At 46.0% G+C, this 67,372-nt stretch overlaps 8 protein-coding genes and 2 long non-coding RNA genes across 23 annotated transcripts in view; 4 read left to right on the top strand and 6 right to left on the bottom strand.

Moving 5' to 3' along the window:
- Positions 1-17,242, bottom strand: part of LOC118517282 — a 24,229-nt gene extending 6,987 nt beyond the window's left edge. Inside the window, exons 1-13 of the mRNA XM_036063253.1 lie at positions 12,549-17,242; positions 11,443-12,024; positions 7,138-7,602; positions 6,792-6,947; positions 6,591-6,727; positions 6,456-6,528; positions 6,322-6,357; positions 5,868-5,997; positions 5,642-5,795; positions 5,297-5,329; positions 4,644-4,702; positions 4,396-4,571; positions 1-3,792 (exon numbers count right to left, since the gene is read on the bottom strand). The exon at positions 1-3,792 is cut by the window's left edge and continues 1,037 nt beyond it. Coding sequence (XP_035919146.1) covers positions 1-3,792; positions 4,396-4,571; positions 4,644-4,702; positions 5,297-5,329; positions 5,642-5,795; positions 5,868-5,997; positions 6,322-6,357; positions 6,456-6,528; positions 6,591-6,727; positions 6,792-6,947; positions 7,138-7,602; positions 11,443-12,024; positions 12,549-15,816 — 9,061 coding nt within the window. The 5' untranslated portion in view covers positions 15,817-17,242. The remainder of the gene's footprint in view (positions 3,793-4,395; positions 4,572-4,643; positions 4,703-5,296; positions 5,330-5,641; positions 5,796-5,867; positions 5,998-6,321; positions 6,358-6,455; positions 6,529-6,590; positions 6,728-6,791; positions 6,948-7,137; positions 7,603-11,442; positions 12,025-12,548) is intronic.
- Positions 17,243-26,426: 9,184 nt separating this feature from the next.
- On the bottom strand, positions 26,427-28,900 carry LOC118517281. The gene is made up of 2 exons (XR_004908285.1): positions 28,393-28,900; positions 26,427-28,267 (listed from the first exon to the last, which is right to left on the bottom strand). It is a non-coding gene; the product is annotated as an uncharacterized LOC118517281 (long non-coding RNA).
- A 664-nt stretch (positions 28,901-29,564) lies between these two features.
- Positions 29,565-31,306, top strand: LOC118517290. 4 transcript variants are annotated; one of them, XM_036063273.1, is made up of 4 exons: positions 29,565-29,733; positions 30,452-30,543; positions 30,617-30,692; positions 30,766-31,306. In XM_036063273.1, the coding sequence occupies exons 2-4, from the start codon at positions 30,520-30,522 to the stop codon at positions 31,236-31,238; spliced, it is 573 nt and encodes a 190-aa protein (XP_035919166.1). In that variant the 5' UTR covers positions 29,565-29,733; positions 30,452-30,519; the 3' UTR covers positions 31,239-31,306. The 4 variants fall into 4 exon arrangements, with proteins under 4 accessions (XP_035919166.1, XP_035919164.1, XP_035919165.1 ...); XM_036063272.1 differs by lacking the exon at positions 29,565-29,733 and having other exon boundaries at positions 29,782-30,543; positions 30,766-31,055; positions 31,132-31,306; XM_036063274.1 differs by lacking the exon at positions 29,565-29,733 and having other exon boundaries at positions 29,791-30,543; positions 30,766-30,939; positions 31,056-31,306.
- Positions 31,307-31,859: 553 nt separating this feature from the next.
- LOC118517288 lies at positions 31,860-34,123 on the top strand. Of its 3 annotated transcripts, none has more exons than XM_036063265.1 (7): positions 31,861-32,150; positions 32,198-32,396; positions 32,466-32,568; positions 32,675-32,881; positions 32,966-33,207; positions 33,265-33,666; positions 33,747-33,998. In XM_036063265.1, the coding sequence occupies exons 1-7, from the start codon at positions 31,926-31,928 to the stop codon at positions 33,968-33,970; spliced, it is 1,602 nt and encodes a 533-aa protein (XP_035919158.1). In that variant the 5' UTR covers positions 31,861-31,925; the 3' UTR covers positions 33,971-33,998. The 3 variants fall into 3 exon arrangements, with proteins under 3 accessions (XP_035919157.1, XP_035919158.1, XP_035919159.1); XM_036063266.1 differs by having other exon boundaries at positions 31,868-32,150; positions 32,216-32,396; positions 33,747-34,123; XM_036063264.1 differs by having other exon boundaries at positions 31,860-32,150; positions 32,216-32,568; positions 33,747-34,020.
- Positions 33,994-40,413, bottom strand: LOC118517289 (class E vacuolar protein-sorting machinery protein HSE1-like). 3 transcript variants are annotated; one of them, XM_036063268.1, is made up of 6 exons: positions 39,909-40,351; positions 37,962-38,332; positions 37,660-37,889; positions 37,477-37,567; positions 35,806-36,486; positions 33,994-34,552 (listed from the first exon to the last, which is right to left on the bottom strand). In XM_036063268.1, exons 1-6 carry the CDS (start codon positions 39,915-39,917, stop codon positions 34,303-34,305), a joined length of 1,632 nt encoding a protein of 543 aa, XP_035919161.1. In that variant the 5' UTR covers positions 39,918-40,351; the 3' UTR covers positions 33,994-34,302. The 3 variants fall into 3 exon arrangements, with proteins under 3 accessions (XP_035919161.1, XP_035919162.1, XP_035919163.1); XM_036063269.1 differs by having other exon boundaries at positions 35,806-36,438; positions 39,909-40,339; XM_036063270.1 differs by having other exon boundaries at positions 34,384-34,578; positions 39,909-40,413.
- A 2,029-nt stretch (positions 40,414-42,442) lies between these two features.
- LOC118517287 lies at positions 42,443-42,838 on the bottom strand. Its single transcript, XR_004908286.1, has 2 exons — positions 42,644-42,838; positions 42,443-42,565 (listed from the first exon to the last, which is right to left on the bottom strand). It is a non-coding gene; the product is annotated as an uncharacterized LOC118517287 (long non-coding RNA).
- Positions 42,839-43,133: 295 nt separating this feature from the next.
- LOC118517283 (chondroitin sulfate N-acetylgalactosaminyltransferase 1-like) lies at positions 43,134-51,377 on the bottom strand. 2 transcript variants are annotated; one of them, XM_036063256.1, is made up of 5 exons: positions 51,247-51,377; positions 50,480-50,854; positions 44,953-46,242; positions 44,738-44,886; positions 43,134-44,664 (listed from the first exon to the last, which is right to left on the bottom strand). In XM_036063256.1, the coding sequence occupies exons 3-5, from the start codon at positions 46,193-46,195 to the stop codon at positions 44,026-44,028; spliced, it is 2,031 nt and encodes a 676-aa protein (XP_035919149.1). In that variant the 5' UTR covers positions 46,196-46,242; positions 50,480-50,854; positions 51,247-51,377; the 3' UTR covers positions 43,134-44,025. The 2 variants fall into 2 exon arrangements, with proteins under 2 accessions (XP_035919149.1, XP_035919148.1); XM_036063255.1 differs by having other exon boundaries at positions 50,480-51,377.
- On the top strand, positions 46,652-50,207 carry LOC118517285 (synaptobrevin-like). Of its 6 annotated transcripts, none has more exons than XM_036063258.1 (4): positions 46,652-46,763; positions 47,371-47,433; positions 47,653-47,975; positions 49,848-50,207. In XM_036063258.1, the coding sequence occupies exons 2-4, from the start codon at positions 47,402-47,404 to the stop codon at positions 49,946-49,948; spliced, it is 456 nt and encodes a 151-aa protein (XP_035919151.1). In that variant the 5' UTR covers positions 46,652-46,763; positions 47,371-47,401; the 3' UTR covers positions 49,949-50,207. The 6 variants fall into 6 exon arrangements, with proteins under 6 accessions (XP_035919151.1, XP_035919153.1, XP_035919155.1 ...); XM_036063260.1 differs by having other exon boundaries at positions 46,653-46,763; positions 47,686-47,975; XM_036063262.1 differs by lacking the exon at positions 49,848-50,207 and adding an exon at positions 48,725-49,458 and having other exon boundaries at positions 46,653-46,763.
- A 731-nt stretch (positions 51,378-52,108) lies between the features above and the next one.
- Positions 52,109-54,359, top strand: LOC118517284 (adenylate kinase-like). Its single transcript, XM_036063257.1, has 4 exons — positions 52,109-52,253; positions 52,350-52,478; positions 52,548-52,677; positions 53,370-54,359. The coding sequence occupies exons 3-4, from the start codon at positions 52,573-52,575 to the stop codon at positions 53,988-53,990; spliced, it is 726 nt and encodes a 241-aa protein (XP_035919150.1). The 5' UTR covers positions 52,109-52,253; positions 52,350-52,478; positions 52,548-52,572; the 3' UTR covers positions 53,991-54,359.
- Positions 54,360-54,953: 594 nt separating this feature from the next.
- Positions 54,954-67,320, bottom strand: LOC118517291 (guanine nucleotide exchange factor DBS-like; the record flags this gene model as incomplete). The annotated part of the gene is made up of 10 exons (XM_036063276.1): positions 54,954-55,967; positions 56,042-56,481; positions 56,576-56,781; positions 56,856-57,053; positions 57,140-57,254; positions 57,323-57,525; positions 57,595-57,780; positions 66,266-66,361; positions 66,451-66,570; positions 66,731-67,320. Coding segments are annotated over 10 exons (2,261 nt in total), but the record flags the coding sequence as incomplete, so codon positions are not given.
- Between the last annotated feature and the right edge of the window lie 52 nt (positions 67,321-67,372).

Here is a 67,372-nt window from a genome sequence, read left to right as displayed (position 1 = left end):
GGGACACGTCTCCGGACTCGTGGTGACGCACGATCGTTGATCCTGTCGCCGCTTTGCACTGTCGCTTCCCCGTGCCATCATTCGCTTTCTTCTCGTCCTCTCCGGACGGGTGGCGACCTAGCTCCGAGTCACTCTGATACTGACGTTCCGGGCTGGCAGACGTGGCTGCCGATTGGCGCCATATGTTCACGTCCAAGCTTTCAAACTTGTCCTTGATCTTTTTCACCTCGCCCGTCTGTATGCAGGTGGCATAGTCCGGGGTGGTGCTGCGTGAGCGGAGAGTGAACCGCTTGGGGGACAATTTACGAGCCGAGCTTCGATTCGAATCTTGGGAAGTGCTGGCAGTGTAGGTGGAGCAGGACACGGATCGCTTCTCTCCAAACAGATCCTTCAGATCGGTGAACGATTGGGAAAGCGTTATCATGGAACTGCATGTCCCCTTAGCAGCGATTGTCTTGCCGTGCTCATCATCTCGCTGCGGCCCGGACTCATTCTCGGAAAGGGACGAATCTTCGCGAGCATGATAAATTGTGACCGTAGGCGTTTCATCGATCGCTTGCTTTTCCTCAAAATATTTGATCTTGGTTTTGATGTCCTCCACTGGTGGTACGTCGACCGCTTGGGCCATCGATTGACTGCGGAAGATGACGGTTTTGTTGGACGTTTCGGAAGAAATGCTTTCCGTATCGCAGTAAGATTTTGAAGGCTCGTTGCGTACGATCACCTCGAACTCCTTTTCGCGTTCCTTGCGTGGAGCGTCGCGGGAAGGCTGGGGGGCAGGTTTGGTATCGCTGGCTTTTTTCAGATTACTATTTAGCGACAGGAAGTGAGACGTTTCCGTCGTAAGAATTGTGGGTCGGGCATGTTTCTTCTTTTTGCCGATCGATGGTAGTGTGTGATGCTTCTCCAGAATCTTATCCTTCAACTCTTGACAAAGAGTTCGGGAGAGAGCCTCACGGTCGACTGCCTTGCAAGGTAGGGAGTTGCTCTCAAACTTCTTCGGCAACACTCGATCGCTTTTGTCGCTCGATTTCTTCCCGAAGGCGGTCACTTGCGTTCGAAGATGACTTTCATTGATCTTGTCCTGTGTGAGCACCGAATGACTACGCACCTTGAGCAGCGTCTCGAGTCTACTGGCTCGTTCCGGCACGTTGATAACGTATTCCTCTTGCTGATGCACTTGGGTGGTGGCCCGGCTTACCGTTGTCGGATCTTTCTGCGTGCCGGTGCTGTAAATTTCACTAAGCTGGTTCTTCAGCTTCTTCATCTGCTCGAAGGACAGCGTGCTGAGCAGATTGCTGCTGATAATGTCAAGCGACTGAGGCTCGTCCCGTTTTTCGCCCGCGGTAGAATACTTTTCCTCCAGATGGGACGCCACATCAATGACGGACGATCCGCGCCACAGTGGTTTGTAGTAATCCTTTCGGTTTTCCAGATCGCGCAGTTTGGCATCCTCGAAGTTGAGGGCCTGCTCGTTCAGGATGCACTTTAGATCCTCTACCGATTTTTCACGATTGCGCAGCCCTGTGTCCTGATCGCTTCTCCAGCGCACGTCTTCCGGATCGCGTGGTAAGAAGAACAAATCCTTTTCGCGCTGATCTTGCTTCAGCTTGCTTTTCAGTTGGTTCAGCTCACGCTCTGCCTTCTCTTGATCGCGCACCCGCTTCCAGAGGTCGTAATCGATTATTTCTTCTTCGCGCGTACGTCGCGAGGGTCGTAAATCGTTAGATGAGGATGAAGTGACGCGCTCTAGCTGCCCGAGACGCTCCAAGCTGTTGTAGAAATTGTTCAGATCGCGAAAACGGCTACGGGAGACCAACGGTTCTTGGCTAAGATTTAGCGAATGGCTGCGCACCAGCTCATCCTTCGACTTTGCCCCTCGTTCGCGCTGTCCTGCGTTACCGCTCAGACTGCGTGCTCGAATGATTTTCTTCACCTGCCCTTCTTTGCCTTTCAGATATTGTATACGGCGGCAGGAAGGAGATCGCGACGTGCGCTGGGCGATCTGGCACCGGCGTCCAACAATCGTCCTGGGAGAATCGGTACCGATCAGCTCTTCCTGTATTGTCGTACTGGTCGTGGTGGTGGTGGTGGTGGTCATCGTTTGCGCTGGTGGCTCACTGCGACTACGCTCATGAAAGCTGAAGTCGATTTCCATCCGTCGTCCACGCACGTAACCAAACTGGTTTTGCTGATCCTCGGGCTGATCTTCCGTCAGCTTCATCATCGATTCGAACCGATGCACTTGCTCGATCACGTCAGGACCTACCTGACGGACGGTTTGATATTCTGTCGCTACCTTCGCGCTGTCATGCTTGTCCTTTGTTTTGAATTTGGAAGACGATACGGGTTTCGCTTGTGTCAGATAGTAGTTCGATTGTTTGAGCGAAGGTTCCGAACGACAGGTCAGTTTGTTCCAGTGGTGAGCCTTTTCTAGCACGCTTGTCGGCGGCTTCTCGTCCGTGTCGAAGTTGGGTGAAGATGTCTGCAGGAAAAGCTTCTGGAAAAAGGCATCGGAACGCAGGTTTTCCTTCTGCTGAACAATGCTCTGGCTGTAGGCGCTCTGCTGTGAACCCACTGTAGGGGACTTGGTTTTGAGAGATTTTATTCCACGATCGAAGCTACTCCCCATAACCACTCGCTGCGGTGTTTGGCGATAGTTTCTGGTCGTTGCTAACGTGTTGGACGCCGATGGAGCGTAGGAAATGCGTGACCTACGAGACTTGGACGCCGTGGAATCGATTGAATACGTCGAACAGGAGCGGGCGAGACTTTGGTTGGAAGATGAGGTGGTTTTGAGTCCGAACGCTTTCGACGCCTTTTGGAAGCTGGTTTTGATGGTAATGGTCGGTGCACGGCCGGTGTTTGATTTCCGATTGAGAGATCTTTTTTGCAGCGAAGTGTCCTTTCCCTTAGAAGACGGCGCTGTTGCGATGGAAACCTTGAAGGACTTTTCTTCCTTCTTATGGTTCGACGCGGGCGATAGCACTCTGTTCAGGCTCTTGTCAGACGAGTAAATGCTGGACGCACTTCGATATGTTCCGCTGGAAGAGAAGCGCTTCAACGATGATCCTTCCGCGGTTTCCACCTTTCCCACGATTGGAAGGTACGAACTCCGGAGCGCCTTTTTCACTTCGTTCGGAGACTTAAGCTCCGGGTTGCGTAAAATGCTCGTTGACACGGACACAATCTTGGGCAGCTTCTCCTCGATGCGCTTCTTTTCTTCGGCAAACGTACGTTCCTTCGAGATGCCCCGACCGAATGCCACCGGACTTTGGCTCGGTTTGCGTGCCTGTCCGGTGGGACTGCTCGAGGCTGCACGGTAAGCCGCCACCGTGGAGCGTTTAGAAGCGACACGTGTATTGTTTTCCTGGTTTTTCTCTTCCTTCATCATCGACGCGGACATTGACATGATCGAGGAGCTTGAGGTGGCGCCTCCGCCGAACAGCAGTGGTCCGGCAGACTTCGAGCGGAACTTGGCCGTGTGAGGATTAGCGGCCGATGTGGTTGTTGTTGTCGTACGCTCCAACATCGTACGTCTATTGAACGTGTTGGTTTTCACCTGGGCCATGATCTTCAGCGTTGAGTTGCTGCGCGAAGATTTTCGGCTTGGCGGTACCGGCGGTACGAACGTTCGCGACTCCTTGGGAAACGATCCGAACATGTCCAGCGGTCGATGGATGTTGGTGATCGGATAGCAAGCGATAGTGTTACTGTCGCCTGCATAGGCGATGTTGGAGTTGGTGTCGCAATTGTTTTCCTTAATTTCCACCACCAAGTCCGATTCGATTGCTTCTTCGTTACGATCTGTTGGGAAGTGGGAAAGGATAGGCCAATCCGCGGAAACGCACAATCCGAGAGAGATAATTTAATGGAAAATGGCTTAAATTTGGTACGGGTGCAACGTTGGCCAACACGTGCCTCGTTTTGCAGTGCTATTGTCACACTCACACGTTTGCGATCCACACGTTGCCGGTACAGGCGATTGCTACTGTTCGAGTGCCAAAAACGCTCTTGCGAATACTGTTCACACCTTTATCAAGCCATTCTTAAGGGAAAGAACATGTTATATGTTGCGCTGGTGTTTGAAATACCTCGATATATGCGTGTGCAATAGATGTCCCCACCGTACACTAGCGTTATATAGAAGAAAAGGTATAACCTCAAACACCCTACCGCACCCTTTCACCATAAAATCCTGGATTAGTTTCACAGCGTAGAAAAAAGAGTCTTACCACCCTGCTGTTATGTACCGAAATCATAAATTAAAGTTCCCGGAAGAAGATGTTAATGAAAGACGTCAGGTACAGTGAATGATAGTGGGAAAACAAGTGATGTAGAGGACAGTGTATGATGTTATGAGCCTTAGAAGACGGATTATACCGGTGGCCTTACCTTTTGGCCTTTCTGGGGCAGGTTTACGGAAACCTTGCAGTGGAATCTCGCCTCCAGCTTGCATGGTTTTGTAGTGTTGCTTTTGCTCGACCGGACTTAGCGCTGCACTGGCTGTCGGTTCCCGTTTTCGAAAAACTAGCGTCGAATCACTTTCGTATCCCTGCTCCTTAAGGGCTCTGGAACGAGGAGGGAATGAGGTACGGAGTATGAGATTGGCGTGACGTGGTGCTTCGCGTGCCGTAACTTACCTGGACAAATTTCCCTCGGTGTACGTCTTGCTAGTGGTAAGCTTCTGATGTTCCAGTTGCTGCGAAGAGACATTGAATCCAGAGTAAATATCTACGCAGCGTACCTGATCATCAGTATCAAACTATTCCACAGAAAGATCAAGCTTCAATCTACTGCTGTCTAGTTGCATGATTACACACTGTGTTTTGTCACAATTTATTTGGCCAAACTGTCATTGGTGCGGTGTGGTGTGCTTGTTCGTTTAGCTACTTGGAGTAGTGAGTGATGCGTGGTTAGTATTTGTGAGACACTGCAGTAAAAGCGTAGTTACTGATTGAAGGTATTATGCGAGGGCCCATCAACACAGTTAGTGCTCTATCCCAAGCGGAACTACAGTACTAGCCGTTTTGGAATGTGTGTTAGAAATGCATCAGCAACTAATGTTTGAAGAACAGACGATCATTATTACGTCTTCAGTGAGCGAAAATATGTTAGCACAAGTAGCTTAAGTAGTCTAAGAAGAATATTGCACAAGCTCCAATAATTTGCTTAACCGTCACAGGTAGTGCCAATTCCTCCATTGCAATAGCTACACACTCATGAGTCAGTCTGTAAAAGCATCTGTGGGTGAGTTGTGAGTAACGTAAGAAGAGTAGCAAAAGTAAGATCGTACCCCGTTAAAAATGTCCATTACTTCATCCCACCACTTCGTGACATTCGGTGCGTGAGTGTTTTATTTTTGTGGTGTGGTGCACGCATAGATTTTACGCACGCAATTGCACGACAACGTGGTGTGGGATCGTTAATTAGAGGACGTGTCGTTCGTGAAATGAGAAAAGCAGAATATTCTGATCTGATCTGATCGGAAAGGGTTTTTGGTGGAGTTGGAAAATATCGAGAGCCCGGCGACGAAGACTTGCGCCTATCGTCCAGAGCAGCCATATTAGGGAGCTATAGCAAAAGAATTGCTTCCTTTTTACAGCCTGTGCGTGCCAATCGGAGCTGTTACTAACATTACCTCTTTAGATTCTTTTTCCGAGATCGACGAACGTCCCGGTGTGTAATCTTCGATTCTTCCCGGTTGGTTTTTGTACGCCGAGTGGCCCGATTTGACCGACTGCTGATGGTGGTACGGTTGCGGTGTTGTAGGTGCGCTTTGCAGCGTGCTGAATCTGTCGAATGGATGGACACATCGGATGGATCAGTTCGGGATCATGATGGCAGCGGGTACACTGCATACTCACTTGTTGTAGCTGGTGGGACTCAAGCCAACAGGAGTGCGTCTTCGGTCAAGGGTGCTATACTTGATAGTGTAGTCCGAGTCGTAGTTCGCTTCCGGCTCCGACTGATAGCCAGTCGATTTGTACGGGTATCCTAAAGACATTATTAAATCTTTGATCAGTGGAATGAAGCAAAGGCTAGGCAAATCGACAAAGTGTATTATTTCTAATGAAAACTGTCACACGTGCTCCCGGAAGAAACAGTGCTGCAAAGGTAACAAGGGGTTCGTCAAGTGTAAGATTTGCTGCAGGGCGTGCCAAAAACAAAACAAAAAGGTATGATAAAATGATAAAAAGCCAGCATGGATTGGCGCATTGGTAGTCTTGTGGATAAGATTAAAGGCGAGCAGAGGCACTGTTTCGTGTGGCCGTGTGGGTCTGCTAAAGCTGAAGATAAATCGCGGTTTTGTGGTATCACCTCTGCGAGTTTTGTATCGAACGGTAACGTAATCGTCTAAAAAGGAAGAAATGTGTGGTATCAGAACATGTTCTTTACTAGAGCTTCCTATCATTTGTTTGTTGTTAGGGACAACACAAAGTGGGGACGCTTACCATCATCGTGTGTTTTGTGGAGTGTTTGGTACATTTGCTTGTACCACTTGTCGCGGTTTCCCTCGTCAATCTCCTAAAACAAGACAACCAACAGTCAGTGACTTTAGTTCACCAGTCAGATGCTCGAGTACTTACAGATCGTAACGTGAGTGGCATTCCTTCTCGGGAAATAGGCCCGATTCCTTCGACCTTCGGTGCTGACTGTTGCATTTTGCGTTCCTGTGAGTCACTTCTCGCATGTAAAGCGGCACTCGATGGCTCTGGCTTAGGTCCTGGAATGCATAGAGCAGTTTGAGCTTGCCGACTCCACTGTCCACCTCGCCATCGAACACTTACTTATTGGTGGAGGTTGACTGCTGGCATAGCTGGTATCCACCACGTTATCGAGCTTGGTCAAAGACGATGAAGTGCGTATCGTACTGGCAGTTATCGTTGAGCCCTTTTTCAGACTCTCCGACGTCGCCGAACCATTTATGGTCGCTGTCTTTCCATCTAGGTAGCAAATGTTAGGTTATGATTAATGTGCTGTGAGCATGGTGTACAAAAACCGGTGACTATCCTTTCAGAACTGTGATGTATACCCCAAACTATGCGCTCAAAACCTGATGATTCCACTCTTGTGTGTGTGTGTGATTGTTATGCCAGTGAGATGCTATTGAATGGGGAGGGTTGGATTGCTTACCTTTAGATTTCAGTAGAGAATTGATCGTTGGTTCTTGTGAGTTGGTAGATCTTGGAAAGCGTACTTGATACCCTCCCTGTCCAGGTGGTGGTGGTGGTGGTGTTGTTGCTATCGGCGTTGGCCTGATGGCGTTGGGTCCAGTTACTCCAGAACTTTGACCGGAGATCGGCTTCGGCTGTTCTGACACTGCCAGAGGCGGATTGTAGCCTGGCTGATTCCAAGGAGGCGTTACCACTGACGCTGCGTTGGCAGGAGTTGGAGTTGACGTTCTTTGGGTTGGTGGTGGCGTTTCGAATCCAATCCGACGGAATTCGCGCCGTTCGAATAAGGGCGATGGTGGGGCGCTTCGCGGTGTCCACACGGCAGGCTGTTGCTGTTGCGATGTGCTGGATTTGTTTTGTGTTCGCTCGGCAAGTTCTTCTTTGGTAAGGACTTCTGTGGAGCGATTAAAGGGTGACCATACTCCTGGAAAGAATGAATATAGCGAAGGATCCTTTAATACACGAGCAAGACATGGGGGCACGCACACTGCAAACAAAACAAAACTGTTATAGGGGGAAATGAAGGAGAACATCAGGAACGTTTCTGGATAAACTACACAATTTTTTGACTCGGGAGGGCCCGAATGACAGATACAGATGCTGACAGGACAATGACAGATGTTACAGTCTTTGTAAGACTTATGCGTTGAGTGTGTTGATTAATAAGCAAATAAGATACTCTTCAAATTAGTGTTTTCATTTTCAAAAAGTTTGGCTTGATGGGAGGGAATGATTAAAAAATTGAATCGAAGGAAAATAATTGATAACCCTTCAGTCGGGGCTGCTGTCTGCCACCGGTACCGATATACTTTTTCAATGAACTCTCAAGCTCAAGCAAGGATACATCTTTTTGCTAGACTGTTGACATCAGGTAAGATGCAACGCGCTCTTCTTGGGAGGTTTGCTGGCCGTCTTTTTCTGGCGTCTGCCAAAGAAAACACACCATCATGTAGGCGTGATTCATCTTATTCCTACGTCTGCTTGCCCACAGACATGGCCGAGCTAGCCAGCAGCGTCGTCCCAGAATTGCGGTTTGCTTATGGGTAAACCGTGCGGTATTACAAAATTAGGACCGTGCGTTTGGATACAGGTTTTATTTATAAATTCGTCATTTTTCGACAAACCAGATCCGAGACGAAACCGTCAACGCCAACGTTTCTACTGAAGCGTGCGAGTGGCACTTGGGAGTGAACGGCTGTGGGGGAGGAAAAAGGGTCACGCACGTTTTTACGGATAATGTTATTTAACTTTCGGTATAATGGCGGCAAAAACAGGCGGTTTGAGAACTTTACTAATTAAAAAAAGGAGCACAACAGATTTTCAAACAAGTGTGTGTTTTGAGTTTAATTTGTTCCAATCTACTAAAGTACTAAAGAAATGTACTTGTAGTCAACCGTGAAACCACGGCCTACTTATCATTCGCACCAAAAGAATAAATCGGTATTGCCAGCATTCCAACCAACGCAAATTTGAGCTAGTTGTGAACATCTGGACCCAATTGCTGCCATTTACGCTCGCAACAAACGCAACAGTACGAGTGCGCGAGAACGCAGCAAGCATGTCTGGATGCCGATGGGAGGTGCTGCCGCCGGTGCCGTTGTTGTTATAGCTGTTCACTTTCGATTGTAAACATTCGAGTATAAATGTACTGCGGCTCTAAATTACATCATTAGGCACAAGAAAAGACGATGAACTAATCATAGTCCGGGAATTGCCGATATGTGATCGCGATCGCGAGGAATGTGTACTTCTGGAGAAGTACTCGTCCTACTGTGAGTAGGAGCGTAATTAAGGAAAAATCTTAATGCTGTGCATTAAATTATTGATCGTATAATAAGTCTTCTCAAGAGCACTACTGAGTGGAAAAGAATTTACATTGAACAAACGACGAGAACTTACCTAAACTAGAAGTTTTGGCCTTAAACTTAGGTCCAATTTTAACCGCTGTTCCACTGTCTGCAATCATACCGTCAACAAGTAGCCGTTAATGCTTTATGCTAATGATTGTTCCCTTCTCACAAGTAAATGTACAGACGAAGAAAAATAGCAAATTTCGTTGTTGCTTTCATCCAATATCGAATAGATTCCGTTTGCGAGACGATCTTCATGTGAGAGAAAGGTTTGAGCATAACGCGCGATTACTAACCCTGACCCATATTCGTTGGCTTCTTGATCTGCGTTCGAGTTTTAGAACTTCTTCGATGTTTTGGCCTTTGGTTGCTTTGTTTTGGTTTTTCACACCACCCTGCCTATGAAATGTTTCCTATTAAGCATAAACGGTTTTATCATAAAACACACTACTCCCACTAGCTGGATTGACGCATAAACATTAGCCGCGAGGAAGCGTGTTTGTGTGTGAGTGTGTTTGCATAAGAATGAGAGATGGAGAGAGCGACAAGGAAAGAGCAAACGCGATTGCACAGTTATGTTGCACAGCGTTCTTTACACTAAACCACACGCGCGCACGTTGCTCGGACCACTCAGCGCGGGTGACCACTGATCGATGTACTACTGAGGCACATTATTATCATTACAAATTCATTCACACTGGCACACACCGACTCCAAACTCCTCACAATGGATGATTTGTTTTGATATTAGCTAAATTGAGAACTGCTTCGGATCATCAACAATTGCATTGCAGCAGCCGCCGAATCACACACAAACACACAGCTTTCTGAGGCAGCAATTCACGGTCTGGCCGCGTGTGTTCTACTTCACTTCAGCAATAATGGGTGAAAATAAAAATCGGCGGAAAATAGTGTTCGCCTACGCGCCAACCGCGTACAAAACACCCGCTAGCTACACCGCCGCCTTGAAGCTAACGATCAAACTGGTCAAATGAAAATTGGAAAAACTGTGACTGCACGGTGAGACTCGATTTGCTAGACTACGCGCGAAGAACGAGCCATTGGTCGTTTCGATCCTGCGGGTCGATTTTTCTCTCGCCGATGCTCACGATATCTGTGTCCGTCGTCCGGCAGTAACATCTTCTTTACTCGCGCGGGGCGGTTCAGGGTATCGCCGAGCGTCGGTCTTCGTTGACCATGCGCAGCACTTGAAATTGCAGACGGGTTGGGTACCCCCTTGCTGGCCGGTGGCCAACACTGGCAGTGGCCGATAGAATACAACATTTCCCTCGTATCTAATTGAACCGAATACGGGGGTTGATCTTTCTCTCGATCCCTTTCTAGAACGGTAGACGGCCCCACCAGTGGGAAAGCTTTCGTCGTGGTGATGGTCGTGCGTGCGTGCGGTAGTGGTGCGGACTTGTTTACCATTTTTTCACACCGACCGCCTTCGCCAGAGCATAGTATATTTGCTGTTGAATGGCTAAAAATAATAATGGGTCCGTTACGTTATACGCCACAGTTTCTCATTTTCCTCACTACAGCCTACGGATACCCTACGGTTTTAGCGTTGGTGTAGGCAGGCAGTCGTGCGGTAGTCGACGTCAATCTTGGAGATGGTTTTTGATCTAAACGATCAGCGAAAAAGGTGGTTGCTTGATCATCAAAAACAGTATGACGATCACTACCACTACTACTGCCACCGAGATGAGCGAAGGATCGATCAATGGTGTCGGGAAAAAGGGGGGTTGTCGGTGTAACCGTAATGAATCATGGGCGGAAACGTAAATATTGAGACAGGGCTGACAAAGTTCGGTCGCCATGAGGACGCTTGGTATGGGCGTTTTTTCGCGCAGTGATTTTTCTTCATTGCAATTCGAACAGTCGGCGACGACGAGATCCGCCCTAGGATGATTCACATCGATGCAGGCGCGATCGAGGATGTGTATTGTTTTGGTATTTTTAATTGGCCTTGAATGATAGACACATTTAGCCGTGTATATGTGTGTGTGTTACAAAAAACTGTGTTAGATTTAAAATACATTTTTAAGTCTAGATAATAATGACAATATTTAGTCTAAATTATGTCGGGGTCATACAGGCGCAAATCGTAAAGCGATATTCTTTTAACGCAATGCTAGGATCAATTGATTAGAGGTAGTTGGGCAGGTTATTAAACTATGATACACACACGTGCAACTCATCTGAATGATCTATTTAAAGCGCATACAGCTCAGGGTAGCTCGGGAAATAGAAGCGTATCCAAATGTCAATCATTTTCAGCACAGAGTAGATTATGTACAGCGTGTGACGGTTGCGCGACTAAAGGATGCAGTTCCTCACAGAAAACACTCACACACACATACGTAGATAGAAGGGAAGCTGTGGCGCAAAGGGGTTGTATCAAAACGTACCGCGAGTAAACAAGAAATCTTTGGCAAGCACTAGCGCGTGATCGATTTCATGCAGCAAGTCAATCCCGGGCAGGGAACCATTATCCACAGCATCACAACAAACATCGCCATATATACCATGAGTCGTACCCGGTTTCTGCGGCTGGAGCGGTTGGTCACTGGGACAGGTCCTGCGCGGATTCGTCACATCACACACACCGGCGTCCAGTGAGTTCTGCCGAATGCGCTGTTCGAACTGTTGGCACTTGTCACTAACGCTAACTACCAGTTCGTCGGATGCTGGGCCGTTCTGTACCGCAGGCTCCACATGCTGAGTGGGAGCAGCAGCGGCCACCTTGCTCGAGCTGTGTGCATTTGGCGGCAATGTGCTCAGTTGCTGCTTTTCTTGGTGAGTAGCAATTAGTGCTGCTACATTTACTTTAATCTCTTCAGCATCGGTTGCCTCCGCTGTCTGGGCCTTAGATTCGGGGCTAGGTTCCTTGACCGTGCTGGTCGAGCCCTGTGCATCGTTCGTTTTTCTATGCAACACGAAGGAAGTTTTGGACGTGGCGAGAGGAATTCGTGACGGTGAAAAGTTTCGCACTGGTTGACCGGTTTTGCAAAGGGAAATATAAAAGTAAAATAACATTGATCCGTGTGTCAGAATTCGCTTGAAAATAATATCTCCAACAAAACGTTTTGCAAACAACACAAAATGATCGACAATAGTGGGAAGTAGGTGGAATAAAATTTTTGCTGTAAATTTTATTGTTTTGCCTTAACAGTAAATAGTAAATAGGTTACTTTCACAGCTTGATTCACTGCATACTCTCTCTGTCTCTCTCTCTGCTCTGCATGATATGTGGTTAAATAAGGAAAGATATTTAAATATTGAAGAGTATTTCGGGAAGTAGCAGACCAACAACAGAATGATGCATTCAGACAAACACAACCAAAACGATAATACTTGTACAGCAGGCTGACAGTGACTGATCATTTGTGGAAAGAGGGGAATATGAAACGGACGCCACTCCACACAACAACCCCAAGGCCCACCGAAACGAGCAGGGAGGATCGTCAGTACCCACTAGGGCTGTTAATTTCATCCGGTCGTTCCGTAGACTCACCGGTAGGAGCACGAGGCTGGTGCTGTTGTTGCTGCTGCTGCGGCTTCGCTGGTACGTTGTTGGTGGTTTCTAGTGACTTCCGTTCGGCAAACGCTTCTCGCTGACGCATTTCCCTAAACTCTTTAAAATCCGCTTCTATGTGTTTCCGGCTCGCAGTCGGTGTCGAAGGGGCCCTAGCAAAACCGCCGCCCGCACGCATCTTGGCTGCGTTCTTTGCTTCCTCAGCCGCAGCCTGAGAGGCCATTAGATCACGCACACGATCTTTAACTTTTTTGGTAAAGAATTCTTCATTATCAATGGAGGAATCGGTGGAAGCTGCTGCAGGCGGTGGAGGAGGCACGGGAACGGGACGCTGTTCTGTACAACTTTTCGTCTCTTGTTGTGCTCCAGCGACCCTTTCACCGTGCTTCCGGATGTCTGACTGACTTACACCACCATTCGTAATACCAACCATGTTCGAAGTTTTAACGCTTGACAGGCTAGATCGCTCTATTACAAAATCGTTTTGTTTCGAAACGAAATATTGTTTGGAGTATTTGCCATTGGTTTGCTGGTGGGACTCTTGCAAGGGTAGTGCGATTTGTTGTAGTTCCCGTTCGTATCTGGCCGTTTCTAGCTCCAGCTTGCGAAATTCATCCTGCAGCTCCTGATCTTTCATGCGACTTATTTCTGAACGCAAATCCTCGGTCGTCGGTTCTTGCTTTGACTGTACCGTGGAAGTGTTGTGCGCCTGATTGGAAACACGCTCTGCCCTGGAAGGAGCTGTTGGCTCAACGAACTTGCTGGGACGCTTCTTGCGCGCTACATTGTTCATTCCAGTGTCGGACCCGGTGCGTGGGGTTTCATGGTCAGTATTACGTAAATTTGGGGCTACCCGCAACACGGTGTGTTCGTAACTATCACCCGAGTTCTGTCCACCGTGATCTTCACAGGTCTGTTCTATTTTTGCTTCACGGTCGGCGTTGCCCTCGCCGGGACTGGCAGCATCGGAGCGAACGGGAATGGGATGGTCCGTTTGGTGCCGTTTCGAATCACTGCCGCCCGTCGAGACTGGGGCTACTTTAGCCGAGTTTTGAGTTTTTCCTTGATAACGCTTTTCACTTGAATCCTCGGCGGCGGCACTGTGCGCCTGTATGTATTTCAGCAACGTACTTTGCCCATCGACAGTGCTGCCGTTCAACAACGAATCTTGCTGCTGCTGCTGCTGCTGCTCCACCGATGTTACTGCATCGACACAATTTTCCGCACTATCTTGATCAGCATGTGCATGATCAGTTTGACTAGGATGATCGCTACTAAGAGCTTGAGCATTATTCGCCGACGGGTTATATCCGGCCGTACTCGACGACGAAAGGGCCTCTACGGTTAGAGGGACCAGCTGCTGTGCTGGTGGTGGCGGTGGTACAGGTGGGGTCGGTGCGTCGGATTTGCCGTCTTCTGCAGATACGACCGGATGTTGACCTAGATTAGTCACACTTGCAGCCTCTTGCTTCGGAGGCGGAGGCAACGGGATTGCCGTGCCTGGTGCCACCTGCGCCACAGAACGGGCGGCCGGTGGAGGCGAGGAACGAGCTGTCTGGTTTTCCTTTTGTACAATGATCGCACCAGTAGAGGTGGCGGAAGCAGCAGCAGGAGCAGCAGCACGGGATTTGTCTCCGGGGTGCATGGTTTGCTCGATCACCGACGGTGTTTTCCCGACCCGAACACTATGATTCACAGTGCAATCGATACCGAACTTTGCTGCACAATCACGATCGATCACCGAGGACGGCGGGTCCTTCAAAGGCTTGATGACATTTTCATCATTACTGACGACAGCCGACGTGCGATCACGATCGGCAACTAGAACCGAAGCGCTACTACGTTCGACGGTGGACCACCCTACTACTGTCGAGTCTGGTTCGCCGTTGCTCTCGAAAGTGTGTCTCTGCTCGCTCATGTTCTCAGCAGCATCCGAGACCTCGTCGTGACGCTCTTCACGGTGGCCCGTTTCAACGTCACCAGCAGCGGTGGTAGTTAACGCACACCCATTCGCAAGATCGTCAACAGTGCCAGAGTCCGACATTTGGGTTCGTTGTAGATTGTCCTGTTGCGCAAGCGCCGCACGATCTTCACTGGGTTTAGGAAGATTTTCCCCCAAACTTCGACCGTCGTCGGTGGGGACATGGTTTTGCACAGTGCCGTCGGAAGAAGCTGGTGGTTGCTCTTCATCCTCGGTTGTTTGGCGCAGGTCTTCGTTGCTCAGAGAAAGAGTAGAATTTGAAGCATCACCCTCAATTACACAGTGTTGCTGATTTGAGTCGCTGTCAGGATCAGGATGAATCGCATTGTCGCTGTCGTCTTCGATATGGTCGATGAAAACTAGATTCTCAGGATCAGGATGCCCTTCCTGCTCCAAATCGCTAAGGTCATCGAGACTGCTCGAGTTGGATCCAATGTTGACTACTTCGACCTGCAATACTTCACTGCTGACTATTTCCGTGGTGCAGATACTTCGGAACTCGGTCGGTGCGATATTGCTCTCCCTAGCGTCCACCAGCATACACGTCGTTGGAACCTGCTGTTCGCTTGGTTGGAACTGTGGTGCAGCATTTTGAATCGCCGAGGTTCCACGTCGTCGTTTTCTCTGCCTTCGGTAGCGTAGAAAATCGCGCAATACATTCACAGAGTTGAATTTGGTAGTAACGCACTCGGCACCGTTCTCGTCTCCACTTGTTTTGTTCACTTTCGTCGATTTGCATTCCTTCTGGGGCAATGGTCTAACGGTGGCGCTATCGGACGATGGCAGAATATGTGAATTTTCACCGTCGCTACAGTCGGTGTGTTCCTCTTCGCGTATAATTTCCAGCGGTCCACCACGGGAAGGCTGCACTGCAAGAGGAGTATGATAGTAGGTGGACACACTGGCAGAATTTGTAATACCTTCGTAGTTTCTTATCGCTGCCGATGCTGATGCTGTACCGAGCGTTTCTGCGCCGTATTCGACAGCATTATCGTCATCGTCATCGAGCTCTTCGATCGTTATCGATGGAGGGCGGTAATGCTCCGAATGGCTAGCCGTGGATGAATGGGCATCCTCTTGCTTTGCCGTGGGCGAATCCACACGATACGCAGTCTGTGGTGGGCTTGAACGATGATGGGGCTGATCCATGCTGCTGTGGTCTAGCTCCAAATCAGCTGTTTTACTTTGCCGCAACGCCGATGTGGATTCATGGTCGTCACTAGATTGACTACGACGGCTGCTGCCGATACACGAACTGCACCTCATGTTTTCCGACTCGATGTGACAACTCTTCCTACGTACACACGGCCGCAACTGTGCATTCGCACACAGCCAAGCACTTGTGTGAATGCTATCGTATCTGTGACCTATCGTATCTGGGACCGAACCAACACACGATTGTACCGCAATCTGCCGCCGCGTATATTTGGTGGTGTGCTACACTGTCAACCATTATCAATGTCACTGTCTCGCGCGAATAAAAGAATAACGAAACGCGAACCGTGCGTAACGGGCGCGAATGATGAATTTGGATAGGCTTGTCGGATTAGTAGCGACAAATGCAATTGTTGTTAGAAGCTGCCGTGATTTGAGCACGGCACACCACTGTTTTCACCAACACCACCTCATTACCTATCTAGCGTCGTCCATATCACACACAAAATCCATGCCCTCGCGAAGGAAGGAAGAAGCGCAGCGTTACTACCTCGCCTGCTGATTATTTTAGCGCACACACGATCGAATGTGCTAACGACAAGCACCAACGCACGGCACCGCTTTTTTCAAACATTGGTCTAACGAAATTCTCGCATTTGGTTCTCGCGTCTGTTCTGGCACGTGACATGAATCAGCGGCGGATAATTTGCCACCAAGCGTACGCCGCACTACATTGCTGTAATTATGATGAACTATGGCGGTAAGATCGATCCGATGGAGCAGGATCGCTATCCGATATTATTGATGAAAAACAGACATTGCTTTGGACAGATGTATCCAAGCCAAATACGCCACTGCCAAGCTCTTGAACACACTACTAGTGGGCAACCGACGAGCGAGATTTTTGAAAAACTCCACACAAACGCTTGTGATAAAATATGAATTGTTTCTGGCACTTTAGCAATCTCGCATCGGACCGACTACAAGAAGCCGGCAATGTTTGACGGTTGTATCACGCACCGGCGGCAACCAAGACTGAGAAAGGTTTGCTAAACCTAAACCCGGGGCGATACACAAAGGCACTAAGTGTTTTCTATCTCGCGCATCGCGCCGGCAGTCAGATCTTTCGGCCTAGCCAGACGGTTTGGGAGTAAATGTGAAATGGAGCGATAGAATGGCAAAGAGTTGTTTTCTTCCTTTTCGAATTCCACTTGTGTATATGTCCCTGGTCACTCCACGCCAGCTCCCCCTCGGTGGGTTTGCTGCACGATCGGCTTTTCTCAAGCTGTGATGAGGTGGATTTTCCCGCTTCGCTTCGGGCTTGCTCCTTGCATACGCGCGCATAAGCGATTATGAGGCTTGTTGCCTCGTAGTTATTTTGTTGCGTGGCGCTGTGTGGAAGGATCGCGACATTAATTTCACTACGTCTAATTGAACGACAGCACACGCACGCATTGCACACAACCCGCGGTCACTATACAGCTTCACTTTTTTCATTAACAACTACGACCGAGTCGGCATCTTGGACTGTGGCTTAGGACGGTTAGAACGTACGGGTTTGCCCGTTTCCCCCCGGGCTGTTATCAAATTTACTGATAAGCGGCTACACCGTTGCTCCGCGATTCGCGTTGCTGCTCCCTGGGTGAGACGTGCGTTTTGTCCACGTTGCACGCTCGCGTTTAGGGGCGTAGAACGGGGAATTTTAAAGTCAACTTTTTATTGCTACGGAACACGTTATCGGAGCGAGCAACAGATGCTACTGGCACCAATATCGGGGCAGCTCTTTAAAACTGGTGGCACCTTTGCAGCGAAAGGTTCGAGCAGTTGTGTATGGTATGCTTGTTGCGGGAACTGTTGTACAAATAGATTTAATGTTCCTAATAAGAAGACTGTAATCTCGTGTACGAAAGTAAAACATTTCAAGTTGAGGAAAACTGTGATACTTGAGCTGGTTTCAATATCTTAAAGTTAGTATTTTATACATAGACGTTTCAGTAATTTGCTCAGAATTGATTAGTGTAGTATAGTTAAATTACTTGACGTATCCCATCAAATTGGCTACTGATATGACTAAAAGTCAGTTCGTTAGTGCATGAGTCAGAAAAAAAGAAAAGCATGGCGATATCCATGTCTTATTTATCTTTTTTTATCCGTGAACAACGGACTTAGCCGTTTTCCCGAATATCTGTGTCTGCACATTGCCTAAATTTAGGCGTAGATCGATTCTTCACACTGTACGAAAAGTGCGTAGCATTGCCCTTGCTTAAGACTTGCTTGATCGAACCGTTGTTTTGTTTCTCACCCTACACAAGCATAGCCTCGAAAGAGCACCATGTTTTGTTATTTACGGTTATTAGAAAACCCCTCAAAAACGAGTTTTTGAGCAACGTTTTGTTGCTAAAAATTCTACCAACAACTGAACTGACTGCACACTGTCAGCCACCGAATTAGCAATGGGTAGCGTAGATTCGTGCGCCCTCGGCAAACTTCAGGAGAATGAGAGAATGAGCGTTGATCCAGTGGTGTGGCGAGCGTTCACAGCTACGGCACGCTAAATATGCATAAGTGATTTTACATGCAAAGCAAATTTGTACTTATGCTTTAAAATCTGTCCGGTCGGCCAACTCTGTCCGATCGCGATCGTGGTGGTCAGCACACAGATGACATCACTACACTCCTCACACATGTGTTAACAGATTTCCAGCACAGCTTCGAGCGCAGAATCTAAATAGTGTAGTGCGCTCGTACACAGCTGTTGATGACGCTGGCCCACAATTTCACGCTATGCACCAACAGATACAGATGCAGTTCGCAAAGCACCAACACATACACTAGGGGTTTTAGCGTCAATTGTGGGGCTTAACCAAAGTGACGAACCGAACAGAGCCCCTAACTGGATTAATATTTTTCTTCTTTGCATGTAGATTTATTCCATCGAAATGACATTCGCTGGCGGTCATTAGCCGCTTCATAGCGCTTCGCTCGGCTAATGATATGCGTGTGTAGAGTGGACATCTTCCGGTTGGATAGCAAGTGCCAACGTGGTATGCAGGTGACTACCGGTTTCATCATTTGTGTCTATTTTCTACTTTATCTCGGGACCGATCGCTATAGATAACAAGTAGTGTGATTCCATAATTTCCTGTTGCGGCATTCGATCTACTACACCGAAGGTTGTGGATCGAATTTCAACCGGATCGGTAACAAACCCCTGAGTACCGCTAACGAGGTGGTAAAAATGTGTCTAGTAAGCGATTGCACCACAGGCCTCATGACCTAGCAGCTCGTTAGCCACAGAGAAAGATAGTGCAACAAGGAAACGGAGGGTGTTGTCACATTGGTTTCATGTCTCGCGATCGCTCTTCGCGTGTAGCGTTCGATCGCGACTGGTAGCGCTGGGCAGGATCGTACTCCGTACCCATGCATCGCTGTGTTATTACGTACAAAAACCGGCACTGACGGTTGGGTTTTTTTTTCCTATGCTTACGCGCAACACAAATCTTGAAACGCACACACTGCTGCTGGCCGGAGTAGAAATACTGGTGATTTATGCAAATCATCATAATATATTCGAAATTCGATTTGAAATGTCGTAAGGTTGTGACTGTTGTGTGATATGCCGCTATCCACCATTAGAGAAAGCGTATGTGCTGGCTAATCATCTGCTAGCACCACGGCGATCGTTTAAAATCCCGACAGTGTAACGTAGGTTATGTGTATCGAGGTTAGCAATAACAGCGACTGATGATGGAGCAGATTAACCGTCAGTAACGATCTGCAGGGAACGTGACGTGTCCCCAGGTCTAGAGCTAGATAAAAAAATCAACAACAACAACTACCTTCAAACAAATGCCGTTCCCAGTGGAGATGTGATACTCGTTTAACAATGCTGCAAATAAGTTCTGCATGAATGCATACTCGCGATTGAAGAAACTAATAGAACGGAAACACAGCCGGAACGCGCGAACGAGAGTGAGTCTTCTGAACACTGGTTCGGTGAGGAATACACTGGTTGTTGTGGGGTTTCGTCGATCACAGATCACAGAAATGCAGCAATGAGCTACGCGTTACTAACAACACGACGGCACAGCACTAGATCCAATGTCGGTAGATTTCGAAGATCCCGCTGTTGACACTCTTATGTTATGGTTAAGGAAATCACTCGCCGCATAACTGGAAAATGGTGGGTCGTGTTGTTCTGTACACACGCGAGCTCGACACGCGCGCGCGATTCTGCTGGTCCGAACGGTTTGAACTTTATCGTTCGAGCTGTAACGCGATACTGTGCGCGACTGGTTTCATCGTCGACTTCACCGTGGTCGTTGTCGTCGTTGTCGAGGCACACGCTGCCGATCGCGCTGTGATGCTAGATTGGTGTATGGTGGCCTCTCTGGGTTGAATGCTGCTGTTTGTTATTGTCTCTCCGCCACATCCTCTCTGCGAGGCGCGCTTGGCCCAAACCACCAGCTCCCCCTCGCCCTTCGATGATTTGACCGATTCGGCGGGTTGGCGAGCTGTACGTACACAATGCCCCGCGATCCGTGCTTTATCGCACACACATCCGCACAGAGGGGTTAGCATCGATTTGTAGTACCTCCCGGCTGGCGGAGTCACTGATTTTTATAAACTAACGTGTAAGTGATATAATAAACCACGTTCGTAAAGTTGTTGTTTTCTCTAACCTGGAAGCTGCTCATGTGACACAACTTGTTAATGAGTTTGCTGAGTACTAGCGGCAAACGATACACTACACGCGCCCAGAACGACAGTGATCATGTGTGTGGGGGTTTGGGCAAATCTGCGATCACAGTTCTCTCGTGGCTTATGGGCTAGTGTTGCACTGCCGTCGTAAAAAAAGGCTATCTGTGTATGCGAGCGGTTCCAGTCGTCACACGTTCGCTCTCGACGAACCCAACCGCCCTCTAATGGAGTTAAAGTTATGCTTTGGCTACATTCATACATTCCTGCTCATTTGTGTAGTTGGGGGCGAAAGCGAGAGACCACTGTGTCAGCCGAGCCTAAAGAGCGTCGGTCGGGCGATTGTTGTGTTAATAGTCATTAAATGGACGCACACACAAATGCAATGCACACCCCAGTGCGGAACATCATGCGTTCTAAGTGTTGGAAGCAGTGCGAGAGCCTCTGCAGCGCGACAGCCCTGTGTGAGTGCCGTTTGGTGAGAACAGGCAGCGAGCAACCCTCTTCTCTCAGGATGGTGGTGAATATCGCGCGACCGATCAACTCCATCAGAGGGCACCAAAACATGACTTTACGCATGTGTGTGCTGTGGCGCGATAGTCACAGACAGACGATTCGTATTTGACCATTTTGTTGTATGTTTGTTTTCATTTCCATTTCGTTTGACCGATGACTTTGTCCGGAGGGTGAGGAGGGTGGGGACGGAGGGGGTTTACTGAAGGGTGGTTGCCTTCCCCCATGTTGAAGGTGGAGTTCATTGTGTTCCGAGGGGGGAATGCGTGACAATAGGAGTAGCAAAAAGCCAAACAGAGATGAGTATTGTGGCTGGTACTTGATCATCCGTTCGACCGTGTGATCGATACTGGAAAATGGGTTGAATAAATAGGAAGCAGGGAGGTTTTTGGGCGGGGGGCAGTATTGTGTTAATCAATACGGAAGGGTGTGGTTTAATTTTTGTAATGGTTGTAACCGTTCGAAGCGATTGTAATGAAAATGAATTTAGATCTTAGTAAAATGTTTAAGGCTTAATGGCCTCCCAAAATACATGTAATTGATTCCAATACAACTCTCGGATGGGTAACACAATAAATATAATATTAATAAATAAAAGGAAAAGCTACAGGCTCTCCCTCCACTAGCGTCATGCCAGTTTTTGGAGCAATCGCATGCCGCAAACATGAATTGCACACGCAATCAAGCGCAAACGATTTACATTTGATTTGGATCAATGCACAGCGTCATTTGGTTGTAGGAAGTGAAAAGTAACGACACAAACGCACTGATCTACGGTTAGTCAGCACCCTTCGAGCGTTTGGCGAACCTTTCAGACGATCCGTATGCATAGCAAAACAAAATTAAATTCGGCTGTTTGTTGTACGCTCCACCGTGGATTGCGATTTGAAAAGTAAATTTATTTTGCCCAGGCAGTACTTTTTATATTGCCAACCTTCTGATCACTCACGCTGGGTTCTGCGAGTTTAGTACAAATTCGAAACGGCAGCTTTCGATACATAGAGTTTGCTTTTTATTGTATTTATTTGACGACATTTGTCACGCACCAATAGGTCGAGTTGGTCAAGCAAATATGCCGCAGCGAATCACTACAACGCTGCCACATTGAGTTCAGCTGGAGGGAAATCCAGCATGGAATGTTATGGAATTAATGCTCCGGCGAATGAAGCATAGCATGGTGGCACCTTCATCAGCAATGGCAGCATGATGTGGAAAAATGGGAAAAAGAGACACACTCGATGGAAATCAATTCCGAGTACCGTGTTTGAGTGTGTGTACGGTTTCCGGATTCCGAATGTCGGGAGTGTATCATTGCAACAGAACAGTTTGATTGTAATTTTTGTGATGAGATGTTTGGCTGGGTAGACACAGAGCCGGAACAACATCGGTTAGAACACCTGTACCTGTATGGCGATTTGCTTCAATTTTAACTTAAATCAAAACCAATTTATAGGTGGGCAATAACTCTGTGTAACTGATCACTATAATGATCAATGTATGATCCTATCTAAATAAAATGGTTAAATGTTTGTGGAGCATTGAATATATTTGTTCGGTCAATAAGCGTCTGTTTGCCAGCTCTTGTCTCTGCTTTATCTTGCACAGCTCTGCATAAGCATCAAATTGGGGTTTTAAATTTAGAATTTTCCAATTGAAATCACGCGAAGGTAAAATCGCTGATCGATCGCATTCGAAACGGGAGGAAAAGGCTTGGCTATTTCGAACAAGTAACAACGCTATTTAGGTGTGTCCCATTTTTACCATTGTGGATAATACCCTTCAATATTGTTTCGTTGTGACGAGCTTTTCCGTCCTGCAAGCACGAGCCCATTTGCCATTGTGTATTTTGTGTTTGAAACATGCTGATAAACAGACCCACACGCCTGCTCGCCAGTCTGCTATGCTGTAGCGCAGGCGGTACGTAGTGTGCTTCCGTAGTACCGCGTCAAATTATTCCATTGTGCTAGGTTCTCCGATGGCGTGTTTGAGCATGGTAGCTGTAGCATTGACGTTGGTAGCATGAATAAAACTACGAAGGCTAATCGAATATTTTGAAGAACATTATTCCAACTTCTCACTGACATAGAAACAACTAGCTAGACGTCGATCTGATGTCTGCATAGATCATCAACATTTCAAATGGTATATGATGATCCAATGGCTATATTGATCCATTCCTTACCCGTACGAGTTCCACTGCTCAGTGCAATAAAATCGCATGTACTTCGTTGCGGTTTCGGTCCTCGTTTTGGCGTTTGTTTTTGCCGCTCTTGGCGGATTTCCTGGTGCTGCTGCTGCCTGTTCTGTAGAAGGTCACGTTTCTTCACTTTATGCTTTCGTTCGATCGCATACTTGCCATTCCCATGGCTAGGGTGTGCAGTGCTCACGTACTGGTGAAATGATCGGTAAAAGCATCGATCGTGATCGTCGGGCACATTAGACGCGGAGCTTACGGCGATTGAGAAAGCTCGTAGATCACTACTGTTCTTTTTAACACTTTCATCGGCGGTGGTGATCGTTTCTGTAGTCGTAGTTGCAATTAACGGCAACGACGGCTTGCGGGTGCACCAGTACGGTGAGGAGGATGGCGCACTTGGAACCCCATCGAAGGCACGATAAACCTGATGCTGTGTACTGTCCGGCGCTACCTTCAACCGATGTCCCGGTCCAAGATTGTGCAGAATATTGCCGCCAATACGCTTCAAAAACGATACGGGTCGATTCCGGGACGGTTTCGCACATGGATCACCACTAGCACAATTGTCTGCGGTACCGTAAACTTCACTTTTATACTTCTTCAATCCACAACTGAGACAGTCGTAACCATCCAACCGTTTCCGGATGGTGTTATCCGACTCGGAAGTTAAGCACAATGGTGATGGACATTTCAGCTTCATGCTTAAAATTTGCTCGTGTAATAATGTTTAGCAAATTGTTATGTTCTTTCAAGCGAAATCACATTAGCCGTTCACATCCCAGTCACACCAGGAACCCCGAAGCCGACCGTACCGCGCGAAGGCCAAACTTTCAATGAAAATCTAGCACAGTCCCTATGCTCCTCGACCTACTGCTGGTGTCACTATTTCTTAAACTTTGAACCACCTCTTCTAACAACCTGGTGGGCATCCGGGCGTGCTAAAAAGAAACCCTACGAAACAGAATACTACCGCTGCTGCTGCTGCTGCTTGTTCATTCATTTGTATGTTGTTTCGTTGGGTAAATCGTGGACACATAAATTGAGCCAGCATAAGCTTCAAGTCACTCAAGAACGACAAAACAATCGAAAGGAGTACCAGATCTTAAACCGTCGCTACAACTTTCTCTCTCTTTTCATTGTGCACGTGCGTCGTGCCTTTTTCTTCTGATTTAACCCTGTATCATACCATCACAAAACAAAAGTTTAATATGTGCGACACACACGTTCAATTGCCCTTGGGTGTTGTGCAAGACGTTACGCATGATCGATCATCAGCGGCAGTATAGGCCGATCTTTTCGACTTGGAACACAAATGTAACACAACACCAATGCAGTTTAGCGTGAGGAATGACATCGCTAAAAGATGTTTTAAGTTTAATATGAATTTAATTGAAGACCAATAGACAGTAAAAATTACCTTACACTCACGATTTACCTTTCTTGGATTTTCTTTTAAAATGGGTTTGTTGCAGATGACTATCAGATGCACTGTTAAGAAGCAAAAAAAAACACATTTTTGAAAGTAATCCATTACATTATCGCCCCGGTTTCATTTGATGCACATACTTTGCCAACGGCTGCGGACCCATGAGTTGATCAGGTCTAGAATGTTTTCTAAATCGTTTCGAATATTGCCGCACGAATGTTACTAACGCTTCTCTTGAGGATGGTGGCACACTTTCGTTACCTTCACCATAGTCACTTAGTTTGGCAGAGGATGCTTTCAATTTGGGTAATTTACAAAACTTCAACATTCTAAGTGACGTTTGCACTCGCTCTCGCCAGTAAAGAGTTGCTAATCCGCCTTCAATCAGTTACACTTGAATAATGGAACGACTAATAGAAATGGGCGTAAAGTGTGGCGCTGGGTAGTGTTTCATTTTTCATTTCGCTTGTCATTCGTGGTCGTACGTAACCCATACTATCGTGTAAATAACTCCACTCAACGCTTGAGTTAGTATGACGATAGGAAGATCTTCCGAAGACCACCTACACATGAAGCACTTATTAACGACAATTCAGAAGAAAAAAATGGAAGCAAATCGGTCCATTTTAGCCAATAACCTTTGAGGCTTTCCCATCATGTACAAATTTTTCTTCACATTTTCCTCCATCTTAAAATTATATTATTTTTCATTAAAATCAACTAGCACGGAGCTACCTTCCAAACACAGAGAACATAATATTTGGCCGTGAGTAATTCATCGCAAAGAAATGCCATCCGTTAGGCATGACAAGCCAAAACCGGGAAAAGCGTGTGAATGCCAAACCGTAAGAAAAAGAAGGCAGTGTAAATAATATCATATTTCACGCTTTCGTTCTTAAGAAAATCGATAATGATAATATTGAAAATGTCGCTATTACATCCTTGCTCGATTGCTCTCTAGCTTGCCAAAGAGAAACGGTTACAATATTCGTTTGGCTGCTGAAACTGTAACGCCAAAATGTATGCAATACGTATAACACTCCACAGGCGGGAGCGTGCAATGATCGATTTCATCGAAAGCTATAAGCTTTATTTGCGTTTTGGACAAGGTACAGCGAACGTTTGATAGTTTTCTAGGCCAAATGACCACCAATTAACCATATTTGCACAACTCTTCCATTAACATGGTCAAGCTCTGTAAGGCACACTTTAAGTTTGTTTATGCGTATTCGATGTTATTTAAAATCGATACTATTGGGGATACAATCGATGCACGACGGCTTTTCATACTTACATGAAATTGGTGTTCAGCTATTTCTGCTCTCTATCATTGCTCGAACCGGACGAACCTAGCAGTTGTACAATTCTTAACTTTTCTTATAGCTGCACAGCGGCGAAAGTTGTTTTCATTAACATTCACAACATTCACAAGATTGCTGGAATTGGCTGTATCAGCTGTTAACAACCCGGTACAGTAAACGGTGCACGGATAGAAAGAGAGTGCAAGAAAGCGTACCTATGTTTTGCTAAACAAGAAAACCAACAACTTGCAGGATGGTATGTAAATCACATCCAAAAGCTACTATCTATCACAGACTATACTGTTTGAAACGATCGATCGTTTAGCTTAGTATTGGCACTACGGTTTAAGGTATATAATGTTTCGTTCTGTTAGTACGGCATTATAAAAGTTACATCAAACTACCGAGGTACTGTTTACCTTTCGCACTAGCAGCACAAACTGCTGGCCGACTGAAGTCTTATGTCATTTCTTGCGTTTGCGCATTTCAACTCATTCCTGATTTCTTTCATATCTTGAGCCGCTGTTGGTGTCACCCTGTATACGCAATGTTAAATTTAAACGGTTGGACGACGAAGAACGTGTAAGTTAATTATGCATTTATTTTGCGTTTTTGAACCGGTAACCATGTCGGTATTTGTATATTACCAGAGGAATGTGGCATGTGTTGATTTTTTCTTATTGGACTTGCGGAATTCGAGGTGGAATTTGTGATTTTTCTTTTTCAATTCGTTGCTTTGACTGTATGGCTGCTTCTATGTGGAATCTCTGTGGTAATTAACGTGTATTTCTTAAAACTAGTTAACAGTTCATAAACTTTGAAAATAATAAATGTTTTGCTGTTCGCAAAATTTTTACGTATATCATACAGAGTTACTTTTAAGTTCACCCTTGTGATTATGCTGCCTGAAGGATTTGTTAGCGCGGTTAGTGGACATTGTCTATTGTGCTTCATGTTGTGAAAATTCAGCCGGAAGGGTAACACAATATTGAAAAAGAAAATGGTTCAATTTGTACTGGAGCAGAGCATAAAGACAGCGAGAAGCAGAGTTGTTAGAGCATCTTTGTGAAATTTTGAAAACAGAAAGGTAAAACAGAACAAAAACTCAGTAAAACAGAAAACAAAATGAGTGAAACAAGAAAGGAAAAAGCGGGGTTTGGAGGAGGATCAACAATAACAACAACAACATCAACAACAAAAACTATGTCCATTGTAACATAAACAGTAACAATTGCGATTAATGCGAAACAAAAACGGAAAAGAAAGGATAAACATAACCAAACAGGTACATCGAGAGCAAACGAAACGAAAACGACGGGATAGTGGGAGTTGCTTTTTGTGTTGCTTTCTACGAAATATTTAACGAAACAAAAGTTTGTTATAACTGAACTAACCGGTAACTGAATGAAAGTAACAAAACAATGAAGAAGTTAACAGCACGAAATAACACAAACAAGAAGTAACGTTTGATAACGGAAGTAACGGTATAACGGACGTTAATGTAACAAGTTCCAAGTGGTATTTCAGGGATGGAAAAGTTGGAAAAGTAATTGGTTTTTAATCTTTTTTTTTACAAAACTGTAAAAAAAAGAAAAAAAGCAATTAGTGCAATGAAGATTAACGAAGCTCGCTATCATGCATAGCATAACAATTGAACAACCAACGTACGTGAGAAAACCCTAATAATGATGGAACAATTACAATTAGCCAACAACAATCAACAACAGTCAAATCAACAGGAAATGGCGGCGAACGAAACATGATGCTCCAACTCAAACTTAACGATGATACTCTGCTTCTGCTCTTGATAAATGTGTTTTGAATAGAGGATTTAAAAAAGGCACAAAGTCGGCATCGAAACATGGCGGAAAAAGAATTTAAAAATTGATCCTGATGCGATAAGCACTGTTGAATTTAAACCTTCCTGAAAGCGCTTTGTGTACTGTAGAAATCCAAGGTACCGAAGATGTGGGCAGTCTTCAAAGCTTTTATGGCGATGGCCAAGTGGCTTGCGCTTGAAGCGTTCCAGTAGCAGCTGCAGTCTGTTGTGTCCATCCTTTCCACTTTTACTGTTAGACGGTGACGGGTCAGAGAGTGTATCTTAAGGAAACAGTCACGTCATGTTATGATTTTTCTAACATCTTTCCCACGACTTATACCGTCATGCTCTGTCCGTACACTGTGTTCCTTGAAGTGGTAGCGGGTTTTTCTGGTTCCAGTAGCCATTTTGAATTGCGTTTTGTATTACTCTCCGAATATCCTTTGATTCAAGGATCTATCTTCGGATCTTCACTAATGCGATCTAGTGCGACCGTGTGAGGAACGATTACTGTTATCGTGCTCAAGTTGGTGTGGTGCTGGGCCAAACATGATCATACTGCACTGTTTAAAGATATTTCCATTCATGGTGACAACGTTGAAAAGGATCTGAAACGAAAAATGCGATCAATACGATAAGTGTGATTTGAAGACTATTTCTTAGTTACATCATGGCTATTTCAGATTTTAATAATATTCCGTTAAACAACGGATGCCAAGCACAAAAGACCTACCTGGTTGTTCTTCATATGCACAGACAATCCATATCCAGTAGAAGAGTTTAAGGAAAATCCTTTTTCCACATATCGGCGATCGACGAATAGTTTCATCAACTGTTAGCACTTTCACTCAACTTTCGTTCAATACTTGTGTGGGTTATCGTTAGCCTCTCTTGCTTGTCACACATACTGCACACACTGTAGACTCCAACAGAGTCTTGGCTCGGCTTGGCACTGATTCGAAAGTCGCATCAGGCACGCTTGTGTGTGCCAGTGGCTCCTGGCTGAAGAGAACTTTACTGCACGATGGTTCAAACGATTCTGGACGATCGATGCCGGGCGCCGTGGGCTTAAATAGGTCGACCCCTGTGCATTTCCACCAGCGTTGGTCCCTTCGCCAGGGTACCAGCATGTGCAAAGTGGTGGCAAACACCAACACACCACCATTGTCACACGGCATGCCCAAAGCACAACGACCCTTCCCTAATGATCAGCTTTATGCTTCCCTGCATTACTTTTTCTATTGTGCGCTGTGTGCATCGTAACGCCGGGTGCATGTCAGATTGCGTCGTACGCTCATCATAAGAATCCAGGGGAATTTCTTTATTCCTTGCCGTTAGGGTTCCAGCAACCGAAGGCTTTGATTCATGGTACAATTGAAGAATCAGGAAAAGAAAACACGTCTTGCGAGAATGTGCGAGGACGGGTGGAAGGAACTGTTACACAGCCGAATTAAAAGGGAACAGTTTAAAGCTCACCATGGTCCTGGGCTGGAAGGGACAAACAATAGAGCCAAGAATTGGAAATCCTGGGAAAATTTTCCCCCTAGCAATTACAGTTAGGACGAATTAATGATATGCCGTAAGCCCTGCCAGTTGGATGAAAACCGACTTCTTGCGATATTGAGTTCGGTTGGGTGTGTAACATAATTTTGATCTACTTGCATAACGCTCAGCTTCTGGTATGAATAAAACACCCGCATTTTGTTGTACATTTTTCCACAAGTTTAGGGGTAAGTTTGAAAGAGCAAACAAATAATAGAACCTCAAAGCCGCAGTTTCCTATGCTCTAAATCGTTGAATATCCGAAAAATGAATCACAAACTGGTTAGGCTAAGCGCTAAGCTAGATATTCGAAGAAGAACATGTCTTGGAAGCAATAGCAGGATACATAAATTTCTCCGTTTCTCACCCTTCACGGGAAATGAAGCGCAATCACAGCGGATTATTTCCCTTACAACTTGAGGAAAATGTGCCAAGGGTGTTTTTCCCCTAAGCATACCTGAGCCCTGCATTATCTGCACGGGAAGAATTGCGCATCAGCAAACAGAACGGAACCGTTTTCTTCAACTTGAAGGTAAGGCACAGGCATACACACACGCACATAAAAACATGAGTTGGGAAGTAGCGAAAGAGGCCATCTGTTTCCACGCGTTGTCAAGAAAAGGTGTGCCGAGTAGAAGACAAGATGGGAAGGGATGTCCTTCCCATGGTTAACATTTCGACCGTGTCCAGTTTTGCAGCGGCAAGACCAGTTTTGGAATCTCCAGTGTTTTGAGATCAAAGGAAATGCATCCTAAAAACCGTTACAACGTTGGGTAACATAATATCCCCGTTGATCGCCATTTCACAAGCGCCGGATAACAGTTTCGCTTGCTCAGACGCTTGTCGCCTTGTGGAACTTATGAGCCTGATTTTAGGTTTTGGAATTGCAAATTGATCTAGCTGCTCAAGCACAAAACCCAACCCGAAATCCCCCAGCAGTAGTGGGTAAATGAATGATGCAACAAGTACAATGCGGTGGAAAATCGATTTCCGTTGCTGTTGAAAGGTTTCAGGCTTGTGAAGACTCAGTCCGCAAATTGCTTCAGTGCAACTGTTGCTGAACTGCGTGAATGTTTATTCCAACTGGGCTGCCTTGTGCCTTATATTTCCTGTGCTTAGTTAGAACAGTTCAAACATGTTTCGATCAACCGAAAATTGTAGTGGAAAATCATTCAAAGCATTCGAGATGGTTGTTGCGACGGCGATTGTAATACTTCTATTGCAATTCGTACCTACCTCCAACATCCCAGACTCTTACGCTGTGCAATGTCGGCAGACTTATCCGGATATAAAACATTCAACCCTGTACGAGTTTGTGATGATGTCCGGTTCGGCAAATAAGGTAAAGCAAATCATACAACGCCTCACTGTTAATGACTAAAATGTAATGCCATACTATTCTGTGTATTGTCAAGTGGATGAAGTTCGTCACTTTCGTTGCGACGGACCACAGGCCGGTAGGGATTGGAAAAACGTACAAAGTCGTTATAGGTATGTGTTGCTCGCTAGCTTAATGTGAAGTGGATGTCAGTTCTTTGAAACCTTTTTTCCCTTCCCATTATAGATTCGAACATATTTGTGTTTGCAGTCGTTGAACATCAGCAAGGACAGTATCTGGCACTGCAAAATACTAATAAATATGACCTTCTAAACCTACGTGTGGAGATACGCTTTACCGACGTCTTGTGTGTGCCTGGACAGTATCTATTTCCACTGGGAACTTCAGGTCCAGCAGAAAGTACGTCTAGAAACATTTCATCGGAAATGCCTCACCATAGTCATCTGTCCACTGGGCGACGCGGGAGTGAGTTGAGCTTGAAACTTTATTCCCTGCATGACTCCTTCCTGTTTCAGGTGATTACCATCATCACTCTTGGCGGTTATCAGGAAGAAATAATTTATAAGAATGTTGATCTATACTCGTTCGCAGAACACCATCGGAGCAATATTTCGATACTATTTGAGCCGGCGTCTCGACCATGGTCTGACCAATCTGGCACACATTTTACCGCATGTATCATAAGACAAAACCGGTAAAAAAGTGTTTAAGCGTTTATGTATATTTCTCGGTTCAATAAATGGCTCGATCGGTATCTGCTTATTAGATCCATTCCGCAAGAGGATTCTCGGTAGGGCGCTCGAATCGTCGTAATATCGGTACTGTGGTCGTGTTGAATATTCGCTGCAGATATTCACTAAGTTGCTGCGGGTTGAAACGTAGCAAAAGGGCAATAAGCTTGAGTTCTGTTTTTCTTCAACGCATGCTTACCTTCATGATCAAAGCCACATCGAATCCACGGACATCGGTTACGAAGGAGAGGAGCATTACAAGTAAAAGCGCAAACATGATCCACCAGTGACGATCGTCCATTCTCGACTGCGAATCATCTTTGTGTATGGCAACGCTATGATCCCCGTACCGTACCGAGGCATGCGAATTAATGGTATGGAACTGATTCTGCTGATTTGACTAAATACACCCAAACACATTAAGAATGTTCGGTGGTGTTGAGTTTCAGTAAAAATAATCTAAGCAAGAATAAACGTATTTATACAGGAAATGGGAGCCCCTGCCCTGCGCTGAAGCCAGTGTCTGACTCTTTCGCTCCTGTTCACCCTTTTTTCCTTATCGCTCAAAGATAAAGCCCCCACACCACCGGTGTACAGGTGTGGTGCGCTGTTGGGTCGTTTTATGCTCAGTTGCATTATACTTTCTGCGATTCGATGTCAAGTAGTGACGCACTGGCAGTGGGTGCGACATATAGACGAGGTGATAAAACCGTACCAAGCATGGCCCGGAACCAGGGCTACATGCCAATCAAGTCTCGCTTGAAACCAGTGATTTTTGTGCACACGTTAGTATCCAATCGCTTCATTCGGAAGTATGGTGTGTTTTGTCTCATTCTGTGCACCGCTCTAGGGCTGCTGTACTACAGAAGAGTTTTGTTTGTAAGTACACTTGGAACGGCAGCTTTCGATCGCTTCATAGAACTTAGAACTGTGACCATTTGCAGCAAAAGTACATTCATCAAACACTTCCACTCTACCAACGGTCGGTGTCTTTGGTGTTTGGCAATGATAGCAGAGTTGATGTGGAAGACACAGGACAACATGACCGATGGCTACCGATTGGGGATGCGGACAAGAAGTTTAAAATCTACTCAGCCTACTTTGACCCGCGGCTGGAGGTTGTCGGTAAGAGCATTGGATTGGATATTCGTCTACCGAAAGGCTGGATTACTAATGCTTGTTGCTTGCTTTTAGAATCCTACCTCGTCCCAGATGGATTTCTGCCGTTCGGTAGTATTCGTATCTTTGCAATATTGCCGTTAAAAGTGCAAAAAGTCAATATATTTTGCAACTTCAGGTAGTGCGCTCCGATCGATTATCCATTATCCGACACGCTATCAGCGCTAATCTAGCGGTTGGCGGTGTGATTCAGCTGAACGTGACACATTTTGTTGTTGTTTTAGATCAGATAACGACTACCTGGCACAGCACCGAGCCGACGAAGTTGAAGCGGTGCACGAGCATTGGAATATGGAATATGCGGCCAGCTATGTGATATGCAAACTGGCGGGAAATGTTACCAAGCGCGAAGCTCGCCTACCGGACGAGGTGGCACTAAGCTATCTCGATGAGCCCAGCATGCAGGAAGCAACGAGCTTTGTTCGCATAAAGTAAGGCAAACGCACCAAAATCGACCGGGGAAGCAAGGAAAGCCATATAATCGATCGATCTCGACCACCATCTCGCGCGGACAGGTACCCCAAAACGGACCGACTCTTTCGGGCGGCTCCCACCCGTTCGCTGGCCGTGTGCGTAGGTCCGCTGCATCACAATTTTGCGTACGCACTGCGGGTGGTGGAATTTTTCGAATATTACAAGCTGCAGGGAGCAGAACGGTTCTACGTGTACAACAAATCGGCCACCCCGGAAGTGCAGGCCGTGCTGCGCCATTATCAAGCGACTGGACTGGTGCAAGTGTTGGACTGGCATTTCGAAGGTATGGAGCGAAGGTGTGTAAGCGATTGGTTTGGTAAACCCTTTATTCTGTTTGTAGGGTACCGATTCGAGAGCGAGCTGCGGTACGAGGGCATTTTTGTTGCACTGAACGAATGTTTCTATCGTGCGACCGTGGCCGGGGGGTTCCGGTACACAGCGATTGTCGATTTCGACGAGCTATTATTCCCGTCTGGTGATAAGGAAACTCTTCTCGAGTATCTGCAAGCAAAGGACCGATATGATGTGCACTCGTTCAACTTCCAAGGCGTCTTTTATTACGATATCTATGCTCCAGATTTCTCGCACGTTCCGCCATGGGCAAACAATACCTACCTCTACACGCAGGTCCGCAACGTCCGGACGAAGAATCCACTGTTGCATCACAATCGCAGCAAATACGTGTTGAAAGGTCGCAATGTGCTTGAAGCTGGGAATCACTTCGTCTGGAAAGCGGTTCGAGGTAAGGTGTCTTTTGAGGCTTTTCGCCAATAGTTCTCTGTTAATGGATCCCGTTGCAAAACTGTTCTTCAATCGCCACAGACACCTACGAGTACCCGGTCCCGGAAAGCGAAGGACTGTTGATGCACTATCGCGACGGGAATCTTGGCTACGATTTCGAAAACGTTGTCCTGGACAATCGCATTCGAGACCGCTTCGGCAAAACGATGTGGCAGGTGGTGAACGAACAGTGTGCCATAATATTTCCCGAGACGCGTATCTGTCCACTCGGAGAAAATTACAATCAAACAGAACCGTCACAGTAAAACGCTACGCCCAGCGCGAAAAGTCATCTTTGAGAGCTTTATTGGAATTATAAATTAAGTGTTATTTATAAGCTTACGTACTGGAGGAAATAGGTAGTCTCGCATGGTTGCTGTTTTTTTTTTACCCACCCAGCTCGAGACTGTACTCGCAAACGACTTGAACTGAATTATTCTGCTTTTCCTTCCCACGGTATGTCAACGAGCGATATCCGATACGAAGGGGAGGGGGAGAGGGACCTGAGATTTACGACGACGCTCTTGCTGCTTTTCCGGTTCCGGCAAGAGATTTTTAAAGGTAATGTGGGGTCGTTCATCATGTCGCTACCAATAGCTTACGCATTCGGTTGCTTTTTTGGCGTCTGCGATTGGGCATTACTTTCATCGCTGCCCAGCTTCTCCAATGGCTGGTCAGAGGTAAAGGGCTCGCTGTCTGAAGTTGTGCGCGTATCGCTCTTCTCGCTAGCTTGTCGTTCAGGATCTTGATCCAAAGGCACTCGGTTGCTGTTGGGCTTATCATCCCGGTCCATCAAGTAGCTGGTGTCGCCTAGCGATGATGGCCGCGGCCGTCCACCATAGGCAACGCTAGCAAAGGAGAGAGTAATATTGCTCTGCTTTTAATGGTTAGGAAATTGGGTGTTTTGTACTGAAAAGAGATTGGAACTACTAAAGCATCAAGCGAAAATTGTTGTTCTTTGTTTCGGTACGCACGTCCCAAGCCACGTGGGCAAGACATTCGGAAGGAAAGTAAAACAGGGATTTAGTTTAAGGGAGAGACTGCTTGAGATGAGATTACCCTGATTTTATGAAACAGATTTTGTTATCAAAGTTACCTTAACGCCTTCAGCTTTTCAGGCTACCACACTGTCGGTTTGAAATTTGTTTCATTTATCTGAAATACCGCATCTGACACCTAGAGGGCGCTCATTGAGAACGATCAGAATAAGATGCAGCATGTGCTCTAACCGACATCGTTATGGAGTCGTTAAGAAAGCATTTCTTGTTACGTGAGCATTTGTCTTGCCAACACACGAGTTAGCTGTACCTGCGTGTAGTAGTAATTTAACTACACAGAAGTTACAAAGTTATTTTATGAGGTGATTGTGTTTCTTCACTACCAAAATCTAATGACCCGGTGCATGGTGCAAGTGTTTTTGGCGCTGCCGCATAAATCTAATACTTTGCTTGGTGAAGGTGCAATGATGGTGAGGTTGTAGTTTATTGTACTGTTGCACTGGCATGCACCTGATTTTATGGTGCAATGAGTATATCATTTGGGCGGTTTGACCTGCCCGGTCTGAATGGAATGGCTGGCTAGCTCACTCCAGTCGGTGATTTGAACTCCAGATCAGTGGACTGGTGTCATTGAGTCGTGTTTGAGATTACCTTTAAGGTTGAGATTACTACCTACCGTAAATTGGCTCTAGAATGCAAGTGCTACGACCCGTCGTGAACGTGAGATAATTTCTCACAACATTACCATTACACGGTTGTTCCGTGCAAGATATTTGCATATCTTAATTAGATTTGTGAATCATATCTTTCTACAATCAACGTATGGTGTGCTATTGCAATGCTTCGGTAGTCTTTCGAAAGGCCGCATGTCCCAATGCAATTAGATGCGACCTCTCCATTGCTACCGTGTTTAATATTAGGACGATGCCGGCCGTTGTTTAAATATGATTTCAAATACGATAACTCTTTTGTAACGAGCTGTTTACGTTGTGTTTAGTCACATTATTGCGTATAATCTTTACTCCCTTTATAAAATCCGGATCACACACAAGTTAGTTCCGTGCAGTCATGCATATTTGACGGTAGCAACTTCAATTACATACCTTTGCTGACGGTGATCCGATTCTCGACGATGATCATTTCCTCGATTTGCGCCATACTCGTGAGAACTACTGCTTCCCCCAGCTGCATACTGTCCTTGCGGCGCACTATGCGATTCTCCGTAAGATCCGTGCGTGTTGATGCTCACTCCAACGTGACCACTGTTGACACCATGATTCGGACCACCACTGTGACCAGCCGTTGTGCCGCTGCTCACATAGTTCCAGCTGCCACTAGCACCGGAAGGTCTGTGACCACTGTCTCCCCCACCGTAACTCAATGCACTAGGCCCACTGGTGCTGTGAGACGCATAGGAGGAACCGCCCTGACTTGCATGTGCCTGGGATGATGATGCCGTTTCTGGATAGCGATTCCTGCAACAGTCGGATGTCGGCTCGGAAGGTCTGTAGTCGGGTCGGTCCGATCCATGTTGCTGGGGCTGTTGCTGATGGTATTGCGATCCGCCCGGACGATAGTTTGCGGGTGGATGGCCAGATGATTCGTGGCCACTCGAATGGGCACCGTAGCTCGGTTCCGGTGCCGGGTGTGATTGAACGTGGTATGATGCGTGTGCGGACAGGGATGATGAAGGTGATGAAGGTGGTAGTGATGAGGAGGATGATGTCAAGGGACGACTTGCAAAATAATAACCACGTCCAGAATTATCAAAACCAGATATTCCTCTGAGGGTTGAAGGATGGATTTGTACATTTTATTTCTTTTCATTCACAGCTACTACCAATTGATGCAAGTGTGCCAGAGTGGTTAGTGTGCTTTATATGCAGTAACTAGCAACCTTTAACCCCATAATTCTACTTCTGAAAAAAATAATATTAACATTTGGCCAACGCATTAGTAACAACAATTAGTTGCCTTTTTTATTCATTGAAGAAACGGTGATACACTACTGCAATTGATGCGCAATCATACTCCACTACTGCGTACTACCTTTACAAGAAATTGTTCTACACATCAGGCTGCTTTACTACTACTGCTGGGTTACTGGTACTGGCAATGGACCATAGCTCAATTGAAATGGCGGCAAGAAAACACTATGTTGGTAATCTATTACAAAAGGACTATTGACGCTTTTTGAAACTTGTTCAATTTTCTGCCAAAGTCCTGGTCAGCATGGTTAAGTTATGAAGTATGCTTATTCTTAGTGTATGGTACATACCTATTCATTGGAAGTTGTTTTAAATGTATCTTTAGTTCGATTGATTGGTTGTTTAGGTTTTTATGTAAAGCATAGCAAAAATAAAGCATTTGTGTGATGCTTATAATTAGAGCGAGTGATGTAAGTATTCCACTAGAAGCTGTTAACAAACGCACGTCAAACGGTAATATTAGAGAAAAAGCATTTTTGACTGAAAATTATAAATTGCGGTAAACAAATGTTTGCCCACACTTGGAAATGCGTAACAGAAACAAAAAGAACTATGTATTTACATAAGCCTCACTAATTAAACATATCAAGCAAAATACACGCAAAAGCGCTAGCAAGCTGTTATGGTTTCTGACACTTTTTAATAAGCTTTAATAAGCGAAGTAAAGCAGATTTCATTTAAAAAAAAAAGAAGCTCAAATCGGTCAAATGTCGTTTCGGACAAACCAAGAAATCGATCGAAAGCGACTAAAAATAACTATAGTAAGGATTATAGCTGTTGTAGTACCTGTACGTTTGATCCCACGGTCGGAAATTCTTGTGATCATACTGTCCACCGTAGCTCATGCGATCATCGTAGTAGCCTTGGGAGTAGCGATCTGCAGCGAAGAAAAAGTCCGGCATGTCGCACACCGAATTAGAGCCTGCGTGGTGTGTGTTACAGTGAGTTCTGAAAAGCTATAATTGTTACCTCTGTTGTTCATGCCGATGGAACCGCCACGCTGCGTCATGTAGTAGTCGTAGTGGGGATCCAGATTATCGTATCCATTGCCACGGTAACCGTAGCCGCGCATCATCTCCGGATAGTAAGGCATCCTACTGGCACCTCCATCATAGTAACCGGTCCTCATAGCCATACCGGGATATCCATAACCATACCCTCGATCGTCCGGACGGCTCATGTAGCGGTCATACTCGTATCTATAGCACAAACGGCATCGCAAACTTAAGATGTCGAAGAGAGGACCTTAGCGACGCCCGTTCCCAACTTACCCCATGTACGCAGGTTGCCGATACGCTCCAGGATAAGCGGACTGCATCGCTCCACCTCGGTAGCGATCATCAAAACTCTCCGGTCGATAGTACCAGTTTCGATCGTCTTCGATCGCGCCCATCCCACTGTAGTACCCTGTCACTCCGGTCTGGCGTCCGTAACTTCGCATGTCTCTCTCGTACCCGGGTCCACAGTTGGCGCAGTGTCTTCTGGAGCTGTAGTCATCGCGGGCACTGCGGTAGAGACTTCCGAGCGAGGTGGGCGGCGGTGGTGGTGGAGCATTGATAAGCTTTGCTGAAGTCACCGTACTTTCAGCAGCCAGATTTGCTAATGCCAGATGCACCGTCAGGAACAGTAATGCCCCAGAAAGCTGTAATACGTGCCGAGCGCACGGAAGAAAACATTGAAGTACAATCAAGAACGGATAAATTAATCCTAAACGCATCATTCCCGTTTGATGATATAATAATTATAAAATTGAACAAGCTGCGGCCATGACGGCATGAAAATGCTAAAATTTGGCAATGAAAATGTATAACGCATCGCATACACTCCTGGTAGTATGAGTTCTGCATGGTTTTGTCCACTAATGATGTCCAGTAACAGCGACGGTCCCCGGTACCTTACTCTATCACCTGACGTCTCTAATCCCAGGTCCGTCACACGTGTGGCTCTTGTGCAAATCCAGCCCAAAGTGGATCTATGCATGGTTAATAAAGCGTATCAACCGTGCACGAGCATATGTTTGCGCAAGTTTTACACACGCACACACACACCAAAAAAATAATCGACTTGTTGGTGGTTGTCCTTCACTGTTGTACGCAATGATTACGTTCTAGCCCCATCCGCGTTGGCCACGCATTTTTATGTAGAGATAGAGCATACCGAAAGCTAATGTTGTTCTAGTTGTAAAATAATAATGTCATTGTGGTGCGGTTGCGAGAGGAAACAGCCAGTGATTTGATGTAATACGTTCCCTCGATAGAGCCGAGGGGGCCATTGAAATGGACCAATGTTCTAAACCCGTAGGTGTTTGGAACAATTTTCCGAATGGCACTTTATTCGGGCAGCCATTGTTAGTTGATTTAGCGCGCAAATGGGGTCGAGCTGGTGGCGCGCTGGTAACAGATTTAAGAGACTGTGCGTTACATGCGGTTACATTTCGTTACAGCAAGCAAAAACTGCAGCGCATTTTCTCACCCCGTTACTACACATATTGTTGTCAGTAAACGTACATGCACCAGAAGTTTATCTCGTTTTTATTCGCTTTAGCTTAGTTCAAACTTGCTGGTGTATCCGTTAACATGAGATTAGCTATTTCACATAATCTATCACCTAAACTTTATCGGAAGCTGAGCATCACGGACGCGCGAAGCATTTTCTGTCGAGTTTACCTTTAATTGTATTGCATATCTATTTCACAAGCAATCGGATACGGAGCATAAAACACTCCAATGGAGGAAAGTGTCAGAAAGAGAGATGGTGTAGAACATAATGATCGATTTTACGCTCCATTTACGCGCGAAAACAATTAGCGAAATGGCACCATACACTTATGCGGAAACAGATTCCCTCTGTCTACGAACGGGGAGAGAGAGACCCGGAAAGGGGTTGGTGATGTTCAGGCTTTTCAATTGTAAGTCTGGTAAAAAATGTAGTTGTTACGACTTTATTGCCACACTTCGTTGCGAAGAGCTATCCACAGGGAATAAACTAATATTGGATGGATTTTTTTATAGCAAACTTGTAGAGAAGAATCGTGTAATCTTCTTTCTTGTACAGAAAGAATCTTTCACTTTAAGGGTTTCTCACTTGTTGCTTCTTGTTCTACTACAGAAGTATCGGCTGCACTTAGCGTGCTATAAAGAGTTGCTATAAAATAGGTCACATCTACTACCACCGTGCTGTGATGATCGCTCACGACACTCGGCAGCGTTTACACTTACCTTCCACATGATGGTTGGTTCAATTTATCACAAAATCACTAACGAAGCACTTGAGCGTTGTGGTCCAGTTTTAAACGACTGTGTGTTTCGATCTTCACGTCGCAGTTAGTATTTCATATATTGCATTCTCAACTTTCACAACTTGATCCGCACACCGGTTGGGTTATTATATCGCTCTCCAGAAGTGAGTTTGCTTAACGTATATGATTTCCCATTTATTTCATCACAACTCTTCAAGACATGAAACACAGACACTGGCACAACCACAGACACACAGAACACAGCAAAACTCTCACCGCATGCCTTCGCGCCTGGAAACACTAATCTTCTGGCTTTGGTTAAGTATCCATCAGCGTCGACGGTTGCCAGTAGAATCGGGCAAGAACTTTCGTGGATGAAGCATTTTATATAATACCCACCTAATTTTCAGTCCATCATCATCCCACTCACCGATACAGCGGTGGAGGCACTGCCGGCGGATGGAGAGGGGACGGCGGAAAATAGAGCTTTTTCCTCGCCGTGATGGCGTTCGTTTTTCGCTGTCTCTGTCTGTCCTCCCCTGGTTCTTTTTTTTGTCACATTCTCTTCCCGCGAAAAATCATCCAACACCGGGTCGCCGGTGGTCCAAAGAGTGGCAGTGTTTTGTTTCATCTCGCTGCACAATGCTATTTTGTGACTGGAAAAGTGTTTTGTGCGGGAAAGAGATAGACCCAGCGCCATTGGCTGGTGCTATCCTGTTTATAATTACATTACATTCTACCAACATATCGGCCGGGCCTGGTGGAGGAAACTATGCTGCGCGTAGATAAAAACGACTGGTCACAGACAGAGCACTGGGAGGACCAGTTCACAGCGAGCGAGAGAGAGAGAGAGAGAGAAGGATCATCATTGTGACAAGTTCACAGACCGCAACTAGTAAATCCCAATGGGACGTGCGTAGGGAACGTCGCCCTCAAGCATGGAAAATTCAGCCAACGATTATCATTCTCCGATGATCGCAACCTCAACCACCGACGACGACGGCGGCGACGACCTCTCCGTTCTATCCGGTTGCGCATAGACGCGTGAAAATCAACACGGCGCGCTGTTCGGCCGGTTGCGGTGGGCTGCATGTTGGGTGGGCCATTATTAGCATTTTCACTTCATCATACGCGCGTTTTACATTTGTTCTTACCGGAGGGACTATTGCCACGTCAGGTAATCGCGTCGTCGGTCCGGGCCCGCCGCTCGATACCCACCCGGGTGCTCCCAGGAAGCTGTAATGGGTTGTGTTGAGCTGTCCAGAGGCGGAAGTTAAGTTTAGCGTGTAGCAGCGCACCGAACCACACGCGGTTATTGAACTAAAGCACAGGAACTTTTTTTTTTGTGCGCTATCCTGCCCTAAATCAATGCGCTTGTTCATTGTGCGCGGGGCCGCCATGATAAAGGCGAACGCCAATTTGCTTCCCTTATAATTGGAAAGACGTTTTGGAACATTCAATCTAGCGAGAATAATGAATATTAAAAAACGGGACGATTTACAATCACATTTCACACGCGTACGATTTCCCGATCACTCTTGGCTCTCTGAGCTCGTCCGAATGACCTCGAAAAATTCTATTGGTAAAAATGGTTCAACCCCACCATTAAGTTTCCATGGGGCGAGTCCGTTGACACTTTACCCGCAGTGTCGTCGAACGCTGGAAGATGGAAATTCCGATAGCACTACAGTTATATTCGTCGATTTGGGACACATGCGAGTAGCAAATGAGGTTTCGCTCTCAACCGGAACTACGTAGATTAATGATTGATTGATTGATAAACTCCGCGTCACGAATCTTTGTGGAAGTGCTTGGCTAGGTGGAGACTGGTTGGTTATGAACCGCGGGAAGGCTAAATCCGTTAAGCTAATATTGTCCAAGAAATTGGAAAAAGTAAGGTGTCAACATTGCACAATGGCGCAACGAGGCTCCACGTAAACCTCGAACAAACCATCCCATCTTGCTAACAGATAATGTTTGGCAAATTTGCACCAAGTGTTTTCAAGTTCATCTCTGCGGCTGTTGCGAAACGTGGTTCCATTTTCATTGCGTGACCGGCATTGTTTCACCTGTACATACTGGTGTGCAAGCCGCCGTACGCCATCGACACTAGGCGACTCCAAAACGAGAGAGAAACACACAAAACTGAATCACTCCCAATGCCTGTGGGCTCTGGCGGTGCACGTCATATTTCCCAGAACCTTGAAAAAAGGTTACCCTTGGAACGCCAAAAACCTTCGGCAGCGTGTGGTGGCTCTGTGGCTGTTGTTTTTTTTGGTGAAGGAACTGCAACACTGACCACCCGAAATCTAAAACCCGCCAACTATGAATTTAATTTGCTTACGGTAGCAGAACGGAAACAAAGAACTTTCAATCTATTAGCAGCTGGAACTGGACAACAAAACGCCATGTGTACACCACCACGCCTTCCGTTGCAAAACCCCAATTTGGTGGAAGTAAATTTCGACCATACGTTTCTTTCGGCAGCAAAAAGGGTGCAGAAGAAATCGTGGCTTTTAATGCTGGATTAAATATATTGTTTATTGCATTTTGTCATATCAGGCTCGCAGATGCTGTGTCGGTATCCAACGCCGGGTTTCGGCGATTCCTAAGGGCTTGTGCAATTAATTCAAAACACTGCAAAAAAAAAAGTAACAATAACACATTTGACATCGATTTTGGACCATCCTGCGTCACAGTGCGTAGTATACTCACGGTAAGGTTCCTTTGTCCGAATTTCCCACTTCTATTATTTTTTCCATTTCCGCTACACAAACGGGAGCAAGGAAAACGAGGAAGATGCTCAGCAGCAACATCAGGAAGAATGCGAGATTAGGCATGCTGTTAGTTTTACTTCGCTGTCTGTTAGTTTCCAAACCAACCAAACTTCTGTACCTACTGAGCAAAACAGTGACTGCTTTTATATGAAATGCACTGCAGGGGATCACACTTATCGCCCGGCTCAAGTTTATGGAAAACTCGTGATCACGACGCCAGCGCACTTACTGCATGTGCCCCCAGTGTCACGAAGAAACTGTAAAACACTATGAGCGGGAGTTTCTACACTGTTGCTACTACAACCGTATCTCCAGCTCATAAAGATCGAGAAGATTTTGCCTTCTGTCGATCGGCGCGTTGTCAGAGCTTAGAAGAAGGAGGATTATTGTTTCTTTCGTAACTTAATCAAACGACTTGTTTTTGGGTGTAAGTTTGTAAGAAGGTTAAAGAATGGTGGAAAATTTTATTTGGCGATTGACAATAACGTCGTTTTCTTAAAGGAAAATCCATTGCTTTTTGAAGGGATTCGGCCTTGCATGCAATCCAACAATCTAATATTATGTACAGCTCTCCCAGGTCCTATCTCAGAGTTGCTTCAACGCCAGACATGGCTTGAGAAAGTAAGAAATATTGTATGTAGAGTTGCTCGAGACCTCTTCAAATGCTCGAGGGATACAGTTTGACTGTGTTCTTTGATAAGTAATGTAATTTTGTCCTTCCTTTAATTTGAGTACCCTGAGAAGGCGCAGAAAACAAATATAAATAATATTTAAAAACAAACCTTCTTGAAAATCATGAGGGTTATCAAACACCCCATCTGCATCCCTGGCCATTATGGAGCAATGAAGTGTATGCATGCAAGACCTTAAGTTTTATAGTAAGAAAGAAAACAGAACATCCTATCGCTATTTCTTGCCACTTTCTCCAACTACGTTAGTAACACTGCAAATCTTGTCGAACTCCTCTAGCTCAACGCTAATTATTTCGCCAAGTTACCAAGTAACTTATCTAAATTCTTCTACTTCGACTACGATCACTGCTCGCTGCGCCTATGTACAGTATGTATGTATTTACATAAGATTGACTTCACTAAATTTCTGTGCGCGATGTCACATGTTCAACCTCGAGAGGAGTTTACTTTCAACCAAAATCGAACGATTAAAGCGATTAAAAGTAAAATGGAAATTGGATTGGAAACAGAACACATCAGGAATCACCAATAACGTGAACGAAAGTCATCGGAAAGGGATATGACTCTCGCGGCACCGATGCTAGAACTCGATCCTCCATATGCTCTCCTGATGCTGTGTCATAAAAGATCATGTAGCTTTCTTACTATCGCTACTCTTACTTGGTGTCCCGCTCGATTCGGCCACCATTTTGCTGCCATCTTTACCGTTGTACAGTGTGCTATTTGGTGCAAAGAGATGCTCCGAGTGGATGAGGTCATTTTTGGTCGCATTCGATTCTGGATTAGCTTTGGCACCACCGCCCTGCGCTAGCAAATATTCATTTGCCGCGATGTCATCCCGGAACGCCAGGAACCCGAGCTGTGCGTGGGACGCTTCGTTGAGGGCCCGCGAACGAATGCAGGCTCGGTATTGGTCGGGTGTGAGCCGTTGATTCGAGGCCTGGGACATCACCGGACCGGTGCACACCTTCGGATGCCAGATGTGAAACACGCCCGGATCGGTGGCCCGTATTACCTTGATATGGGATCGAACGTACTTGCGGTACAGCATTACATCTTCGCCACCCCAGCCGATGATCTCCTCGTCGAAACCTCGCACTCGCAGGAAGTCCGAACGGTACTGGCAAGTCATGCCGTATCCAAAGTCCCTCCAAAATCCCGAATCCTTCGAGATTACAAGCTGATCCGTTTCCGGTGGCACATCTTTGCCCTGGAGCGTATAGACGACATGGGGATTGTAGAGGCTGAAGACTACTGGATAATACACCTGTAGCCAATGTGGAAAAGAGACATTTGTCATTCGCGAATCGGAGGCACCACGGTGCCGGTAGTCACCTCACCTTTTTGTTCGGTTTGGTGTTCCATCTACATCTGTCTATGAATTTTGCACTGAATACGATATCTACGTCGCACATGAACAGCAGTATGTCGTTGTTTTTGTCTGCCTGAGAGTTCCATACATTTTCCGCACCTACTCTTAACGCTTTTGCTGTAGATGTAAGCAAATACATGTATTTTAAGGATTTTGTTTTCCCCGATAGCCAAAGTAACTTACCTCTGGAAAATGTTTCATTGAGAGCGAGCAGCTTCAGGTTCGAGTTCGTAGCTCCACTGTTTTTCATTCCAATCACTCGGCTCATGATCGTTCGCGCCTCCGCTAGACCATCCTCACCAAAGTACACGACGGTGAGATGCACGCGTCTATCGTGCTTGAGCGCTATCTTCACGTATTTATCCATGAAGCTCTGGAACGTGTTGGTTCGTCCGGACAGTGGCAGGATAATGTAAATGATTTCTTTCTCGTGTTGCTTCGGATGCGCTTCCAGCTGAACCGTCTGCAGCGATGCGAATGGCCGCATGACTATCAGCTTTGTGGTGCCGTGTGTATGCGACTCATGGTGCGGTGTGACCTGCTGCTGGTGCTGCTGACTTCGATTGGTGAATTCCTTCAGGCGGAAGTACAGCTCGTACTGTGTGCCAGTCGTGGGTTCGTTGCGATATATTCCCTCAATGAAGTCATCCAACGTGTAGCGCTGAGCAGCCGAAGAAATGTTCCGATTAAGCGTCTCCAATCCCTTGTTCAGAGCGCCCAACAGATCCTTTCTTTTGTATCCGATTGGTTTTTCAACGACTCGCTTTCCGAGCCCAAGCTCGATTGGATACACTCGACTGAAGGTAAAGTGACTAAATGGGATTAGCTCGTACTCGTTGTTGAGCGGTAAGCCGTGTAATATCTCGGCCGATCCCACTTGCCGTCTCAAGAACGCGGTGCAATCATGCACCGTTTGCGATGGTTGCGGAGCATTTGGTAGTATTGAGCTGCTATCATTAGACAACGAAATGTAGGCAGTTCCATCCGCGGCACCTCCCTGCATTAATCCGATTCCAGCAGTGTTTAACCTATTTTTCAGCTGAAGGATCTGAAGTTTTAAAGCTTTTATTTCGGCCGTAAGTTTCGCTACCTCGCGAAGATTTTCTTCCTCGCGCTGCTGCAGCATTTGCATGTAACCGTTCTGCTGCTGTTCTGCGTCCGCTTGGTAGTGGCTTTGTTGCTGCTGTGGCTGCTGCTGAGAGAGTTCCAATGCCAATGGAGGCTTTTGATCGCCGAGATAGTTGACGTCAGCGTCACCTTCTGCTGCTGCTGCTGCTCCGGCACCGGGGCCGATAATTGATCCATTTTCTTTCACGATTAGTCCACCCAAACCGCAGCGGGTTAATACCATCAACGAAATCAACGTGACGGTCGATATCAGTAGCAATAGTCGTGCTAACAGCTTTGATCCCAGCAAGCGTACCATTCTTACAAGTCACGTACGCAGTCCGTTGTACATTGGAAGATGTTTCACTGTAACATCATGCCGAGCCAGGTTGGGGAGGAAGCAAGAGAGAAGAAAAGGCACATTATTATTTAAAAGTAACTGGCTGCTTCATTTAAGTACATTGTCCTTCATTTTCCCTAGATGCGCATCTGCGCAAAAGAAACGTTCAAAATTTAAAAATTTCTTCAAATGAAACATTTCAAATGTGAAATATTTCATATAATTAGCTTTATTTGTTTTGTTAGTTTATTTTCTATGAGAATAAGTCTAGTTAATATTGTTGTGTATTACAAAAAATAGCTTAAATAAGGCATATTTAAACATAAGAATCCAACAAATTAAATATCCTGATAAGAATGAAATTGGAAACGCATCAAAGAGGTACTGTCAATTTGTACCCACATCATGGCCGACTGTGCGCGGTCTGACTGAATGATCCAACCGCTTTTCTATTGCTTTTGATAGGGTGTGCGCGTGTGTGAGCTCATCATCTTGTTTTTCTGTGTTTCGTGAACTTGTGGATTAACTTTTCTCTTCGTAATACAAGGTAAAAACCCGCAAATATGCCGTTAAATCACTATTCGTACTGGTCTCATCTCAAGCGACTTGGAGTTTGTGATGTTTTTGTGCCCTAAGCTATTTTGCCAGCTGGTAGAAATATGAAATCATCATTCCTTCACATCGTATGAGGGATCGCTGTGCCCTCTGGTGTATGTGTGTGCGTCGAGTGTATTTTTTTTTTTCATACGTCGCTGACAGTCCAGCGTTTTCAAGTCGTTTTCTTGCTTCCAGCTATGAATCATTACCTAGAAAACTCATTATCCGATAATGTATAAATTAGCAAACAACGACAGCACTGTTGAAATGTACAGCAAAAAATCGCCTAACCGGTAGTTGGCGATAAGTTACGTTGGATGTCGTGGCAAATGCATCGCTTGAATTATTCGTTCAAATTACTCTGAACTACGTGGGCAACATTTATTCTAACATAAAAGTTTATAAGATCAAACCACCTGTGCTAGCTAGCAATTCTAGCACAATAGGTACATTGCTGTTCATTAAATGACTCCTAATTTTCAATCTGTATGTCCATTCTCGTTGTAAAACATTTCATGAGACTCCACTCCTTACATATTTTGTTTCCTATATTGCAGACCCCCATCCAGCGGACACAACACACCAAACATGTCGAATCCGGAAGCAGGAAACTCGAATGGGTGAGTGGCAATGCCTTTATATGCAATCAATATTTGCGATAGCATTAGCGTTTAAGCGTACACCCGGAATAGAAATAACCAATAACGCTTATGTAGTGCAGTTGTAGTAGTAGCGTTTGTTAGCGTTTAGGGCGTGAAAAAACCGTTGGGGTAGCAACTATTTAACCAAACTAATCGTTATTCTATTGTGCTGGCTTTCGATCACCTTTGATTAATCAGTTTTCCTAAATTACCGCCTCCACCAACGGACAGTACGCAACCATCTGGGGCGAACGGAGCGAACAATGCCACCAACAATCGATTGAAGCAAACGCAGGCCCAGGTTGACGAGGTGGTCGGCATCATGCGCGTGAACGTGGAGAAAGTGTTAGAACGTGACCAAAAACTTTCCGAACTGGATCAGCGGGCCGACGCGCTACAGCATGGCGCATCGCAATTCGAGCAGCAAGCCGGCAAACTCAAGAGAAAACAATGGTGGGCCAACATGAAGATGATGATCATCATGGGCGTGATTGGCGTGGTGCTGCTAATAATTATCATCCGTAAGTAGAATATGCCAATGCAGTGGAAGACCTGCTTGTTTATTACTATTCACGCTAAATCTGTCTTTGTGTCTTTATGTGTGTCCCTGTTGGAAACATGTTTGGCATTATTCGTTGTAACTGTAATAGTCGTGTAATATTGTCCTGTGTCCTTTGTTCAAACAAATGTCCTAGTCAAGTTAAAGTTTAAGAGTTGATATTAAGCTTTTCCATTCCTTTAAATCGTCTTTCGTGCTTATCAATTCCTATAACGCTTACATTATTTATTTATGTTTTATTCATGTGAATTGTGTTGTTTTGTTAAAGTGTGCATTAGAGTAATAAACTGATTTTAGCGTTTTTTTTTCATGCAATGATGGATGCATGATTGTAGCAATCCATCCAACTTTCCAGCGTCTACTATAGCGTTATCAGTGAATGCATACGCCAGATTAGTCTCGTCTAAGATTTCGTGCTTTTCTTGTGATTCTGCTCGTTAGAAAGCAGAGAAATTTAAGACAAACCGCAAAGAACAAAACAAAAATCCCTTTTGAAAATACAATCTCTTTTCCCTTATTTTGCATCTCATTAAAAATGCCATTAATGTTGCTAGCCTAGTATGCAAATAATTTTTAATCAAAATATAAATTACCCTCTCCGTGGTCCTTTTGACTAGGAGTCGCGAAAATCACGGTTTTCTTTGCCCGATCTGCTTGTTGGCCTCTCAAGTATTTTTATTTCGAATATTCTTCTCTTTCTTTTCTTTTCAGTGTCCATAATTTATTAATACACTCGACATATTTGCATTATTATACATACTCAACTAATCGTTCTTAAATCACACATTGTGTAAGCATTTGTTCCAAACTGGGCACGATCATCGCGTGCAATTATCATAGTTAAAAAGGGGAACAATTCCAATCACGTTCGTACATATATCTATTCAACGGTGTGATTCTGTTAGCTCTTCCGATGTTGTAACGTTTAGTGTATTGCTGAAGAGTGAGTGGTGAATACTGTTTATTTTTTCTGCTATTATCATTATCCTGTTCACATTTCAAATGTATATCTAATGTTACATTTTATATTCCCGGGGTGGCGTCCTTGTACTGCGCAATTATTGGTCCCCCGTTTAAAGCGAGTAATATCGATCCTAGATAAATATATCAAATTATAGTATACTTCTGTGTTCGGCAGTATGCACAAAAACACATCACCACCCTACACATGCAAGTGTAACTTTTACTCTGCGAAGAGAATGATAGCTAAAACACAAAATTTGAACAAATAGATAGTAATAGTTCAGATGACAATCGTACATCGCGGTTTAAATGTATTTCCAAACAGTTTTGTGCTCGTTCTAGGGGTTTCGCTATTGCTTCACATTATTATGATTTATTTGTTTGGTTTTGTTTTTCTTGGGCATTTGAACAGGGAATTGCCACGTAAGGGGGGGTTTTCAATAGCATTTTTAATAAATTTATGTTGACCAATGTACGCACAAGCACATTGCTTTCGGATATCGAACGTTTTTTCACATCCGAATATATTTGCCATTTTTCTGCTGAATGTAAGAAATGTTCGCTTACAGTTGAGCACATTGAATCAGGGTACGGGCGGCTTTTAAATGTTTTGTGTTACGTCCTGCTATTATTATTAATATTCGATCAGTCTGCTATAATGCAAGACCTTACGGCCTAAGTTCATCCAACCAATTCCGGCAAGTTGTTCATGTAAAAATGGGTGTAAAATATGTAAATATCATGTAAACTGGACTGGTTCGTTTTTGGCAACACAAAAAGGTACGGTGTAGCGGTCGGTGCGCGCTTGTACGTTCAACTGGACGCGATGCAACATTTATCTAACAGCATCTTTTCTACTTCGCACACACAGTTTGGATCGTTCCTGGCTCTTCTTCCAGTTCCAGTCCTTCGATCGAATCGCCCACAACGGTTAAGCCGGACGTAACTGACGCAACACCACCGCAATCCTAATGTTCTTCCCTTATCTTTAAGCTGTGTCTGTGAATTTAATCATTGAATGCTAATCACAAACAACCCTAATCATTTATGAATTGGCAAAAAAAGTATAAAAATCAATTTCTAGATTGGCTTGCAGCAAAAAAAAAAAACAATGATAAGATAGAGCTTTTTCTATTCTATTCAAAGATATATTTGTTACACTTATTTTATCGTCATGTCAAATATTGTTTTTGTAATAAATATGCAAAAGATATTTGATTTAATCGGAAAAGGGAAACACATCGATAAATCTTTCAGCTCCCTTTTTGTATTAAAATGTTACATAGTTTAATTTGTTTAAATGTTCTAACATTAGTTTCTTGGTAGAAGTAAACTTCGTATAAGCCAATCGGTGGTAGATCGTTACATCATGGAGTAGATATCGATGGCAATCTGTGTGTATATTGATTGGTGATAGCGCATGATATAATAATGCAGTAGTGGTGTGTAAGGGAGGGTGGTGTAGAGTACTAATTTAGTTCTAAATTTTATCAACGCTCTCACCTATTCGTCCTTCTGGTGAACCAGTTTCGTAGTGCCGCATACTTTCATGGTGGAATAACGTGTCTTTACACTGCACCTGGCATTCCCGCGTTATATTAGCTTCTTGCGCATAGGCTAGCAAAGGCTGAAAGGGACGACGTTTGTCTCTCGGTTCCCTGAGCAATGCCTACCCACGAGACAATGTGTTACCCAATGTTTTGTGTATGTAGTAAGCAAACTTTAAAACAGCACTATTACTCCGCATCATCATTCATTTCGGCTGCTCTCTTGCTCACACAACACCGCGCATGATATGGATGGAACACGGGAACAGGAATTCAATCAATACATCCGTGTTTCTCAATCTACCTTCCTGCTATGCTTACAACACACGCACTGGAACACGAGCACAGCAATTTATGTTTCGATAAGAGGAGAAAGGGATGAAAAGGATGGAAGAACCAATTAAATCAATGTTCCCTTCGCGGATTCAAGATTGATGGTGACACACATTCAACAGGACACATTTTCGCACATCTCGAAGAACGCGAGCAAAGCAATTGCTATAGACTCACAGCTCTACAACATTCCGGGTCCTTTCACACTACCCTTTTGCTATGTGTTTCCTGTTGTGTATTGGCACTTGCTTGCACGTGCTTTGCTTTATGGATGGAGCACACGGACCAATGCCACTATCTCACACAATAGCTCCCACGAAGGACGACACTGCGGAACTACACTACATCTGTGCGGATAATCCACCAGGAAGTTTGTAAGCAATTACGTACACTGAAACTGCTGCTTCTTGCCGAAAAAGAAGAAAGGATTCCTTTTGTAACCAATCGAGCACAGCAACGAAAGCAAACCGATGAAATAGTCTTCATTCCGTGTGTTGTACGGTCTCTCGTTCTGTCATAATCACGCAATGCTGATGGTTGGTGCTGCTGCTGCTCCAACCATGTATTTCATTCAGAAATCGCTTGCGCCGAAGAGAACAGGACACCCGGGAGAAAAGATTCTCGGGTGAGAGATTGTGCGGCAAAACGGCCCGAGCTCCCCTTATTTTGGGAGAAACGTTGCTGAAAGGACGATCGCGGGAGGAGGGTGTTGGTAGAGGAGATTTACTGCAGAATTTTAACATTGTAAATGAAGAGCTAGTTCCATTGAGGCGAGAGATGCAAGAGATGCAGGAAACAATATTTCTGCAGCAGAACACATACACCAGACGCGCGTGTGTATGTGTGTGTGTGTGTGTTAGTCCACTTGTAATCAGCTGTTCTGTTGCGGGAGCTGTGTTGACTGCAAGCAGTGTATAAACAACAGCTGTTTTTTCCTATTTGAATAGAAACAAATTACTTTGTATTACAACATATTAAGCAGTAAAATTAGTGATTATGATACAAATCGCTCGAAAAAAAAACAAGTATTTAGTTGTTAAGCTGGGTGAAAGCTAGGTGAAAAATGCTTGAAATTTGAAAGCAGTCCATCTAACTCTCTTCGTAAAACGTACAAGAATGGCTTTAATATTCTTGAATTACAGTAAATACTATTATCTAGTAAAAAATCGTACAACACGGAGAAGCACAATAAGGGGATGCCAAGGTTTGTAAAGCACACCCTATATCGGTGAAACATTTCGATCGCATTGCTTCAAGGATTCAACTCCATGAGGTAAACGCGCCGATGACAGCTGTAGACGATGTGGGCAGCAGAACGTGCCAAACAAACACACATTCAGATAACACAGCGAGGAAAGAGATGACAGTGCAGTTTGAACGCGCGATAGAAAGAGAAGGTACGTGCCGAATGAATTAACCTGCAGCATGCATAGAAAGAAGAAGGGAACGAAGAGTCAATCCTTGCTAAATTGTGCGTGTCTACACATATGCAGGTCGTAGCAGCAGCAGCAGCAGGGAGTACGCCGACGTGTAGCAAAATTGCCGTGGTTTTGCGCCCTGTAACTTCACTCGGGAGAAGCAAGGAATTGACTCGCTTGCTGCGTTAACAGTGTTGAAGCAAGGTAAGCATTAGTGCTTGGTTGCCCAGTGAACGCTTGTGGTAAATAAACCATTGCTTGTTATTCGCTCAGGTAATCAGCATTCTGGATAGGTAAAATGGCACCTAATGCAGCGGAACCACTAGCAAAACCTGCACCATCCAGTTCAACCGGCATCAATGCCATCCTGCTGGGACCACCAGGATCCGGCAAAGGAACACAGGTACTTAATAGTGAATGTGTGCTTGTGTGCGTGTTTTTGTTCTGAAGTGATCGTATCCAACGGCAACCTTGACACACACCATGTGCTCGTACGAATAGAGTCGCCGCTTGCTCCGTGGGTAAACGGATGGGAAACACGACGATGTTCTCCAGCAGTAACATTACATAATGAGACCCTCGTGCTGCCTGCTGTGGTCTGGTGATAAGCAAGCAAGCAAGCAAGAAGAACACCTCCTACAAACAGACCCGGTGTGGTTCGGTTGCACGTTTGTTGATGATCTTTCTTAATCGCAGATAGGAAGTGATGATAATCATCGTCGGCGGCTCCTTCGTTGGTAACCATGGTGCGCGAAGGAAGTTGGAAAGGAGGGCAACTGAACCTTTGCACCCTTGACGACGCAAACGAAAGCGAAAGTGCCGCCAAGATTATCGCCCAAGTGACGCAACGCAAGGCTGCGCTGTGGCTTAATCTAGTTTGATAACAGTGATATGCCAGAGGAATTATCGCGAGAGAGATGATCTCTTCCAAATGCGTCTGCTCATTGTCGATCACATGCTGCCGTCGGCTTAAGCGTGAATGTGTGCGCTTAACCCATTACGCCACCCTTGCTGCTAGCATACATTGTCGCGCAAATTTCACCGCAGATTGATCTTATTTCTGTTCTGGTCTTGTGTCTGTGTGTATATTTTTAGGCGCCCCTGCTGAAAGAGAAATACTGCGTATGTCACCTGTCTACGGGCGATATGCTGAGAGCGGAGATAGCGGCCGGCTCGAAGCTGGGCGCACAGCTGAAAAAGGTGATGGATGAGGGCAAGCTGGTGTCGGACGAGCTGGTGGTGGACATGATCGATTCCAACCTCGACAAACCCGAATGCCGCAACGGATTTCTGCTGGACGGGTTCCCCCGTACGGTGGTGCAGGCCGAAAAGCTGGACAGTTTGCTGGAAAAGCGCAAGACGGGACTCGATGCGGTGATCGAGTTCGGCATCGACGATAGCCTGCTGGTGCGCCGCATTACGGGCCGCCTGATCCACCAGGCGAGCGGTCGATCGTACCACGAAGAGTTTGCCCCGCCGAAGGTTCCGATGAAGGACGACGTGACCGGCGAACCGCTGATGCGCCGTAGCGACGACAATGCGGATGCGCTGGTGAAGCGGCTGGAATCGTACCACAGGCAAACGAAACCGTTGGCCGATTATTACGCTTTGCGCGGGTTGCATTTCCGTGTGGATGCGGCCAAAAGTGCGTCGGACGTGTTTGCCAATATTGACGGTATCTTTACGAAGCAGCGCGCCCAACGGTTGGGTCTGTAACTGTTGGAAAACTCCATCCAAAGCTCCCTGATGACTGACTGCATTCGGCAAACACCCACACACACACACGGACACACGGACACACGGACACGGACACCGACTTTCGCGAAACAATGCAACCAGCTAACTACCTGTGACTTCTCTTTTACATTACCTTTTTAAATTAACTACTTACGGACGCATTTCGCGTTTGACGCATTTCCCACCACCCCAACCACAATAAAAACAATGTCACAACTATGACCTCTCGGATATGCGTGTGTGTACACATAACCACACACAAACAGACACCGGTAGTAAGAGTATAAAGTTCTTGTTGTTCAACAATAAAAAATGAGAAAAGCAATCAACGACAAAGTGTAAAATGAACCGTCTAGTGTCATCGTCTTTTACTTTTATTATCGAAAGAAAGAAAATCTCGTCATTTCGTTTGCGGCGACTCCCTCCGACCAGAGAGCGATTCCGATCGCGCGTGTGTGCTCCGAGAAAACGGAAAGAAATTTTGCACCAAAATGTGATTCTAAGTAACAGGAGAGCATCTTAGAAGGAGGTAGCATTCATCCCGAAAAAAACATCGAATTTGGGCGACCTGGTAGCAAAAAACATCGCCTAGCAGTTCGGTGCATTGCATAACGAAAGGCGCAGAGCGGAATTAGAAATTATAGTGGACGGTGCGGATTGCCTAACGGTAGGCGCAAAGTTAGAAACTATAGCACAATACCAGTTACCTCCTCGATTGGATGCTCTCCTGTTACCATCAGTCGGTGCAGCGCGGCAAAATCAGATTTCAAAATTCCGCTCACCGGAGGAAACCGGCGCTCCGAAATTCCGGCTGCCGAGTAACAGGAGAGCATACTACTAGGAGAGGTAGCATTTTCGCTCCGTCATCTTGCGTGCACCGAACCAAATAACGAGACAAAATTAATTTCTTTCTCAGCGATCAATAATTTTACACCCGCTCGATTACGATCGTTCCAAAAACGCTTCTGTGTTTAATTTTATTTTAATTGCACTCTTTTCTTTCCAAATATCTTTCACAAAGATCTCCACAGTGTTTCGTTTGTTATACATAAGCGCCCCGGGGTTGTTAGTTTGTGCGACACATAAACGTTCAATATTCGATTCGCAACACACAACTCCGAAGCCGATTATGGTCCGTTAGCTTTATATTACCGAGATGGATAAATACGTGTGATGAGATGATATATTAGCTAACTGCGTACTACTAGCGAGTATAAAAAACAACAGCTTTTAGGTGAGTTAATATTGCAATTCGTCTACAGCAGGCGATTATTGGCCCGGTACTACGTCCACTGAACTACGCTCGCTTATCAAAAGCGTATCAACACAGCAGGCTCCATTCCATTGCAAATAAATATATCCGCGTACGGGCTTAGTTAGCTAGGATTATACACGATTACGGTTCCGGCGCGAAGTGGAAGGAAAAACAGGGAAAAGCAGGAAAAGCGAACGTGTAAAATAGAGATCGCAAAGATTCGAAAGAATAGTGCCGGAACACTGCCTATTGCCCCTATTCGAGTCGTGTTTCTTCTACTAATACTCTAAGTCTCATTCAGTATTCATCACTTTGCCGCATGCTTTAAGCCAAACAACGCGTCTTACAATTAGCATTAGAAAGAATCGACGCATCAATTCGAGGTACTTGGATAAATCATACACATCTTACGCGCGTGGCCGGCGGGCCCCGAGAGACGTGACGCAGCCGTGGTAGGAGAGTAGTAATAGTAGTATTGTCTAACTAAACACTTCTTGACACACCTGCTCCAGAAGCAGCTCCAGGCAGTCAGTTTCTCTTTTGCTTTGGCTCTAAATTTGCACCCGCCCGGGGATGCTGTGCGACTGCTCCCTTCTAGTGCTCGTTCAGCCGGTCCTGACTGCGAGCACTGCGAAGACGAGAGTTTTTGCGACTGACCGCTTCCAGGTACGCGGCCGGAGCCCATCCTTCGAGACCGGTAGCTAAAAGCACAAACAGATAAGCGTTGAGATCGGACACTCCACCTGCGGCATCGCCTGCTTCGATCGCTACATACCGACCACCTTCACGAACCACCATCCGGCACAACCGACCTTCAACAGCTCTACCACTTCCGCCTCCTTCATCGACACTTCCGAGTTGCCCATCGCACAATAGTCCGCGAGCGAAACAAACTTGTGTCCCGGCACGACACTGTCCTCGACCGTGGTGAACTCGTCCTCGCTGTTGGAGTAGTCGGAGCTCCACGCGTTGCTTTCCTGATTATCGTGCTCGGACGACGAGGACGAGATGCCGGTCGCGTTCAGCAGACTGTCATCGTTGATGTTCGATATCCGCGTGACGACATCCTGCGCAAGTCCGATCATTCCACCGACGCCCGCCAAACCGTTGCTGGTCGGCTGATGTTGCGCCTGCTGGTCACAGCTCACCGTCCGATTCGGCGTACCGTGAACGGCGGCTTGCGGAACATCCCACGACGTCATGTGTCGCAGTGGTCTGAGGGAAAATGCGGAAGGAAATGGTGGTTACTATGTGTTGCCAACAGCAACAACCGCACGACTGCCGTCTCCATCGCGAAAGCAACGCTTACTTGTGGTTCAGGCCGTACTGCTTTATCTTTTCTCCCTTCAGCTCTTCCAGCTGATTCAGCAGCACGCGCTTAATCTCGGCAACCCATTTGTTTTTGATCTCGATCGTGGTCGCCTGTATCGTGTGTACCTCCTGGCGGCCCTGCAACCACACCTCGAACCGTCTCGAATCTCCGCGCACCGACTCCGTTAAACCAATCTGTGACATCTGGTGAGATAGGAATAGGAAAGTTGAAGAAAACGGGCTCTTCGCTCGTGTCGGGAATATGTTTTTCTTCATACCTGCAGCCAGTGTTTAAATTGGTAAGTGCTCTTGTTGTGTCCCGTTTTGGAACCCTGCTTGCAGAACAGCATCGCCTTTTGGTACAGGAAGATGTGCCGGTTTTGGGTTTTGAGCCGGAGCCGCAAATCCTTCTTGCTCTCCGTCCACACTTGGAACGAGTCCTGCATCAGCAGCTCACCCTGCTGCGATAAATCGGCCTAAAAGCAACACACAAACCACAGACGCTGTAGTGCATGGGATACCCTTTTCGGAATTGTAGCATTCTTTGTTGGGCCTTACTTACCGGAAAGCCTGTAATTGCTATTTGATGCATCGAATCGTTGACACACTTGAGCACCACCAGCATACAGTCGAGCGCCTTCTGTAGTTCCCTCGAGCATGTTCCAGTGTCACTAAACCTAGAAACGAAATCGATGAAGATGAGCATGCTACCCTCCAATGCTCTCAAGCCCGCACCAATGCTTACTTGAGCAAATCCTTCAACAGCAGCTGATACTTGGTAATCCTTTGCACCGGTTTCAACAAATACGCGGCCAGCGGGAGCTTGTGGCCGAGCTTCTTTTGGCATTCCTGCAGGAACAGGTGCGTATCGACGAGCGTTTCCCGCAAGCGCTCCGAACGTGGTATGTTCTGGCAGTAGTACGAGTACAGCCGGAAGAATGTATCGCGCTGCGAAAGGAAGGAACGACGGGATGAAGCCTGTGCCATAGGAAACAATGATGGACGTGTCGGTCTTACCCGTTGCACGAAGCAAAGTGCGACCAGCTCGGTGGTGGAAATGCAGTTTTCCAAATCCTTCAGGAAAATGTCATTGTGGAAGGTGTACAGCTCGTGCAGATTGCCAAACAGTATGTCCGATTTTCCTTGCAATCCGGGCGGCACCAGTGAGCTCATCTCCTCGGACAGCATCTCGTCTTTGTAGCCCTTTGAAGTGAAGCAACATTAAAAAATTAGTATTTAAAAATAAGGATAATCCAAAACAGAAAGAAGAAGTCTACATTAAAGATTGCTTGAAAAGTGTGGTGGAGCAACTGGTAGCATCGAAACTCGAAAGGACCAACTATCAATTCATCCGGACCATTTACCTTAACCTTAGGACTGAAGGACTATCCTACTACGGTCCAATCAAGCCAAGGAAGCTAAAAAAGGCGAGCGCTACAAACTCTCTCTCTCATTCTCTCTCTCTAATGATCTCCTAGGTCCTGCCTGCCATTTCTGGCTAACTAGACTTGTTGATGGAGCTGTCAGGTGGCCGATGCGACAGCGGCGCCGGTCTTCACACCGCAGGGCCGGGGTTCAAATCCCATCCAGACCGCCTCTCCGTACGCAGGGCTGACTACTTTGCTATGGGTGAAACCAAGTCACAGAAAGCCAGAAATGGCAGGCCGAGAGACCTCTCGAGATTGTAGTGCCAAAGAAGAAGAAGAAGAAGACTTGTTGATACCACGTAGTTGCATAGTCAGCCCTCACGGGTTGGATTTGAACTCTGAACTGTTGTCACCTCGACCACCGAACCGCCCCTAAGACTCCGACTCCGTATTGTTCCATCAACATTTGAATTGCATTTGTATGTCACTCATAACTCGATGCCACCAAGCATGCCCATATAATGTCGGAAACATTCTTAGACTCAAGTTTTACAACGAAATCCAAATGGATAGCCCCCGGTAGGAGTAGCAGTGCGTCGAAGAGCCGAAAACCCCCGAAAAAAGCGGTCAACTTTCCCTTTGCTGCTACACACATGCAATTCACCACATAATTATGGCCGAACGCGTAGCAGCAGCGTATGGATGCCCTCCGGGTTGGAACTTTAAAAATATAGGATGCCCTCCTACTCCCCCCCCCCACCCCGTCACCCCCTTTTGCTGCCATTAAATGCCGAAAGTTCGACGAGCATGCATCAACACCATACTGGGCAGCTTCTTACAATGTCTACGCGCGCTCAGTTGGCTGAAGTGGCTTGGGCCGTTTTTATAATGAATCACGCTTAAAGAGTGAAAGCAACTCCAGCCCCACGCTGAACTACGAAATTTAACATGCATCTCCCTTAAACGCCAAGGGTTCAAACTGGCCCGAACAACAGAAAAAAAAAGCCGTTTGATGATATCTTGTTTCATTCCGTTACGTTGTCATATTCCCCCAAATATGATCGACGACCTTCTCTCCATCTTGTCCCCGGCGACGACTGGTGTGACATCAGAGGGCGGCGATGGTGGCGGTGGTACAGTTACGAACCTGTAAAGCAGTAACCCTGCATTCTTCAAACCAACTGCACATCGACACCAATCCTGCGCATAGATTGCGTTACTTACATAAGATCTGGCTTCAGGTGGATAGAAACTTACTAGCTTTTGGAAGAAACCGTCACCACAGTTGGGCACGTTTGACGGTGCGTCCTCTGCTTGCTGATCGTGATTTCGCGACTTTATCAAAAAATCCTTCCTACACTTCATTTCCGCCCGAAACCGCTCCTTCTGATTGCTGGAACGTATCGTCTCGTACACCCCAATGTCGTCGAATATGTATGGCTGATTGGTTTGGTCGCTCGTGGCAAACAGATCGCCCAGCAGCAGTACTTCCCTTTCCGGTGGCAGAAATGGACTTCCGGCACCATCCCGCGGTGGATCGTCCTCTCCCTCACTGTTGACTGGGAGGAAAATCTGTTGCCGCTCGTCTAAGCGACAGCTGGCCGAACTCATCGAAGCAGCAGCAGCAGCAGCATCCCTCCTGCGGTAACCACGCAACGTCATCGCCCGGTTGACGTAGTCGAAATGTTTGAACGTGTCGGCGTAAATGAGATTGTTGCAGCTCACGTTCGGCAGTGAAGATCCGGTCGCCATTGGCGGTGGATCGGATTCGAGCAGCAGATTGGTCGGTGCGTTGCGTGCCAGCGGCGGAGTGGCCTTTGACTCACAGGAAATGGGAGTCGGTGGAGCTTGACGATAGAAGTCTCCGCTCGAGTACGGCGGCGGAGGTAAAGAGTTGTACTGGAGATGCTGTTGGCTGTAGTATTGCTGCTGCTGCTGCTGCTGTGACTTTGCGGATTTTTTGCGCACCTTCGACGATCGTTTGCTGCGTTTGGCCGAAGCAGCGATCTTTTGGCGCAAGAAATCACCATAGTGATATCGCGTGTACTCTTCCGCACTGGAGAATCCCCGCTGGCGTACAAAATCGTCGATCACCCGGCGATACTTCTTCTCCGAATATCCTCCAGTCGGTTTACAACGCTTGAGCGTCATGGTGCTGGCCGCATGGAGTGATCGGTTTAAAGAGTACTTCATAAGCGATTTCTCACAAAATGCCCGAATTTGACGGTACGTTCTTTGGCAACGGGAAGGTTGTTTGGGCTGGTTGTCTTTCAGTAAGGTTGCGTATGAAGGGATCGCCACATCGCCACGTTCCTTCGTGTTCCTTCGGTTGGTGGAATAAATCGAACGATGGGTTCCTGCGATATCGAATGGATCGCTAAACGAGCTGCCATGGTGGTGCTGGCCGTCAGTTTGATAATACTGCTCGAAGCTGCTGTTCCGGCGGCAAAACACCTGCGAGTTAGTGTTGGAAGAATAGTACCGCTGCAGCGGAGGCAGTGGTGGGACCGATTCTGCCATGAGCTTCTCCTTCTTCACCGAGTCACAATCATTGTTCGAGACCGGCAATGACGGTGGTGCGACCGTTGAGGGAGCTCTAGAGAATTGGCCACTCTCCGAGGCTCCTGCACTACTGTTGTAGATGTACTCCATAATGTCCAGATAGCGTTTCTTCATCAGATAGTTTCGAAAGTCTCGATCCTTTACAATTTCCGTGTAGGACATCGTGTCAAAGTATTCCTGCAGGATAGCCATTTCCGTGTTTTCATCGTTTTCTTCGTTCTCGTTGCGTTCCAGCAGTTGGACAATTTTACTCTTCCGCAGCCGACCATCGGACGCGCGTGGCTGTGTTTTGCTGTAGCTTTTGTGTGACCGCAACGTGTCCGCCGACGCGGCATATATCTCCGGACAGCTACCACCAAACGTTTGGGCCGTTCGGCGCAGTGTGGACGAGCTGTTGTTGAGCGAATGGTACGAGTTCGGCGCTAGCTGAGCTCCCTCGACTTGCGAGAAAGGCAAGATGCCGTGCTTACCCGTTATGGACTTATTTTTGTGGAACAGATGCGCACGGCTGCCAAACGGTTGGCCAAAGCCGGACTCTTCGTGCCGCGTGCCCAATATGCCGTGGGACAGCTTGCCCTGCAAACTGAACGCGGTGTCGTGCTTTCCGATCCAGCTCGTTGGAAAATCTCTCGGCGAAAACCGTGGAATAGTAAATGCTGCTCGCCCATGATCCGACGATGCCATCACTTCGTCCTGCTCACCAAACAACGACGCTCGATAGGACAACGTGGACGAAGATTCCGATCTGTTCGATGCGCTCGAATTCACCGCACTCCGATCAAGACGCCGGACGACTGGCGGGATGGAAAGTATGTTCTCGATCTGTACACCACCGTCACTGCTCAGACACGTGGCATCGGGCAGCACGGTGGACGATGAGGAGGACATCCTGGTGCTTACGACGCTCCCGAACCGCCGATGGACCTTCCCAACGATGTAGTTTGCAGTGCTCTTTACCTTTCCGGTCCGAAAAAGAGAGAGATGCCTTCGTTTCTTATCACACGAAGCTTCCGTTGCGATGGAGGTAAGATTGTAGTTGCCAAATTTCATCCTTAAGCACGCCTTTTCGAATTTGCTTTTAAAAAATCGTTATCCCAGATGAATCTGTTCACCACGCTTTACGGCTAGATGTCCACAGGCAGGGCTGTTAAATTTTGTTTTACTCATCCCAATAAAGTTCAACAGCGTTTCATCTGTTTTGCGATATTCAGGCACCACTTTTGTCGTCGGGTTTTTGTGTATCTAATAAATCCACCCCAGCCACATGGCTTAACACTTTAACTACACTGCACGAAATATTGAGCACTAAATAAATTGTCTGTGAGCGTGTTTCATCTACACCATCGTCTATAGTGCGAATAAAATCATATATAAACGTTTATATAAACAATTCGGCCGATTGATTTATGTGCGTCCTTTCTCTCTATGCTACGATTATCTTCCGTTATCATCCATCACAGCACTAAACTGCGCACAATATAAATAGAAAGAGAAAAACAACCACCAACGTTAAAATGTTGTACATTTTCCGACACGCCCAATAAACCACGACCGGTTAGGATCCGCGGTTTGGCGAAACTTAAACGTTTTTATGTCCCACTTTTAACAGTTATTTAATGTGCAAATAATAACAATAAATGAGACCGGCCAACCACTTTCTTCTTTGCGCATCAGTACATAGGTGCGCGAAAAGCTTAGCGGCTTGGTGCGGATCGCACAAATGCCCAGACACATCACTTAAGCACGAACGTACAACGGCAAACCGACAGCTTAAACTATCCTTGCGATCTCTCGGTTTCTCTCGCTCCCTCTCTCTCTGTTTAATTAAGCGTACAGGAATAGTTAAACCAAAGCTGTGACTCGTAATTGAGTGGATCAGAAACCATTTTCCTGGACGTCAGGACGAGTGTCTATTCTGCGGGGAAGCCATCTTGAATTTTTTGGCACTGGATGTTCTGGATGTTCTAAGCACTTCACCAAGTATTTCGATTGTTTGGCAATATTACACTTTCACATTAATTCAACACTTGTAATTAAGCATATTAAATCCACCAGTCCAACACCACTTTGACCCACTAAAGAAGAACGGACGGCACCACGGATCAAACTTTCTACCAGATACACAGAGGAACAGCAACGCAAAAAAACAGCACAACCACCGAGTGAGCTCGATGGACTTACACGAGATAATGTTTTTCACCTCAAAACACACTTGCTCGCTCGCAACCGCCCAAACCAAAGTAACGTCGGGCTCAGTTTTTCCAAACCGTTTTCCTCCTCCAGTCAGTCACAACTTTCGACATGCGTTTTACCACTATTAGCGATCGGGTGTGTGTGTGTGTGTGTGCGAGAGCATTACACATATTTATGTGTTTTTTATTCAACGATAGAAAAGTAGTATACATATTTCATTACTTTACTTTCTATCACATTTGGCACAACATTTTACGCCTCATGAAGCTGGCACAACAGCACCGCTTAGTTCACACTTTACAAACTTGCGCGTTAGAAACTCTCGCAAACAGTACTGATTGCAAAATAATTTTAACAAACACTTGCACACACACACTTTTCGGCTTCTTAATATTGATTTCAACTCTTATCCACAGTGCAGCGATATTTATCGTGTCAATAATACACGCACAGTGCCAGGATTACACAATATATTCCACTGTTCGAAAATCACTTCAAAATGTTGCAGCATCACACACATTTGTTTGAAACTAAACAAGGATCTGCAAGCCGCTCAGACCCACCCCGGGGGAAAAAAAAGCTCCCTGTGAAGCCTCCCTCCTGCTGGCTGGATTCAGAAGATCTGTGGAGTTGCAACACAGACCCCCAATCACGGTGAGCTATCGATACACACTGAAAACAATAGATATGGCGGATGATTTTTGAGCCCCGTGGCCGCGTCCGGGCATAACAAACAATGCTGATGGTGCTCTGCTGCTACTGCTTCTGCATCACGGACTGCACACACGGTGCGCACCCGTTTCGGAGACGACGCCCGAGATTCGCCCAAACTGCGCCAACACATGCAACCACCGGCGCGCGCAAGCCAATCGCGCTTGTTTCATCGCGGTTTATGATAATGCCAATATGTAATGGTAGTTTAAGGTAGGCATGTTTTAGCAAAGGAGAAACTAAGACGCCCCGGAGACAGCGTACAGGTGTGTGTGATGGGTGTTTTCTTTTTTTGCGGCACGGGTGGCCTGATAAGACGCGCGAGAGCATCCCAACGTCAGGCCGCCCGTTCCACCAGACCGAGTAAAGCTTCAGTACACTGTATTGATCATACAGAAGAATCGTTATTTTTTTCGATTTTCTTTTGCACTAACTGTGTGTGTGTAGTCTAAGTAGCTCGGGCGCTTTACGCTTAGTTGCCTCCCCCCATTGGCTTTGAGTGAGCAGGAAGAGCAGCGAAAAGTTTTCGAAGATGCATTTATGCGCATGAAATTACCGCACGTAAATGAAGCTTGCGTTGCTTATGTGTGCGCATAATGCAATAGGCGCAGCACACACAGAGGAATCTTGCGCTTCCGGCGCGAATGCCCCCAAACAATCGGCACTTTTCTTTTGCCCTGCTACTGAGTGATTTAATAAATTGGTTTCGTTTGTTTTTGTGATGCATTTTTGCCGATCAAGACCGATCGAATGAGATAGGGAATAGGGGATCTGAAGAGATCTTCCTGGCAACGTACCTGGGATGGGAAGATCATGTCATGAGAATGATATAGCACAACCGAGCTCATAAAGTGTTTTAACGGCAGAGGAGGCGATGTAAGCCCAAATTGAGAAGGAGCCTTCGTACCAAGGCAATACAGTTTATAACATAAACGAAAACGGTTACCAGTTCCAGGTGTAAGCTTCATGGCAGCTCACTAAAACATCGAGATGCAAATTATCCCATTGGCGTTTAACTGCGGACCAAACTGCAGTTTCCGTTGGTAGCAGCATAATCGTTCAAACTATGATCGCCGCTTACACCAATTTACCCACCTACCTTCGGTGAAAGGTGGCATGGTCGGGCGTGGTATATGGTTAACAAAATAATGTGTGGAAATTCATTAAAAAGCCACAGAAGCGTTGCTGTATAACAGTAGATTCTTTGTTGTTTGTAGCGTCGGCAGCTTTCTTGTTCTTACTGCCCTGCGCTTGTGCTGCCATGGTGGGGGGAGAAAATCTTTCCAAACTTATGAAGACCCCTGGAAGTGTTTCGTGTGATTAGCTATGCGAAATGGTCAGCAGGAAAGAGTGAAACCTCCGGCACTGCCGTGCAATAAGACCAATACAAACAAGTAACGGAAACCAACAACCCACTGGCACTGGTACGTATGATGGTCCGTTGAGCAAAACGAAACAACCGTTGACTAGAACAGCTAGTCCAAGCTGCAGCCGACCAAATCACAACAAAAAAGGTATTGGGCGATTCGGTCTCCGGTACTCCGCGGTCGAACCGTCCGAATCAACCCCTACGGGAAAGCTCAATCATTCCTTCGGGGCTAATGAATCACTCATGTTCTAATCTCTATTAACTTTTCCGTTACATGTTGGATAGTTCCACACCCCCAGACAGCGCTACAGTAATGGTTTTAGCGAATGCCAATTGGTTCTTTAACTTATTCTCGATTTGTAGATTTTCCTAGACTTAAGTTAGATTATTTGAACCTGTTTGAGAAGTGAGATGAAGAAATCGAGCAGAGATTGTGCGATCCGATTTTACAATTTGACGGCTATCAAGCAATCCCATCATGGTATTAGGCGAAACATTCGGGGCCTAACGCACCTAAACTTGTTACATTAAGCTACACCGAATTAGGTGAAGAGGGTTCTCCATCAACACATTAAGGTGTGATTACTGTTCAATTTATCATTTCTGTTTGGAATAAGATCTTAATAGATCTCTTTTGTGAATTACGCTGCAATTTTTTTTTAAGTTTGTGAATATTTTTACAGTAAAATCACAAAACTCGTGCCAAAGAACTAAAGTGTGAGTGTGTGCTCTACACCCATATAAAGCTACGGTATACCAGTCAGATGTATGCCTACAGCTTACAAATACACTTTAGGCAAAAAGAAGCGAAAGAAAACCGTTTGTACCGTTGACCACTTTGAATGCAGAAACACGTTTTTTGGCCTATTATGCTCTCCAGCTCTCCTCGTGCTTTGTTGGTATATTCCAAAACCTCCCCAGACGGGTAATTTGAAGAAAATCACCAGCATAGCCACCACACGAGAGAAGGTGAGAAAGGAGAATAGCCTGAAGATGCTCTGGATTTCTGTAAAACGACCAAAGTTGAAAAGTTAATTTCTCCTTGGAAATTCGTTTCCACGCTTCCATCGGAGTGCATTTCTTGCCACCAAAAACCCCCCACATACGTGGTGGGGAGTAGTCTGACACCATTTAGCTGTTTGATCGCTTCTTATTTCCGCATTATGCGCGCTTCCAACGTGCCGCGGACCGTGCATTAACACGGTCCGCCAACGTATCTTACGATCAACGGCCCTACCTACCGGCCAAGTCCAAGGTTAGTTTCCGCGAGCTAGAGCAACAAAACATAAACGAACTGTTTTCTAAATTGGAAAAGCTTTTACCCACACACACACACAGCTAGATGAGATTCACCAGTTGATCGTATACATTTAAATGATCTCAGTACCTATCAGGGACCTTGCAACAGTTTTTGTTTAAATATTCCACACTTTTTCAACCAATCAATACACGAAGAATGAAATTTGATGCAGCAATTTGAGCTTACCTTCAAAATTGAACCCATCTCAGCGACGTAGATTCGTTCCGTTTCCAGCAGCTCTGCTAAAACATGTCCTCGTTTCAATTTCCGCTCGTCCGAGTCCTGGTGGAGTGGCGGAGAAATGATTTTGTGCATATTTTAACTTCTCTTTTTACGACATTGAAGACATGGTTTTATTGTGTGTAATTTACCGTTTGGCTCTGCAAATTCAGATCACTGTCCGAACTGGTTATCGCCGTGTCGCTGCTAATCGAGATGCCCGAGTCAAGTGGTCCTTCAATCGATCGAGGTCGTGGTGAAAAGTTTTCAATCTGTGAACGATATAGTACGGGAAGAATGTCAATTATTTAAAATTTATAGAAAGTTTTTTTTCAATTTCTACAACGAGGACAGGATTAAAGAATTGTCATTAAGTGAATTGCTCGCTTAGACTTAGATTTATTGAACATCATTTCTCCACTTTTAGCTTACCTTTTGTTGACCATTTGTCTGCTTAGCACATGCGCAATGATCACCCTTGTGCTTTAGTGCATGTCCACCTTTCCCAACATTATTATTGGAAACTGACTTTTCTGAGCTGCCATTGGATGGAATGTCGATCGAACTGATTAGACACGGTAGTGGCGACCGATGGGCAAACTTCTGATGATTTCTGCGTCGGCAGCAACAGCAGGAGGAACCACCTTTACCACTTATGCACCCCGGTGTGTCACTGTTACCAATGTCTCCCTCGTCACCTTCGAGATCACTGGTCCCTCCGGCACACGGAGAACTTCCGTCCGCCTCATCCCGATAGCTTTTGTTTAGGAACAGAGAACCATCACATCCGAGCCGGATGCTCGTTTTGGAAGTGTAGCGATTGCCGGCACCATTGCCACCGGCGGGAAGACTTTTGGTACACGTGACGCTTGAAATGTTGGTCGATTCGCTGCACACCGTACTGCTGCTGCTGCTGTTAGTGCTGGACGTGGACACAATCGAGAACGGTTGCTCCTTGTCAGGACTTATCGATCGTTCGCTCTGATCGTAGTAACCATCATCCTTGTCGGACTCGCTGCCCGCTACCCCCACGAAGAGTTGGAGAATAGGAACAGGCGGAAGATCTACTACTGT

The sequence above is a fragment of the Anopheles stephensi genome, unplaced genomic scaffold, assembly GCF_013141755.1.
Source record: "Anopheles stephensi strain Indian unplaced genomic scaffold, UCI_ANSTEP_V1.0 ucontig91, whole genome shotgun sequence".
In the NCBI taxonomy this organism is placed as follows: domain Eukaryota; kingdom Metazoa; phylum Arthropoda; class Insecta; order Diptera; family Culicidae; genus Anopheles; species Anopheles stephensi.
Note: the sequence above shows the minus strand (reverse complement) of the source record. Positions and strands in the feature narration are given on the sequence as shown.

Excerpts from the sequence above, each read along its gene's own strand:
- LOC118517290 (XM_036063271.1), top strand. The coding sequence starts at position 30,337 with ATGTTTCGATCAACCGAAAATTGTAGTGGAAAATCATTCAAAGCATTC. Across the intron at positions 30,544-30,616 it reads TGTCCGGTTCGGCAAATAAG|TGGATGAAGTTCGTCACTTT; the intron begins GTAAAGCAAATC and ends TGTATTGTCAAG. Across the intron at positions 30,693-30,765 it reads AACGTACAAAGTCGTTATAG|ATTCGAACATATTTGTGTTT; the intron begins GTATGTGTTGCT and ends TTCCCATTATAG.
- LOC118517288 (XM_036063264.1), top strand. The coding sequence starts at position 31,926 with ATGTCAAGTAGTGACGCACTGGCAGTGGGTGCGACATATAGACGAGGT. Across the intron at positions 32,569-32,674 it reads AATATATTTTGCAACTTCAG|ATCAGATAACGACTACCTGG; the intron begins GTAGTGCGCTCC and ends TTGTTGTTTTAG. Across the intron at positions 33,667-33,746 it reads CGTCTGGAAAGCGGTTCGAG|ACACCTACGAGTACCCGGTC; the intron begins GTAAGGTGTCTT and ends CAATCGCCACAG.
- LOC118517289 (XM_036063268.1), bottom strand. Across the intron at positions 37,568-37,659 it reads CATCGGCATGAACAACAGAG|ATCGCTACTCCCAAGGCTAC; the intron begins GTAACAATTATA and ends TCTTCGCTGCAG. Across the intron at positions 36,487-37,476 it reads CCGTGGGATCAAACGTACAG|AGGAATATCTGGTTTTGATA; the intron begins GTACTACAACAG and ends TTCAACCCTCAG.
- LOC118517283 (XM_036063255.1), bottom strand. The coding sequence starts at position 46,195 with ATGGTACGCTTGCTGGGATCAAAGCTGTTAGCACGACTATTGCTACTG. Across the intron at positions 44,887-44,952 it reads CAATGAAACATTTTCCAGAG|CAAAAGCGTTAAGAGTAGGT; the intron begins GTAAGTTACTTT and ends TTACATCTACAG. Across the intron at positions 44,665-44,737 it reads ACACCAAACCGAACAAAAAG|GTGTATTATCCAGTAGTCTT; the intron begins GTGAGGTGACTA and ends CATTGGCTACAG.
- LOC118517285 (XM_036063258.1), top strand. The coding sequence starts at position 47,402 with ATGTCGAATCCGGAAGCAGGAAACTCGAATGG. Across the intron at positions 47,434-47,652 it reads GAAGCAGGAAACTCGAATGG|TTTTCCTAAATTACCGCCTC; the intron begins GTGAGTGGCAAT and ends TTGATTAATCAG. Across the intron at positions 47,976-49,847 it reads GCTGCTAATAATTATCATCC|TTTGGATCGTTCCTGGCTCT; the intron begins GTAAGTAGAATA and ends TCGCACACACAG.
- LOC118517284 (XM_036063257.1), top strand. The coding sequence starts at position 52,573 with ATGGCACCTAATGCAGCGGAACCACTAGCAAAACCTGCACCATCCAGT. Across the intron at positions 52,678-53,369 it reads GATCCGGCAAAGGAACACAG|GCGCCCCTGCTGAAAGAGAA; the intron begins GTACTTAATAGT and ends GTATATTTTTAG.